The sequence below is a fragment of the Grampus griseus genome (genome assembly GCF_964374135.1).
Source record: "Grampus griseus genome assembly, chromosome: 2".
Taxonomy (NCBI): Eukaryota; Metazoa; Chordata; class Mammalia; order Artiodactyla; family Delphinidae; genus Grampus; species Grampus griseus.
The window spans coordinates 163,781,150-163,853,238 of NC_139018.1; the positions used below are offsets into that span (position 1 = coordinate 163,781,150).

General features: G+C 40.0%; 1 long non-coding RNA gene across 1 annotated transcript; it reads right to left on the reverse strand.

Annotated features, from left to right (window-relative positions):
- Window positions 1–24,027: 24,027 nt before the first annotated feature.
- On the reverse strand, window positions 24,028–39,333 carry LOC309818045. Its single transcript, XR_014296307.1, has 5 exons — window positions 38,082–39,333; window positions 37,471–37,984; window positions 36,184–36,455; window positions 33,399–33,577; window positions 24,028–24,206 (listed from the first exon to the last, which is right to left on the reverse strand). It is a non-coding gene; the product is annotated as an uncharacterized lncRNA (long non-coding RNA).
- Window positions 39,334–72,089: the final 32,756 nt, after the last annotated feature.

A 72,089-nucleotide genomic window follows, 5' to 3' on the forward strand; every position in this document is an offset into this window, starting at 1 on the left:
AAGCATGCACAGTCAAATCACAGAAGAGAGAGCAAGTTCACAAACATGAGGAAATTACCAACATCCCTAGTAATCAAAGAAATACAAACCAAAGCACTAAGGAGACACTATTAGCAATAAAAATAATAGGGGGATAGTTTTTAAATGATAATTCTCACTGCTGCCAGAAGGATGGCAAAACAGATATTCTCATGTATCGTTAGTGAGAGTGCAAAGTGGCACAGCCCTTTTTTTAAAATTAATTAATTAATTTATTTATTTTTGGCTGTGTTGGGTCTTCATTGCCGTGTGTGGGTTTGGGCTTTCTCTAGTTGCGGCGAGCAGGGGCTACTCTTTGTTGTGGTGTGCGGGCTTCTCATTGCGGTGGCTTCTCTTGTTGCAGAGCACGGGCTCTAGGCGAGCAGGCTTCAGTAGTTGTGGCACATGGGCTCAGTACTTGTGGCTCGCAGGCTCTAGAGCACAGGTTCGGTAGTTGTGGCACATGGGCTTAGTTGCTCCACGGCATGTGGGATCTTCCCAGACCAGGGATCAAACCCGTGTCCCCTGCATTGGCAGGTGGATTCTTAACCACTGCACCACCAGGGAAGTCTGGCACAGCCCTTTTTAAAGCAATATATATCAGCAATATATATATATTATATATATATATATATATCAGCAATATATATATATCAGCAATATATATCAAGAACTCCAAATATAGTAATACTCTGCCTCAGCAGTGTTGATTATAAAAACACCTACAAAATTCATCTTCTATATGAGGGGGAAATCATTATATATAAAGATTCACATTTCTGTATTATGTATGACAGTGAAGAAATGAAACATCTTAAATGTTCGGTAATAGTGAAATAGTTAAGTGTTTGTGGTATACACACTAAATGGAATATTATGCAGTCACTAAAAATATATCACATACTTGTCTGGGAAAATTATTATTACATGACATCAAGAGAAAAGTGGCAGCACAAAAATGTATATACAATATGATTACAACTAAGCTAAACTTTTTCTCCTTTTTTTGTATTTTTAAATTATCTTTAATAAAGCATGTTTATAAATTTTAATAAATATCAAAAAGAAAAGATAAAACAGCAACAATAACTACAATGCAAGGGACTACATGATGCTTGGCTTATGGATGCTATAATGAGCACCAGAAATTCAGAGAAGAGTTTCAAACTCAACGTTTCAATGTTTCATCTGCAGGTGACTTTGAGTTTCAAGGTTTTTCTTCCTCCAACAACATCATTCAATGAACTCATTTATAGACCCCTCGGCCCTGGCACGTACAAACAAAAACCAATAAATATGGGATAATGTACACCTCAATCCATTTTATGAGATATGATTATTTTCCCTTCAGTCCTAACTCTGCTCTACAACTATATTTACAATAAACATTCACTCAAACTACTTCCAATCTAGATTTGTTAAATATGTTTTTAAAGAAAAGATAGGGGGCTTCCCTGATGGCGCAGTGGTTGAGAGTCTGCCTGCCGATGCAGGTGACATGGGCTCGAGCCCCAGACCGGGAGGATCCCACATGCCGCAGAGCAACTAAGCCCGTGCGCCACAACTACTGAGCCTGTGCTCTAGAGCCCGTGCTCCACAACGAGAGAAGCCACTGCAATGAGAAGCCCGCGCACTGCAACGAAGACCCAACACAGCCAAAAATAAATAAATTTAAAAAAAAAGAAAAGATAGTATATAACCTGCTTTAAATTGCCACAAATAGAACCAAATATGGCAACATCTTTAAGGAAAACTACTCACAATCAAAATAGAATACATTTTATTCTTTAAAAAAATATCCAGGTGGCAACATTCTGTATACAGTAGGTAATTTCATGTTATTTAATTTCAGAAACTTGGATTATTTCTTTGAAACAGAAAATGAAACATTCACATAATTTTCATCATTGGTAATTTGGCACACAAAACTCTTCCCCCAAAAGGTAGATTATGGATAATAAAGGAGGAAGGAGGACAGGGTTTCAATAAAAAGTTGCAATTTATAAACTGTAATCATATAATTAAACAGAGTACAAGCCTTCAGAAATTCTGAGTTTTCAAACACTGAACGTTTCATCAGGAATCAATACTATCTATGAAGTACCTTTGCCCTCCATCCACTTTCCTCCATCCACTCATCTCCTTCCTAACAAAAATCAACATAATCAAAATGCTGTACAACTTTCCTCAAGACTACTTATTTTATTGAAGTAAAAAACTAAGTGAATACACTTGAGCTTCAAATTTAAGAAAACAAAACTTGTGAGCTGCTTTATTCTACCTTGGCTCAGCCAATCAGAACCCAATGTTGCCTTGGAAACCCTCATGCTTATTAGCAAAATAACTCTGTTGCTCGATTCTTAAAGCATTAAATATCCACTTAGAAATCATTTAAAAATCTATTGATAAACAGTCAACATTTCAGAGAACAACAACAAGAACACAAAAATTTATTATCTGGGTTGCTTTCCCCTAATCATTATACGAGTACTCTACGAGATTAAGAGAACCATTTCACCCTGTTCTTATACCCATTTCTTGTTTGCCCAAAACTTTGAAAATACAAAGAGAGAAAATGTATATAGTCTGATTTTGTCTGTGTATACTGCATACCATATATTGCATTTCATCACATACAAATGTGTTTGCTAGATTCAATCACATTTAGTTATTTTGTATTATCCTTGGTGTATGTGAGGAAAATTTTAGAAACAAAACCTTTAACCGGATAAGAATAAAACTGCAATGAATTACAAAGTAGACACTATATTGGCCATATTCTCTGACTACAGCACTAGAAACACAAATGAATAAAATTAATTTTGGAAAAAAAAACACTTGAAAAAAATGTAACCTCTCCTATATAATTTTTAAGTCAAAAAGCAGACCATAATTACAGATTACCTATAAAATAATGAAAATAAGAACACTTCTCTGGTAAGTATGGCTCTAATTGATTTCTTTTTTTTTTTTTTTTTCGGTACGCGGGCCTCTCACTGTGGTGGCCTCTCCCATCGCGGAGCACAGGCTCAGCGGCCATGGCTCACGGGCCCAGCCGCTCCGCGGCATGTGGGATCCTCGCAGACCGGGGCACGAACCCGCGTCCCCTGCATCGGCAGGCGGACTCTCAACCACTGCGCCACCAGGGAAGCCCGATTTCATTATTTTTTAAAAAATAAAAATATACAAACCAGCCTGTAACTAAAAGAGGAGAAAAGAAAAAGAACAAAACCAGAAATGACTTAAGGAAGACAAGAAATAATAAATATAAAAGGGAAAATTAGAAAAACAAAACAAAGCAAAACAAACAAACAAGAAACCCTGGACTTACATACTGGCTGTTGTGCCCCCTCCTCCCAAGGCCCCCTTCAGATCCAAGGCTATTGCTGCGAATATTGGCTGCTGCCGCCTCACAGCTGAATCCATCCTCTGAAATTACCCGCAGCCAAAGGAATTTGCCTCCCATAAGTTATGTCCCTTCATCAAGGGAGGCCCACATACAATGACTGGTCAGCGCAAGGATACAAATGCCTAGCCCTGTGCCTTGATCTGGCACATCCACGAAAGGCTACTGCAGCCTCAGTGCTCTGCGTGGAAGCAGCTGAGGCTGCCATTGCAACCACAGTTCAACTTCTCCCTCTGCTTAAAGCTATTTCCCTTGCCCCACAAAGGAGTTGTTCCTGAGAGGAGTCCTCAATAACTCCTAAATGCAAATCTCACAGTCTCTCTTCCTAAGGTCATCCGATCAATCGGCAACAGCTGGTGCTGGAAGTGGTCCTGGGAAGGAGGCTTTAACATGAGATTCTGGAGCTGGATCGCCCACTGGCCAGCTGGCATTGAAGACACATCACTGGTGGAGGATGGGGCACTGATAGCCTCTGGCATGAGGTGGTGGTACAATTATTAAAATGTGCATGGCATGAAGGGGGGTTGCATACTGGTGACAGGAAATGCACTGGTGAGTGCAGTATCTCAGGAGTTTGAGAGACGAGAAAGTAGTCATTAGAAGGCTGTTGCTGGGAATTCCCTGGTGGTCCAGTGGTTAGGACTCTGCGCTTCCACTCCAGGGGGCAAGGGTTTGATCCCTAGTCAGGGAACTAAGATCTCTCAAGCAGTGTGGCCAAAAAAAAAAAAAAAAAAAAGGCTGTTGCTGAGGACCATGGATGCACCAGAGAAAGTCACTGAAAGACTGGAAGACTGAGGTTAATTAATCATCAGTTAGAGGTGAGTGTGAAGTTAGACAGCCTCTTTGGCACCATTTAAAGAGACTCTCGTCTCCTATGAGTGGAGACCAGAAAAGGCTGAGGCTCAAGCCGGGACTCAATTATTATAGGAGCAGCCGAGCTTCAGAAGAGGCTGAACGCACAGGCTTGGCCAATCTGCTACTTAAGAACAGGGCCCATTAGGAGGGAGTTGACCCTAAGGCATGTGATGGGGACACCTTGACTCCCACATTCTCCCCAGCCCCTGGGCCTGCACTTCACCCTGTGAAAGGCCAGCACTCACTCCTTGCTTGAAGATGATGCAGAGTCCTTTGCCTCGCAAGAACAAAGGCGTTTCCCTCAGACCCAACCCCACCTCCCTTTTGGCCCTCAGACAAATAAGTAGGGTTAAGTCTACTTAACCTACGTAGCCCAGCCTGCTAAGGGAGAGAAGAGATTATGCCCCCCAAAGGAGCCTCGGGACCAAGTTCGCATGTACCATCAGAAGCCAAGAGAGTGGATCAAAGGGTGTTGGATCAAAGTGAGTGGAAGACAAAGATGGATAAAGGAAAGGTGATCAATATGGACAACGCTATGACACAGGATTTAACCCTTACAAGCATCCTGGAAGATAACGTCAACACGTGCCGGGATGGCTCTGAGAAGCTTGTAGGAAACATGTCTGCATTCAGTGAAGAGGGAATGCCAGAACTGCCACAGCAGACAGGAAAATAAAGACCCCAAAGGTTCAGAGGAACGTTCTAGAGAAGATATACTATGTCAGGTCAGCAAACTCACCCAGGGGACACTCCTTAATAAAGGGAAAGCACTGGGATGAGAGGCACCAATATCACAGTCAAGGTCAAGGTCAGTGTGGCTGTCTTCTGTGGGCTGGGCTGACATTGGGAATGCTCTTACGGAACTGGGCTCCGTGATAGCAATCGCGGCGTTAGAGTCTTGGAGTGGTGGAGGGCAGGTTGTGGGCAATTACTGTGATCACTGGCAAGGTTAGACTGAAGGTGTGGGGGAGGGTGGGTGTCTGACCCACTGAGATATGGAGATGCCTCACGGAACATAACATCCTTAGGGACAAGTTGGATAAACAGCCAACAGGCATAGTGCTCAAACTACACATCAAAAGACATCAAGGATGAGATCCGCAGGGACTGAGGGCAGTCACCCCAATAAAGAATTACTACACTCTGCCTAGTTGCTGGATCTGAGCCATTCCTCAGGCTGGGAACCCACTGATTGAAGGTTGGCTGGGTCCCAGGAGGAAGAATCCTGACACTCATGGTATTTATGATGAAGATTCTCCCAGTCCTTCCCTCAAAGGGACATATAATCATTTACTCCAGTACAGTGGGTGTGGAACCTGAAGAGTGCTAGCAGGCATTGGCTATTTTCTTAGTGATGGGAAGTGTGAGATGCAATACTTTGCCAGTTACTTTTGGAAGGGATGCTCCCAACCACAGGATTCCTTATAACTTCACCAATATGGTGGGGCTGGGACCAGAGGCCTGGCACTTCGGTACTCTTCCACGTGGCCTCTTTCTCCAAATGATATCTCATCATTCAGGGCCTCTCCGTGGGGCCTCTCTCTCAATCTGACTGCAACCACATGAGACCCTGACATCAATCAAGGAATTGCTCAGCTGAGTCCATGGAGTCAAGAGAGAGAATAAAAGGACTGTTTTAAGCCACTGAGTTTTAGAGTGGTTTATTACACAACAATAGAGAACTAAAACAAGAACTTAGTACCTGAAAATGGTGTCTGCCTTGACGACACACTAAAACATGTGGCATTAGCTTTGGGACCAAGATGGAGCTCCTTGAAGAGATCAAAGTGAAGGCCTGAAAGACAGCGATGAAACTGCTATTGGAGCCTGAAGGAAAGGGGAACCTGAGTGTTATTACATCGTAACAGCATGTCGTGCAAACACGTGCATGACACACACCGTGGTGAAACTGTCACCTGCAGTCAGGTGGGAAATAGAAAAGGTACTTAAGGAACTCATGAGTCTGGCTGAGGCTACTTACAGGCAGACTGTTGAAAGCACCAACTGTTTTTGTTTTGTTTTGTTTTTGTTTTTAGCTGCCTATGAAAAGTACATGGGAAGTAAGATTTTTTTTAAAAAATGGAAGTATATAGTTTTTGAGCAGATTTAGAGAAAATATAAAGCAACCAGGATATAATGGGTTTTAAAGCAATGCTCAAGGTAAGAAATGGACTCAGAGGGGGAAAAAAATCAAATCTAGGACATGGAAAGTAAACTATGCCTCAGTGTCAAGTTCAGATTAAGGGTGGGACTGTGAGACACTTTGGCGAAACCTCAGGAAGATTTTAGGTGATGCGTCACAGAGCCTCTCAGCTGAACAAAGAGCCTTCTAAGAATCCTCCGGGCGTGCCTCATACGTCCTTTCACCCAGACAACAGGGCTTCTAGGAATGAATCTAAGGAAGTTGTCCCAGAGGAACCTCACATGCCAGTTTCAGAAAGAAGTGTAGCTGTGGCTTCTACCCAATGGAGTTGATTGTGATTCGACACCAAAAAAAAAAAAAAAAAAAAAGCACAATGTTTTAAATGAACTGAATCCATTTGGACTGAAAGAGATAGAGTCAGTTCATAATGAAAAGGGGTCTTGGGACCCTCAAACTTCTATAGGCAGTAAGCAGGCTAAGAAAGCTGCTTAGCTTCTAAGAGGGGCCATTTACTATGGAAAAGGAAGGATGACTCAGGGCAGAGCCAAGAGGCTTGGGAGCTATTCCGACAGATCAGGCCTGGTCTGAAAGGACTGGGAACGTGTGCCCTGCTGGATTTCAGAAGCACTATGAACCATGACTGCAATGCGCCTACCGTTCCCCCCTTGTGGCTATCCCAGTTTTCCTGTTCCTGCCTCATCATTGTTGGGTGAATGTTGAGCAAGTAACTTCTCTCTTTAATTTGCAGTTCTTTAGAGCAAGAAGAACCTCCTAAGGAGCTACGTCCAAGGAAACACACTTGAGAAGATCCATCACTGCCTACACCTGATTTAGATGATGAGCTCCTAGATTCAAGTTGATGCCATTATGGGATGAGACTTGTGGTCTTGGGAAAAGGGACGAGTTGCATTTTGTGTGAGGGAGGAATGTGAATTGTGGTCAGAAGGTGGACAGTGGCAGCTATTCTTCAAGGACAACCCTGAATAATTCTGCCCCTCCCTGCGTGTGCCTACTGCTACTCCCATCTGAGACAAAACTTCTGTCCCATTGATCTGGGTTGGGGCCTGTGACTGCTTTGATTAACAGAACGCAAGGAGGTGATATTCTGGGACTTTGGAACCTAAGCATTAAGAAGGCCAAGCAGGGCTTCCCTGGTGGCGCAGTGGTTGAGAGTCCGCCTGCCGATGCAGGGGACACGGGTTCGTGCCCCGGTCCGGGAGGATCCCACATGCCGCGGAGCGGCTGGGCCCGTGAGCCGTGGCCGCTGAGCCTGCGCGTCCGGAGCCTGTGCTCCGCAACAGGAGAGGCCACAACAGTGAGAGGCCCACATACCACAAAAAAAAAAAAAAAAAAAAAAGAAGGCCAAGCAGCTTCCAGTTCTTCCCTCTTTGACCCTTAAGACAACATGTAAGAAGTTCTGGCTATCTTGCTGGATGGAGTGGCCACATGGAGGAGCACTGAGGCATCTGGACATCCAGCCCAGCCCCATTTGACTGCAAAAGATTCCACACAGCACCAGTAGAGGAGACCCCCAGATGAGCCCAGGCAAACCACAAAATATGAACTATAACTACATGATAATAACTAAGTTTGGGGGTAGTTTGTTATGCAGAGACAGATAACAGAACAGTCAGGGTAAGGAGGCCTGGGGAAGGGAGATGTGGACGAGCCAGTGGTAGTGGACGTGAAACGTGAAGTTCTTTGTGCTGTATGTTAGTTCCCACAAGAGAGCAACCACCAAGGAAGACACTCACAGAACGCCTCAGCCAGTTCACATCAGCCAGCAGCTATCATCCACCATCCCAGCGGTGATTCAGTGAGCTTCTGAATGGAAGAGCTGGGGTGCTAGGAATGAGGCTATGGAAGGGACCAACAGCATGGGCCGCCATTCACCAAGGCTGAGACAGTTGCTGCCACTGCTGAATGTTCATTCTGCCCCAAACAGAGACTAACACCAAGCAGCCCTCAATACGGCAACCGGTCAAGGACACCATCTGGTCACCTGATGGCAGGATGGACCCCCTGCACCCTGACTGGGGCAGTGACTCCTGACTCTGATACATGCTCCAGCTACAGGCTTCCCTTTGGCACCCATACAACCTAAACTACGCCACTATCGAAGGACTGGTGCTTCATCAGTGACTTGGGGCCACACATAACATTACATCAAGCCACTTTTCTTCAAAGAAGGTTGCAGCAGTGGACATATGACCATGGGATCAACTTATCCTTTCACTTACTGCATCACTCAGAAGCTGCTGGCCTGATAGAGCAGTGAGATGGCCACTTAAAAACATAACTGAGCCAAAGTCAAAGCCAGCTTGGAGGTGATACCCTGAATAGCTGCTCCTTGGGACATGGTATACACCCCAAATCAATGACCATTATATAGTACTGTGTCAACAGTACATAGACTACATGGGAACCAAGGTTTGGATGTAGGCATGGAACATGTTACCATCACTTCCAGTAACCTACTTAAGAAATTTGTATCCACAATTCTAGGCAGAATGCTTCCACCAAGGGACACAGCAAGACTGTCCATAAACTTAAAGCATGGCTGCCTCCAAGTCATTTCTGGCTCTTTTTGCCAAGAGACCAGCAGGCAAGGAAAGTAATTATCAATCTGTAAAGAGTACTCATCAGGGGGTGAAAGGATTGCTCCTTCCCTGTGAGGACAGGAAAGAATACACTGACAGCCCGGTGACTCATTGTGGTGTTTCTTGGAACGCCTCTCTCCAATTTTGATAGTAAATAGAGAAGTGCAGAATTGACAGCCAATGAAGGGCATGATGAGCATGAGTTCAGACCCCTCAAGGGTGAGAGTCAAGATCAATCCATCAGATAAGCTTCCAAGACCAGAAGAGATGCCAGCAGAGGGTAAAGACGGAGATGATGAGGGTCAATTACAGCCTCAAGACCAGCTGCAATGGCCAGAGCCATAATTCAGCCCACTAACCTTCCTCTTGTGAATTTCCCAGAAAAAGAGACTATCCAGCATCATGGAGAAGATGTTCCCAGATGGGATGAACTTACTGTATAAAGTGAATCCAATCAGTAGAAGGGGTCAACTACAGTGGACCCTCAGCACCAAGGACATATTTCTTCTGTTGCTGGTAGTGTTGGCTGTTGACAACTCATAGCTTCATCGCTCTTCAGGAATTGCCCGTGGCCAAAGAAAGATGCTTTGCCCAAGGCTCTGACCTCCCCATGGGTTGTCCACATCCAGTGACTGCTTGATATGGAGACACAGAGGCCTTTGTATTCATTTAGGATATCTCTGAAAGGCCTTCTCAGCTACAGAGTTCCCTGTGGTATTGGTTAGGGTCTCTGCTGTAACTGAATCTCATTTTAACTCTTCCCTCAGCCCAATCTCATTTTTCCTTAGAGCACTTCACCTCTTGTACCCAAATCTCAGCATCTCAGTATGTTTCCCTGGGAAACTGATTTGCTGCAACTTGCTAAATAAATCCAAGTTTTTATTAACATAGACAGTCATTTCTACCAGATAATTCCACGTTTTTGTTTTCCACCAAAATCCAGCCAAGTTCTCCCTGACTTCAGACTATACTACAAAGCTACAGTAATCAAGACAGTATGGTACTGGCACAAAAACAGAAAGACAGATCAATGGAACAGGATAGAAAGCCCAGAGATAAACCCACGCACATATGGTCACCTTATCTTTGATAAAGGAGGCAGGAATGTACAGTGGAGAAAGGACAGCCTCTTCAATAAGTGGTGCTGGGAAAACTGGACAGCTACATGTAAAAGTATGAGATTAGATCACTCCCTAATGCCATACACAAATATAAGCTCAAAATGGATTAAAGACCTAAATGTAAGGCCAGAAACTATCAAACTCTTAGTGGAAAACATAGGCAGAACACTCTATGACATAAATCACAGCAAGATCCTTTTTACCCACCTCCTAGAGAAATGGAAATAAAAATAAACAAATGGGACCTAATGAAACTTCAAAGCTTTTGCACAGCAAAGAAAACCATAAACAAGACCAAAAGACAACCCTCAGAATGGAAGAAAGTGTTTGCAAATGAGGCAACTGACAAAGGATTAATCTCCAAAATTTATAAGCAGCTCATGCAGCTCAATAACAAAAAAACAAACAACCCAATCCAAAAATGGGCAGAAGACCTAAACAGACATTTCTCCAAAGAAGATATACAGACTGCCAACAAACACATGAAAGAATGCTCAACATCATTAATCATTAGAGAAATGCAAATCAAAACTACAATGAGATATCATCTCTCACCAGTCAGAATGGCCATCATCAAAAAATCTAGAAACAATAAATGCTGGAGAGGGTGTGGAGAAAAGGGAACACTCTTGCACTGCTGGTGGGAATGTAAATTGATACAGCCACTGTGGAGAACAGTATGGAGGTTCCTTAAATAACTACAAATAGAACTACCATATGACCCAGCAATCCCACTACTGGGCATATACCCTGAGAAAACCATAATTCAAAAAGAGTCATGTACCAAAATGTTCATTGCAGCTCTATTTACAATAGCCCGGAGATGGAAACAACCTAAGTGTCCATCATCGGATGAATGGATAAAGAAGATGTGGCACATGTATACAATGGAATATTACTCAGCCATAAAAAGAAACGAAATTGAGCTATTTGTAATGAGGTGGATAGACCTAGAGTCTGTCATACAGAGTGAAGTAAGTCAGAAAGAGAAAGACAAATACTGTATGCTAACACATATGTATGGAATTTAAGAAAAAAAATGTCATGAAAAACTAGGGGTAAGATAGTAATAAAGACACAGACCTACTAGAGAATGGACTTAAGGATATGGAGGGGGGAAGGGTAAGCTGTGACAAAGCGAGAGAGAGGCATGGACATATATACACTAACAAACGTAAGGTAGATAGCTAGTGGGAAGCAGCCGCATAGCACAGGGATATCAGCTCCGTGCTTTGTGACTGCCTGGAGGGGTGGGATAGGGAGGGTGGGAGGGAGGGAGACGAAAGAGGGAAGAGATATGGCAACATATGTATATGTATAACTGATTCACTTTGTTATAAAGCAGAAACTAACACACCATTGTAAAGCAATTATACTCCAATAAAGATGTAAAAAAAAAAAATCCAGCCAAGTTCAAGAGTACTCATTATTTTGGGTCCTCCCCAACTCTTGCAGGTGTTAGCCTAAAATTTTTGCCAATCTGGTGCCTGCGTAGTGGTAAGTCATTCCATATATAATTTACATTCTCCTGATTACTAATGAAATTTAGCATCTTTTCATTTGCTTAGAGGCCACTTGGATTTTCTGTTCACATCTACTGCTCATTTTTCTATTAGGTATTTTTCTCCTCCTCTTCTTCCTCCACTTCCTCCTTCCTTTTAAAAATAATCTATATATGATCCAGTGTCCATTTTATGAATTACAACTCTTGGCTTTCCATTTAATTTCTTTAAGAGTGTCTTTGGATGAATATAACCTCTCAATTTTGATGTAATCAAATTTATCAACCTTTACCTTTGTAATGAGTGGGATTTTTTTCTTTTTTTTGTCTTGCTTAAGATAGTCCCTATCATGAGGTCGTGAAGATATTTATCTGTATTATCTTCTAAAAGCATTATTGTTTCATTTTTCACAATTAAGTCTGTGATTCACTTGGAATTGACTTTTTTGTGTGTGGTGTGAGGTAAGGATCCAATTTTCGTTCTTTCCATATAGATAACCAATTGTTCCCATACCATATATTGAAAATGCAGTCCTTTTCCCACTGTTCTGCAGGGCTACCTTATTTTTTTAAATAGACTTTATTTTTTAGAGCAGTTTTATATTTGTAAAAAAACTGAGAAGATAATGCAGAGTACTCACATACCCCACATTCAGTATCCCCTGTTATTAACACCTTACATTAATATAGTACATTTGTTACAATTCATAAACCAACACTGGCATATTATTATTACTAAAGTCCACAGGTTATTCAGATTTCCTTAGTTTTTGCCTAATGTCTTTATCCCATCCAGCATACCACATCACATTTACTTGTCTTGTCTCCTTAGATTCCTCTTGGCTGTGACGACTTCTCAAACATCTCTTGTTTTTGAGGACCTTGACAGTTTTAAGGAGTACTGGTCAAGTATTCTGTAGGATGACCTTCCATTGACATTGATCTGATGTTTTCATCATGAATAGACTGGGATTATGGGTTTGGAAGAGGAAGAGCACAGAGGTAAAGTGTCACTATATAAGGGTACCAACTGTCAATGTGACTTGTCACTACTGAGGTCCTTGTTCCCCTGGCTGAGGCAGTGTTTGTTGGGTTTCTCCACTATAATGCTCTTCTTTCCTCACCCCCACCCCCGGGGAACCTTCCATATTGTACCCTTTGGAAGAAAATCACTATGCACAGCACACACTTAAGGAGTGGGGAGTTATGCTCCCCCCACCCCCCCTCCCTGAGCGCCTACCTTCTTAAAAAATTAAATGTCCTTAAGTATATTTCTTAAATAAGTAGGCCACTGGAAACAATTGCATCAATATCCTATTTTCTTATATGTTTTATAATAGGTCTTATATAACAAGGGGAAACAAATCCCCTAAATATAATTTCTAAGATTGTGGTAAAAATATACATTACATAAATTTTACCATCTTAATCCTTTTAAGTGTACAGTTCATAGCGTTAAGTACATTCAGTTTGTTGTGCAACCAATCTCCAGAACTCTTTTCATCTTGCAAAACTGAAACTCTATACCCATTAAACGGCACTTCTACATTCCCCTGCTTCCCCCAGCCTCTGGCAGCCACCATCCATCCTACTTTCTGTTTCTGAATTTGACTATTCCAGGTACCGCATATGAGTGGCATCATACAGTATTTGTATTTTTGTGACAAACTTATTTCACTTAACATAATGTCATCGAGGTTCATCCATGTTGTAGTGTATGTCAGAATGGCCTTCCTTTTCAAGGCAAAATAATATTCCATTGTATGTATGTTCCACATTTTGCTTATCCATTCATCTGTCAATGGACATTTGGGTTGCTTCCACATTTTAGCTACTGTGAATAATTCTACTATGAACATGGGTGTACAAATATCTCTTTGACACCCTGCTTTCAATCCTTTTGGGAATGTACCCAGAAGCAGAATTGTTGAATTTTATAGTAATTCGATTTTTAATTTTTTGAGGAACCACCATACTATCTTCCATAGTGGCTGCACCAACTTATGTTCCCACCAGCAATGCACAAAACTTTCAATTTCTCCACATCCTCACCAACACTTGTTATTTTCTGCTTGTTGTTGTTGTTGTCTTTCAGGATAGCCAACCTCATGTATATGAGGTAATATCTATTGTGGTTTTGATTTGCATTTCCCTAATGGTTAGTGATGTTGAGCTTTTTCTCATGCACTTATTGGCTGTTTGTATATCTTCTTTAGAGTTTCTACTCAAATCCTTTGCCCATTTTTAATTTTTTTTTGTGTGGTTGAGGTGTAGGAGTTCTGTATATATTCTATATATATATATATCTGATATTAAATCTTTATCAGATATATTATTTGCAAATATTTTGTTCCATTCTGTGGGCTGCCTTTTCACTCTACTGACAGTGCCCTTTGTTTGCAAAGAAGGTTTTAATTCTGATGTAGTTCAATTAATCTATTTTCATTCTTGTTGTTTGTGCTTTTGGTGTCACATCCAAGAAATATAACCACATCCAATGTCATGAAGCTTTCCTCCTATGTGTTCTTCTAAGAGTTGTATAATTTTAGATCTTACACTTAGGTATTTGATTTACTTTGAGTTGATTTTTATATGTGGTGTAAAGTAGGGGCCCAACTTCATTCTTTTGCATGTGGATATCCAGTTTTCTTCACAACATTTATTGAAAAGACTGTCTTTTCCACATTAAACGGTCTGAGCACTCGTTGAGAATCATTGACCATACCCACAAAGGCTTATATCTGAGTTCCCTATTCTCCCTCAATGTTAATTTTAAGAGAGAAAAAATTTTCAAGATTTTATATACAGTATGAGTTCAGGTATTATTTTTATGTTATAAAAAATGTTATTTAACAAAAATAATGCATGTTCATTACAGATAATAAAGAACTTACTTATAGAAAGTAAAGTATAAAAAAGACAAAAATCACTGATAATCTTATTTTGGTGTATTCTTATTTTGGTGTAATCTTATTTTGGTATAGATCTATAAATATTTCTTGATGGTATTCACCATCAAGAAATATTTGTAGATCATCTATGTAAGTAATTCAGTCTCATTACAAAATTGGGATCATGCTTTTTGATAGTTTTGAATCTACCTTCTTATACCTAATGCAATATTTTAACATTGTCCAAAGGCTTTTTTTCCTGAAACACATTTTGTAAATGGCTGTATAGTATTCCAATGTTTAAATAACATACCATAATTTATTTCACCATTTCCACTAGGGTTCCATATTTTATCTTGTTTGTAATTTCTCACTATTATAAATAATGTTGCAGTAAACATCACTGTACTTAAATTTGTACATATACTTATTATTATAACCTTAGGCATACACTACTTTAATAACAACAATGAAGAATTTTGCTAGAAGAAAGTAAAACTTTGCTCTAGATTCTTATATGTTGGCTCTTTCTAGAATGGCTTTCCTCAGTGGTATTCAAAACTGACTTTCCACAACTTTAAACATAGCTTTTTATCACAGAGATTAGATTTTCCTTTATAGTTATGCATACTTTCAAAATAACAGGACCACTATTTGTGTTCCTCCAATGGTGGACTCCAGATTAAAATTCTTAAGATTTTAGAATATATCATTTGGGAAACCAAGGAGTCATCATCTCTTACTATACCTTTTGATCTCAAATCTCACCTTGGTTTTAAAGTTTAAAATGTATTTTCAAAACTAAAAAATTAATTTTAATGCCAAAATTTCTAGAAGGTTGTTTTTGTTTAATGTTTTTTAATGGGTGGGGGTAGAAGTGCATTTTATTTGCTTATAGACAAAAGTAAACACTTCAAATAAATAGTAAATTTCTCATATTTTCTGGCTTAATAGCACAAATTAATTTGTCCCAAGTCTATCATAGATGATTAAGTCAAAAGTGAGTAGGCATGGAAAACTGATTTCTCATTTCCATTATTTTTCCCAGTCTTTATGTGTAAATACTTATCTGATAGGGTTTGGTAGCAAATTTATTTTTGAGTCCTGATCTATGACAACTTAAAATTCACATTTCAACCTAATAATCCATATGTTTACAATTTAAAAGTTACATTTTGGTGACTGGGATAAACACAAGAGGAGGTTTCTGGGATGCTAACATTATTTTACATATTGACCAAGATATTGATTACAAAGGTGTGTTTATTTTGTAAAAATTTCTTCAGTTGTACTCCTAATGATTTATGCACATTTCGGTATGTATTTAAGCTTAATAAAGAGTTTCTTTTAAAATTATGTTTTAAGAGTTTTCTTAAGGATATGAGTCTCTACATTTTGTAGTTTAAATACTGAACAATGAAAATTCGAGTGGCTTCTCTTAAAAATTTAAGCTATGAGAACAATTTAAAACTGAGCTGTGTACTACGATTTTACAGATATAGTTTATTCTCACATCATTCTTGTAAGTTCAACAATTATTTTAAAAAGAGTGGATATATGTATAACTGACTCACTTTGCTGTACAGCAGAAACACATTTTAAATCAACTATACTCTAATAAAAATTAATTTTAAAACCCACAAATACATGTAAAATAACACACACACAATTTTCAGTATGCAAAAACACAGACTGCATGGACACCACCAAAGGGGCTCAACATGAAGCACTTTAAATGAAGTGCTGCAGCTGATAAAATTAACATTCTTAATTATTTAAAAGGTTTCAACTTCTTAAACTATTTTCTAGTTAAATGCATTATGGCTTCTTCTACCACCAATTTACCCCTGCTCTGCTGGTTGTAGCAATAAGTTGAACATTTCAGGCATCACCTCCACCAAAATTCAGAGAAATAAAATTAAAATTCATGTTGGCATTACTCATTAGGATATATTATGAATGCAGAAAAAAGGTAGTTGTGTTTCTCTGGCAGCTTAACGTCTTATTCCCCCTAAACCTTGTATCATATGACATCAGATACAGGTGTTAACAAATGAACACAGAAACATATTAGCCATGTGGTCTCCTCCCAACCTCCATTATCTAAAGAAATGCTACAATATAAAAAACACTTTAAATTATTATTTTAAATCACATGACTATTACCTTCTCTAACAAGTTTGCATAAACCACAGCACTTGATTCACCTTTTACTGCATTACTTCAGTGAGTTTCCCTCTGATTTTATATATGAAGTTTAAGTATACAAATGTTTATCAGGAACATATTTACATGCTCAGATGCTCAGCAAAGCCTTTTAAATGCACTTCAGCCTTTAACTAATGTCCTAAATGATCTCAACATATTCTGGGCTTGGTTGGTACTACAGACCCAAGAAACTAGGAACAAAATAACGCTCGCCAGAAATAGCATTTATTACAACATCTATACCCAATACACATTGTACAAAGCCAACACATCCATAAATAATTAAGCAACTAAAAAAAATGTTTCCCACCTATCTTATCTGTATGCAACAGCCTAGCATAAAGAAATTCACTAAGTACCTGCCCACATAATAAAATCAACTACTTACATTAGAGGGCGGTTTTGCAGTCCTCATCCCACCTCCATGCTCATGTAATCCTCTCTCTTTATTTTCTGGCCACTAAATCCCATTAATTTCCCAAATAGGGTGAAGTAGAACATACTTAGAAATTTAGGATCAAGTTTAAAACTACCACCTAGGCATCTGTCAAGTGTAGATACTGGTATTCTCTCACAAATGGGTCCTAAAATAGGGGTCTGTCTGGGCTCCCCAACTGCCAAACATCAGCCTGGGGTCCAAGAATCCCTAGACACCAGATTAGCCCCCATCGCTTGGCTTGAACCAATTCTTCTTTCTCTTTCTCTTCCATATTTTCTCTGGGCTATTCCAACCTGCCTTTATTTCTAATCTTGTCTTCTCTACACAAATGCTATCAAACTGTTTTCCAAAGACATGTTCCACATGAAGATTTCATGTTCCCACACAGTTTTCATTTCAATAAAATGAAGCGGCACATGACTTAATGCCCTTTCGTATTCCATGAATATTCAGTGGGGGTTTTTCTTTCCTTCGTGAGATTTGGAACAAAATATTAATGAAACTTCAGAAAAACTAATTAAAGTATCACCTTTGGTTTTAAATTAACGAATCAATCAAGTAGCTCTATTTTAGAGGAGAGAACTTCTGGGTAGGTAGTACAGGAGTGAGAAGCATGGGCTCTGAAGCCAGACAACTCGAGTTTAAATCTGCACTGTGCTAGGCACTAACTGTGACCAGGCAAATCACTCAATTGCACGGAGCCTCAGTTGGCTCACCAATACAGTGGAAACAATAGGACCTCCCTGGGAGAGTTGTTGCACGGATCTCACACTTTCATCCAGGAAAGCACTTAGAATCGTGCCTAGCAAGTAGTAAGCACTCAAAAAATGTTAGCCTTTATTAATATGCTAACGTGGGGGAAAACATAAAGCAGAGCATAACTACATACTTGCAGGAATAAGACATACCACTTTCCTCCAGAACCGTCTTTCAAATTAATCTGTGGCCAAGACTAATTATTATGGTGAAACTGATTACGTCACCAAGGCAGCATATATTTAGAGAACAAAGTACAAGGTAACGATTTTGGAGAGTTTTGCATTTTTTGTGAAATAAATGGTAATATGCTTATAGAATGTCGAAGCAAAATATGTTAGCAGTTTCACTTTAATCTTTCTCATAATTTGGGGTTTTTTTAAGTGTAACAATGATACAGTTGTAAAAAAAGTTTTCTCCCTTTCTGAATATATGGGACATTTTGCAGGTTTACTCTGTTCTCTATTAAATTCTAAAACTTTAGTAGAAAAAGTAAACTATAACATACAAATGCTCTTACAATAGTGTCCACACAAAGGCTTTATGACAAACATTTCTTAGTTTACCAATGCGAGGGTTAGTCTAAGTTAAATTATGGGAATATTTGTTTACGCTGACGGGGAACAGACGAAATGCTGCACAATTCAACATTAGTTTAAAAAAAAAAAAACCAACAGATAAAAAACCTGGAGCGTTTTAAGTCAACGTACAGCTTGACCTTGACACTAAATACATACATTCAGTCGACCTCTGACATCGCAGGGGTCCTGAAGCAGAACCAGGCCAGCTCGGGCCGCGCCTGGAGACGGGGCGGCGAGTTCGAGGCCGGAACGCGGCGGCCGCCCGGCCTCTGCGCGCTCTGGGCGCCGCTGCCTGACCAGGGCCCGCGGGAGCCCGGCCAGGCGGGGCTGTGAGCTGTGAGACGGGGGTTTCGGGAAAGAGCGAGGGGGAAGAGGGCCGGAGTTTAGGAACCCAGGGAGTGGAAGCGAAAGGATGCGGGGGCCTTAAGGAGCTGGACCCACACGCCTGTTCGGGGCGGCAGGAAGCGCCCACCCTGCCGCCGGGGTTGGAGGAGGGGCCCCAGCGCGCCCGGAAGCTGGAGAGCCACCCCCTGCTGGACCGCGAAGTGAGATCCGCGGTTTCTCTTCTCCGGACCCTCGAAATCCACGCCTGCGTTGCCCAGAGGCCTCAACTCCATGATTTATGCAAAACTACCGGGCACCCGCCTGTAAAAGGGGTAAGCGTCCCTGGGTGGGCTCGAACCACCAACCTTTCGGTTAACAGCCGAACGCGCTAACCGATTGCGCCACAGAGACTCTGATGTGGCGGCGTTCTCCAGCCATAACCTTTATGAAGAATAATAAAGGCAGCGTGTGACTTCGTTTCTTTTCTGCTCCCTGATGCCTATCATTAAAATCAGATTTTTCCACTTAACATTTCTAACCCTTTAACTCTATTTTCCACCTTTAAAGCATATTGGAAAACTATAAAATACAGCAAGATCAAGCAGAATTTCAGATTGCAACGTGTATTAAAATACTGCTGTTCCCCCCCACCTCCCCACCCCTCCCATTTGGAACGTTTTGTTTCAGGGAGATAACTATTTATTATGTTTGTTTTATAGGGAAATAAAAATTTTAATCTTTAATCTTATGAGTTGAGAAACTTTCCTTTTATTTCAAACTCTTTGTCCAGTACTTTGCTCACTCATCTTCATAATTTACTTGCGTAGCATTCCCAAGGTCATCTGAATTGTATTTGCCTTGTTTATTTTTATTTTCAGGTATTATTAAATACGTATATGCACTTCCTATTTGTTGTGTACTAACCTATAGTACAATTACTTGTCACTATTTTTTTTTTGTTACTTGTAAAGGACATTGGGGGAAAAGCTACAGTCACATTCTTTCATCCCTGTACGCTGTAGTTCATTGCTAAATCCGCTCTTGTTTTTTCCTTGGAATTAGCCTGTACACCCACATTTGAGCCATGCCACTTAAAACGTACATTTCATGGGATATATATAACCCAATTTGAGGAAAGAGAAGTTAGAGAAGAAAAAAAGTATGATTTATGACTAACGCCTGAAAATCCCTAACACAGAAACACCTCTGGCAAACGTTACATCCCTGTAAATACCCTACATGAAAATCTTACCCTTTGTGTGAATAGTTCCTGATGCCTTTTGAGGTACTCTTCAAAACTCCAGGCACTTTTTTCTCCTATTCCCGCCTCAGAGAACTGCTAGTTTCCACTTGACAACTCTGTACTTAAACTTTTAAGTTACTAAATTGCTCTGTCCAGAATCCCTTGAGAAAGAATTCGTATCATGATTTATAGAAGTTGTATGCGACCTGCCTTAGTCCAGTCAACATTTTGAGTTCCTGTGGCTTGTTAAGACAACTTAAATTGGCTTTGGAACCAATTAGTGGAGTTCCTTGAAAGCGCTGAGATATCAAACAGCTGTGAATTCATACCAAGCTGTACCACTCTGGTCTCAAAAAACTTTCAGAAGTGCACTTGAAAATTTTAAATTTGAAAAAAAAAAATCTAGGAAGCACTTATAAAGAATATATAATGAGTCTGATTTCGTTATATGATGCTACGTTCATACTTTATGTTTTATGTACCTGTTAATGTGAGCTAAATCTATTAGGCACTGGTTTTTCTTCTCTGAATACCAAAATGAGTATTCTCTCCTCTGCTACTGTGCTTGTGACTATTCAGTTAGAACAGACTGCAACTAGTACCTCACCACCCCTTCATTCAATATTTACTCTGCTGCTTAGAATATTAGGAACAGTTCTACTCATGTGACTATCTTAAGCTCCAATCTCTTTTCCTCACTTCAGTCATCATACTAACATTTTAACTTCTAAAAAAGAGAGATGTTGAGAAACAGTTGATGAGAAAAAAATAATTCAGAAAGAAATAATTAGCTCATTGTATGCTAAAATTTTTTTTCTATGTGAGGATCATTGTTTGTTTAAAATTCAGCCTGGTTCTGTAGTTGTTAATTTTTTTTTTTTTTTTTTTTTTACGGTACGCGGGCCTCTCACTGTTGTGGTCTCTCCCGTTGCGGAGCACAGGCTCCGGACGCGCAGGCCCAGCGGCCATGGCTAACGGGCCCAGCCGCTCCGCGGCATGTGGGATCCTCCCGGACCGGGGCACGAACCCACGTCCCCTGCATTGGCAGGTGGACTCTCAACCACTGCGCCACCAGGGAAGCCCAGTTGTTAATATTTTTAAGAAAATAAATTGTTCTGTCCACGGTTCATGAGCTTTGCCTTTTGGTCTCTCCATTTGTAAATACTTCAAAAGAACATATAAATATTAAACATATTGAATGGAATATCAACATTTCACTCCAATTACGTATATCAAATGCAGCTTTTATGCAAAATGCCCATTTACAAAAATAAAAGCATGTGTTGTCATCTAAATCTTTGTGATTTTCTCATTTTAGGCCTTAATATCTATGCCCAATTTTTAAAGACAAATTAAGCCCACTGCATTAACTTTATTATTTATTTATTTTTGGCTGCATTGGGTCTTCGTTGTGGGCTTTCTCTAGTTGCGGGGAGCAGGGACTTCTCTTCATTGTGGTGCCCAGGCTTCTCACTGTGGTGGCTTCTCTTTGTTGCGGAGCACGGGCTCTAGGCGCACGGGCTTCAGTAGTTGTGGCTCGCGGGCTCTACAGCACAGACTCAGTAGTTGTGGTGCACAAGCTTAGTTGCCCCGCCAGCATGTGGGATCTTCCCGGAGCAGGGATAGAATCCGTGTCCCCTGCATTGGCAGGTGAATTCTTAACCACCGCATCACCAGGGAAGCCCTGGATTAACTTTAGAAACATACATCATTTTTCCTGAAATTTCAGGGTAACCCACAACAAATGATTCTTAAAGCTTCATTAATACTTAGGTCTTTATAATCGCTAAAAGTGAAAAGGACTGGGCATCTTGCCCCCTTTTTGTATATCATACACAATGAACTGCAACTTTAACTTTTCCAAGAATGTGCCCTATCAAAGAAGCTGACCTCTGCAGATTAATGGGCCTGTATATTTTATTTCCTTCTTAGAGAGGAAAAAAAGAGAGAACATCTTGCAAATGGGATCCACCTGTCTTGACATCCAGGCAAGATGGACTACACTGATTTATAGACCTTCCTGGAAGCATGAATCCAAGGCTATCAGAAGATGTGCCTCCAGCTTCAAACCAACAGAAGAGGCAACTCACAGGATTTCCATTAACACAACTGTGCATGACCTTAATTCTTTTCAATTCCTGTATTTCAAAAGGACTGAGTTGTTAAAAATGAAAAATCCAGTTAGAATGTAAAAAGAAATCAATGAGTTAGAGAAATCATCTCAATAAATGGAAGATTGTGGCACCAGGAAATCAGTTAAAAGAGAATGCTGGGGACTTCCCTGGTGGTCCAGGGGGGTAAGATTCCACGCTCCCAATGCAGGGGACCCAGGCTCAATCCCTGGTCGGGGAGCTAGATCCTGTGTGCATGCCGCAACTAAGAGTCCACATGCTGCAACTAAAGATCCCACATGCCGCAGCTAAGACCTGGCGCAGCCAATATTAATTAATTTAAAAAAGAGAGAGAATGCTGAATTGGGAGTCTCTAAGAGCAAGAGAAGAACTATGAGACCAATTTTCAAAACTAACTGAAGTCACATTTTAAAACGGATGTATAGTAAAGGGGAGTCAAATCCTTCCAACCAGGCTCAAGCTTAAATGGTATTTCCTACTCACTAAAAGTATCATCTCATTCAAAATTGTTGACTAAGGGTCAGTTACCAATTTAGCAGGCCAGTAGCAGCATGACACAGAGCAGTATCCATAGAGCATACTTCTCCCATAGTTGACCACTAAATTGGGTCTACACATAAAGTAAGAAAATTGAGACAGGTATATTAGACTATCATATCTGTTTTTCCATCATTTTAAAAATTGTGTCAGCTGGGAAATTTTGTGAAATTATTCAGACAATAATCTCCATTTTATTTTTAATTAAACAGACATGGTATATGAGAAAAGGCAAACTAAGGCAGAAATAATACTGATATTCTATTCTAATGGGTTCAATCAAAATTATTAAAAATTATAGGTTTTTTTCTTCATGAACCTCTCTTTTGGAGGTAGAAATCATTTTTGATGGTTTTACCAAATAATCCAGAATGAAAATATTAATCATTGCTTATCTCAGTAGTGAAAAAGTATGATTTGCTAACAATATCGATGATTTCAACTGTGTCCAGACCAATAGAATCCTTGATCCAGCTAGAAATGGTGGGGAGTGGAGGGTCTGGGAGCAGCACAGATTTCCACTTTCTTCAGTAGCATGGGAAAACTGCTCCAGGAAGACCCTATGGGTATCTCAGAAACTTTCATGGGTTCTACCTCTCAGTCCGCCACTTGACCACACCACCATCCATGAGGTAGCCACAGCCTTTTATTTTCCATGATGTGTTCGTGTTCACAGGAGCAGTTGGAGGCAAGTTTTTTGCTATCCCGCCTATACAGTGAATGCACTGACAAATTCCCAGTCCTGCCTTTGTGAACTCACCCATTAGAAATTAACTTTAAAAAATTCAGAACACGGCTTCCCTGGTGGCTCAGTGGTTGGGAGTCCGCCTGCCGATGCTAGGGGACGCGGGTTCGTGCCCCGGTTCGGGAGGATCCCACGTGCCGCGGAGCGTATGGGCCCGTGAGCCATGGCCGCTGAGCCTGCGCGTCCGGAGCCTGTGCTCCGTAACGGGGGAGGCCACAACAGTGAGAGGCCCGCGTACCGCAAAAAAAAAAAGAATAAAGAGAATGAGCAGACGCCAAAGGGAGATTCCATTCGAACTCAGAGACCACAGAATTAATAATAGCTGCCCTGCCTTAGTCAGAGACGCTATTGGAAAATAACACATTATATTTCTTTCGCTTCCAAATTGTCGTACAGATGCTATTTAAATTTTTCAAAGATCAGTAGTTCTGTTTAAAAGAAATGAAAGAAAAATAACATCTTAAATCAATCAGAGGGTATAATTTAGATGAAACCAGAGGATCCAAACCTGCGGTCATTAAGGCCAAGATGCTTTATTCAGGAGAAATACCAGTCACTGGCACAGCACTTCTTCCAGGGAGTCCCACTGAAGGCAGAGTGAAAAGTAAAACCACTGCCCCATTTCCACAGTTCCAATAAAATTTCAGGTATGGGGAGTGCGTACAGACCAAAGCCCTGGGAATAGCCTCCTCCTTGCAGCTACTTCCTGTAAATGGATAGGAAACCTTGAATTAAAGTCAACCAAATCACTGAGGAGATGGTACCTGGTAAAGAGCTGGTAGTCAGTGAACTGTTCACTCAATGAATAGTTAACCATAGCATCGTTAGAATTTTTGAAGGCATATAAACGTTACCTTAGGTAATTTTTTAATTAAAAAAATAAAGCAAGCTCAAGTAAATCCATATTTGAAAGGTTTGGTAGTATTACAACATGATTCATCCTAGAACACTGTAAATAACAAATGCTCTTGTATAAAGTATGATCCCACCAAAGGATGTTCTTCAAATATGAGAGATCACGAATAAAGCACTAGCCCAGTGCCCTGTGTTTATGATGTAGAGTAAAAGTTATCTTTTCCCTGTGGTCCTTTAAGGACACTATCACTCTTCCAGCAGCCCAAGTTGAAATCCTGACATCATTGCAGGGGACACAGGTTCGAGCCTTGGTCCGGGAAGATCCCACATGCTGCAGAGCAAATAAACCCGTGTGCCACAACTACTGAGCCTGAGCTCTAGAGCCCACCAGCTACAAATACTGAGGCCGCATGCCACAACTAATGAAGCCTGCACACCTAGAGTCCGTGCTGTGCAACGAGAAGCCAGCGCACTGCAACGAAGAGTAGCCCCCGCTCGCCGCAGCTAGAGAAAGCCCCTGCGCAGCAACAAAGACCCAGCGCAGCCAAAAATAAAAATAAATAAATAAATAAAAATTTTAAAAGATAAAGGCTTTTCTTATATTGGGTCAGTCACAAAGTCATAGATTCTACCTTTGCAACATCTCTGAACTTTGACTTTGTCTCCTCCTTTCCACTAAATACTTTTTTTAATTTTTATTTATTTATTTTTATTTTTGGCTGCGCTGGGTCTTTGTTGCTGCGCAGGGGCTTTCTCTAGCTGCGGCGAGCGGGGGCTACTCTTCGTTGCAGTGCGCTGGCTTCTCGTTGCACAGCACGGACTCTAGGTGTGCAGGCTTCATTAGTTGTGGCATGCGGCCTCAGTATTTGTAGCTGGTGGGCTCTAGAGCTCAGGCTCAGTAGTTGTGGCACACGGGTTTATTTGCTCTGCAGCATGTGGGATCTTCCCGGACCAAGGCTCGAACCCGTGTCCCCTGCATTGGCAGGCGGATTCTTAACCACTGTACCACCAAGGAAGTCCCTTCACTACTTAATATTAATCCAATACATTCCATGTTCCAATTTCCCTACATAAAACGTAAGCTCCAATAAATGTGTACCAAGAATAATAACATTTAATGAGCATTTACTGTCAGATACATGCATTCTATTTATCTTTCATCTATTCTGTAAGATGGATACTATTGTTATTCCCATTCTATGGATAAAGGAACTAAGGCTTATAATGGTTTAAAATTTAAACCCCAAGCCTATTTAAACTTTAAATAACTTGCCCAAGGTACCACCTGCTGCTCCTTGTTGCTGTACCTTTTTTTTTTATCCACTCATCCCTGTACTTAGAATATCCTTCGTTCGTCATCTTGCCTATTAAAGCCTTACTTCTCCTTCAAGCTCATATAGTGGCCTCATCCTATGAAACCTTTCTTGATCCCTCCAGCTAGATAAAATTTTTCCCTCTTGTAAACCATCTAGCACTTCTTCCTTGGCCAAACCTCACATTATATTGTGGCCATGTTTGCACCTATTGAATCTCCGTTCTAACCTATATACTCCTTGAGGTCAGAAATGTTATCCATCTTTATACCTCCCATAGCACTTGACTTAGTCATGCTAAATAAATGTACTGAATAATTGAAATAATAGTGAAAGTGAAAGAGCTATCTATATTCAATATTTGTTCTAAAATATTAGTGGAGTTTACAGGTTCCTAATATGAAGCTGACTAAAAAATTAGTACTAGAGATTATCAAAGGAAGCAACAGGAATCCCAAGCTGATCAAAGAAGAGACTAATAAGAATCCAAATCGACTGTCTCTAGAAAAACTTTAACATTTTTTTTAAAGTTTAAAATACTGCTATTTAGGGAGGGTGGGAGGGAGGGAGACGCAAGAGGGAAGACATATGGGAACATATGTTTATGTATGACTGATTCACTTTGTTATAAAGCAGAAACTAACACACCATTGTAAAGCAATTATACCCCAATAAAGATGTTAAAAAAAAAAATACTGCTATTTCTAAAGGTGATTTTGGTACCGTTAAGGCTGAAGTGCTTTTCTAGACTTATTCATTTAACAAACACATATATAAGACTTTGTTTCAGGCACTGTTCCAAGGCCTTTGCAAATATTTACTCATTCAAATTTTATAACAACCTTGTGAAGTAGGTTCCATTATTATCATCCCCGTTTTACAGGTAGAGAAACTAAGAAGTTAAGTAACTTACCCAAAATCACACAGCTAGTAAGTGACAGGGAGAGTTCAAATTCAGGCATTCTTCTCCAGACAACTCACTTAACTGCTAGTCTATCCCTGCCTCTTTTTTTTTTTTTTTTTTAGTGCACAGTAATTCTTGAGTACTGTACAATGGACATTTTTAAAAATAATTTGGAGACTTTAAAAATCTTCCACTAGTTTAAAGGTTTTTTAAACATGATTTCAGACTTAAAAGTTGCAAGAATAGTACAAAGAATTCAAATTTCCCAAATGTTAGTATCTTACTACACTGACTTTATCCTTTTCTCTTTCTTTCTCTCAATATTTAATTTTTTCTGATCTGTTTAAGAGTAAATTGCAGATGTAATAGCCCCTAAATACTTCAGTGTGTTTCCTAAAGTTAAGGAATTCTGTTACATAACCACAGAACAATGATCAAAATTAGGACCTTAACATTGATACGGCACCATTAGGGTTAGGACTTAATCTGTAGATCTTATTCCAATTTCACCAGTTGTTCCAATAAGGTCCTTTATGGCAAAAGAAAATTTAAGATCGTAATTTGCATGTCATTGTCCTGTCTTTCAGTTTTCTTTAATCTGTAACAGTTCCTGAGTCTGTGTCTCTTTCTGTCTCTTACATACCATAACTTGGACATTTCAGCAGAGTACAGGCCAGTTATGTTGTAAAATGTCCTTAAATGTCAGGTTGTCTGGTGTTTCCTGATGACTAGATTCAGGTTAGGTGCTTTTGCTCCCTCTAACACATTTAGTATACTGGATACTGTAACATCAATCCGAAATAATGGTAAAATGAAAAAAAAAATGAGGCTAGAAGAAGCACAGAGAGATGAGTGATGTCGATCATGAGTCTGGCAGAAACAGAACTTCTCAGGATTCCTCAACATCATATGTACAGTCTCAACTATTTAAACAGGAATATTCTTGAAATAATAATTTAAATTTTATTTTAAAGTCCCCTAACTGTACCTCTTCTTTGTTTGTTTCAGTTATATGTTCACTGAATCACTATGACCTGACACTTCATCTCCTGAGAAATAGCCACCAGAAAGTGGAACAACCGTTGCCTATGATTTTTGGGTGGGATGAAGCCCTCAGTGAATGGTCGTTGAGTTTTGTGGTTCAAAAATAAAATCCTTGGGCTTCCCTGGTGGCGCAGTGGTTGAGAGTCCGCCTGCCGATGCAGGGGACGCGGGTTCGTGCCCCGGTCTGGGAAGGTCCCACATGCCGCGGAGCAGCTGGGCCCGTGAGCCATGGCCACTGAGCCTGCGCGTCCGGAGCCTGTGCTCCACAACGGGAGAGGCCACAAGAGTGAGAGGCCTGCGTACCGCAAAAAATAAATAAATAAATAAATAAATAAAATAAAATCCTTTATCACTTGGTTATAAAGAATCAAGTCTTCCTCACCTGTTAACCTCTTGGTGAACAGATACATCTGAATTTCTGAAACTGAACTAAGACTCACATGGAGCTGCTGGGGTTTATCAGAGTTTGGACAAGTGTGCCTCTTGTCCTGGACTGGCTGCCACAAAACAGTTTGTATTAGTTGGGGCTCTTCAGAGAAACAGAACCAATAGGACATATATACATATACAGAAAGAGATTTATTCTGAAGTGTTGCCTCCTGAGGTTATGGAAGCTAAAAAGAACCACGATCTGCCATCTAGAAGCTGGAGGCCCAGTCCATGCCCAAAGGGCTGAGAACCAGGGGAACCAATGATGTAAGTCCCAGTCCTGCCCAAGAAAAGGAGCACCAAAGTCTGAGGGCAGAACAAGAAAGATGTCCCAGTTCAAAGAGAAAGGTCCTTCCTCTGCCTTTTGCTTTAGTCAGGCCCCCAATGGATTGGATGATGCCCATCCACACTGGTGAGGGGGATCTTCTTTACTCAGTCTACTGATTCAAATGCTAATCTCCTCTAGAAACAGCCTCACAGACACATCCAGAAATAATGTTTTACCAGCATTTTGGGCATCCTTTAGCCCAGTCAAGTTGACACATAAAATTAACCATCACACAGCTCTTAAGCATGACCAATAAAACATAGGGAGCAGAGATTTTTCAAAGATTTAGCACTGTCTAAATAATCACAAAAATCCTTTCAGAGATAACAGGGGATCTATGCACAATTCAACAAGGGATCTCAACAGAAACATTGTGCCAAGGGTTCCCCTTTGTCAAGACCAGGAAAGAGTTTGTGATCTGTTTACTTAGAGGGAAAAAAATCCAACTTTCTTTATGAGCTAAAGAACCAAATACAACTGTCTACGGCAGTTCAAGAGAATTCTTTCCCCATCATGTGAGCTTCACCTTACTACCATATTTTTTCTAACCTAGGGAATGTTTTTTACGCTTTCTTTTCCTATTAAGATTGCCAGTAACAGAAATACAAAGACTAAAATTGAATCAAGAAATTCTATTGCCCGAGTGAAGAGATTTTTCATTTCTGAGAATTCTTACATTTAGAATAGAGACATTTAAAATCATTTGTCTAGGTCTTCCCTGGTGGCTCAGTGGTTGAGAGTCCACCTGCCGATGCAGAGGACACGGGTTCGTGCCCCGGTCTGGGAAGATCCCACATGCCGCGGAGCGGCTAGGCCCGTGAGCTATGGCCGCTGAGCCTGCACGTCCAGAGCCTGTGCTCCGCAAGGGGAGAGGCCACAACAGTGAGAGGCCCGTGTACCACAAAAAAAAAAAAAAAAAAAAAAAAAAAAAATCGTTTGTCTAAGTTCACAGGCATAACAAATACATATTTCTTTAAAATTAATAATTTGAAGGCTTTTGCTTGAAGTCGTACACTAGGTTTTAAATTAACATTAAGCATTCTAACAATAAGAAATTGAAAGTCTCAGTTCATAATTGACTTTTTAACTGCTTCACAGAATACACAGAGAAACTGCCAAAGCCCATATCATCAACGTAAAAGTAGAATTATATAAAAGGTTCATGCAGGTGAGCACTTAAATTTAGATTTATGCATATAATTTACTTATTTTAGATGGGAGACTTTAATGCAAGGCTTCTTTTTCAATAAGGTATGAAAGAAAATCCAAACTGACAAGTCTCTTGAATTATCAAGTAATTTGAGAATAAGAATGTCTTCAATGTAATTCACTTTACAGTTCTGGAATTGCAGTTGCGGTACTGGCATGAGGATAGACATAGAGATCATGGAATAGAATTGAAAGCCCAGATACCTGTAACCAACTGATTCTCAACAAGTGTGCCAAGGCAATTCAATAGGGAAAGAACAGTCTTCAACAAATGGTTCTGGGACAACGTATCCACATGCAAAAGAATGAAGTTGGATCCCTAACTCACGCCATATACAAAAATTAACTCAAAATGGATCAAAGACCTAAATGTAAGAACTAAAATCATAAAACTACTAGAAAAAACCGTAGGCCTTCATTTTCATGACCTTGGATTGGGCAACAATTTCTTTAAAAAAAAAATACAAGCACAAGTAAAACAAGAAAAAAATAGATAAATTGGATGTCATCAAAATTGAAAACTTTTGTGCTTTAAAGTTCCCTGTCAAGAAAGTGAGGGGAAAAAAACCCCACAGAATGAAAGAAAATATTTGCAAATTATATATCAGATAAGAGTCTAACATCCAGAATATATCAATATAAAAACTCTTAAACTGCAATAATGAAAAGAAAAATAACCCAATTTAAAAATGGGCAAAGGATTTGTAGACATACCTTGGAAGAAGCTATACAAATGGCCAACAGACACATGAAAAACTGCTCAATATCATTAGTCATTAGGGAAATGTAAATCAAAGCACAATGAGATATCACTTCACATCTGCAAGGATGCAATAATAAAAAAAGATGGACAATAACAAGTGTCGACCAGGAGGTGCAGAAACTGGAACACTCCTACATTGCTGGTGAGCACATAGAGTGATACTGCTACTTTGGAAAACAGTTTGATGGGTCCTCAAAATGTTAAACATAGGGCTTCCCTGGTGGCGCAGTGGTTGAGGGTCCGCCTGCCGATGCGGAGGACACGGGTTCGTGTCCCGGTCTGGGAAGATCCCACACACCATGGAGGGGCTAGGCCCCTGAGCCATGGCCGCTGAGCCTGCGCGTCCGGAGCCTGTGCTCCACAACGGGAGAGGCCACAACAGTGAGAGGCCCGCATACCGCAAAAAACAAACAAAGTGTTAAACATAGAGTCACCATATGACCCAGCAATTTTATTCCTAAGCACTTGAAAACATAGGGCCACACAAAAACTCATACAATAATGTTCACAGCAGCATTATTCACAATAGCTCAAGCTGGAAACAAACAAACAACAAAAAAAAGATGGAAACAACCTAATCCATTAACTGACGATCTGACAAGCAAAATGTGCTATGTCCAGTTCATGGAATATGATTTCACCATAAAAAGGAATAAAGTATTGACACATGCTATGAGATGAATGAACCTTGAAAACTTCACGCTGTTTTTTGTTTTTTGTTTTGTTTTGATTTGTTTTTTCATGCAAAGGTAAAGAAGCCAGACTCAAAGACCACATATTGTATGGTTCCATTTGTATGAAATGTCCAGAATAAGCAAATCTACAGAGAAAGCAGAAGCCAAGGACTGGAGAATGGGGGACTGGAGGATGACTGGTAATGGGCATGGGGTTTCTTTGAGGAATGATTAAAATATTCTGGGATTAGATAGCAATGATGGTTGCACACTCTGTAAATACCCTTAACTGTACACTTTAAAGGAGTGAATTTTATGGTATGCAAATTATATCTCAATTAAAATAAGTAAAAACAGGAAACATAACTGTGCCTTTGAATTGTTTACTAGTGTAGAAATGAAGGCACAGAGAATTAGCAAAAGTGCCCAAAGTTAGCAGTGGAACCTGCATTCTGATTTGCAAATCTGTGTATTCTAATCTACTGTTCACTGTGACTAGCGGGGTCTAACCCAACTCCCGTGTTGAAACTGTCACCTGGTTTCCGGTTAATTACTGAAATTTGATGACAAATCTGGCAGGAAACATTTCCTTACCTACTCACTCTGTAAAATGCAGTGGCTTGATATCTAAATCTACCTCTGTATTATCAGTTTATTTAGGATTAAATTTTAAATCAGTACACAGTGACTGAAAACCTTGCACATGCCCAGTCCCATGCACGTTTCTGGAAATGCAGAACTTAACGTCAGAAAGTCAGGGAATTAGAGATATAGATTGAGAAATCAAGTGTCTGGTGGTGCTGGTTTAAGTCCTAAGATGGGAGGAAATTGCTGGGGAAGAGCAAGCAGAGAAGAGAGGAACTAGAACGGAACCCAGGGAACAGATGTTTCAGAGCCGTCAGAGATCAGCCTGCCAGTGACAGGCACTGATAAGAAGTGGTTAGTGAATGACAGAGGCAGGAGAAAGCTACCCTACCTGATAGGAAACCTTGTATCTTATCACATTACATTGTTATTATCTGTTTACATGACTGTCTCCCTTGCTCCTTGGGTTTCTGCCTCCCTCTACTGCAGAAAAGTATTTCAATAAGTCACCAAGACCCTCCAAATTGTCAGACTCCATGGACTTTCACCACTCCTTCTTACTTTATCACTGTATTGTATTTGATACTGTAAACAGACCATTACCTTATTTTTTCTTAAAATGTGGGCATAAAAATGGTGCTCCTCTCCTGGGGGCCCAGAATGGGCGGCTCCTTGGACATAAGGCTGAGTTGGTGCTGCAGAGAACCCTCCTTGGACGTGTGCCATTCACCTCTCCCGAGCCCCTCACCCTCCCAACTCCACCGTCTCCACTGCAGCACGAAGATCAGTCAGAGTTCTTTGTGATGCTGCCCCTATGAAGCTCTACCCAGGGGATCCCACCACAGGAAACAGTTAGACCCAGACGTCCATAGAACAGAATGGTAAGAGTAGAGTCCTGGCTTCATCCAAACACACTGCCTTGTACAAGCTTCGTGACCCCTCTCCTGGTCCTATCCCCTTTGCAGGAGCCTCTTCCTCCGTTGACTGTCTAAACACTGGCCTGCTTCCTCCCTAGTCTCATGATGCCAACCCCAATCTCTATATAAACAACTTATCAATTTACATTTCTCTTCCAGAACTGCTCCTGAGGTCCAACACCATATATCCATCTTGTCCTTAAGAAACCTCTCAAATTCAACATGCCAAGAAAAGGAACTCTTTCTCCCAAGACATGTTTTTCCTACATTTCTATTATCATGTACCCTTTAACCCAACCTGCAATCTAGGAATCATCCTATCTCTTTCCCTCTCCCAAAACCGACTGATAAGGTAATCCTATCCACTCTACCTCCATAAGATATCTTAGATCCAACAGCATTCTCATTAGTGTGCGGCATGTTACAGCCTAATCACTTCTTCCGTAAACTGCTGCCATTAACTCCCTACCTCCCATCATGCCTTTACCCCATACAAGCCTCCAATTCACTGAAAGAGTGATCTTTCGAAAACACAAAACTGAATAATTTACTAAATGAAAAAGTTTCAATAACCTATACCATGGTTCCCACACTATGCACAAGTCACCCTTGGGCACCGCAGTGAACTCAGGTTTGCTATAGGCTATTTAATTTTTTTGAGGGAAACGCAGCAACATCTATCAGACACCACACAAACTACCACTATTATGGCATTTGGAACGAACTACGTAATGAATGGAACTGTTATTTCTCTTGGCCTAGGGCATCATGAAAAAATTAGAGAGACACTAAGGGTGCAGTGAACTGAGAAAGTTTGGGTACCTATGACCTACCAAATATCTTCAAACCCTCTAGCATGACATAAACTGGTACCCACCGCTCCAGCTTCATCTCTCTCATCACGCCTTGTCTTCTTCCCTGGTCCTACTCTTCAATCCAGCAGACAAACTTGCATCTCTCCAGACATGTCCTTTCTGCCATCCTGAGTGGTCAGACTCTGGCTCTAAGAGAGTAGAGACATGGCCTACCCAGGGTTTAGGGGTGAGACCGGATACCCTTAAGAGAACACAAGATGAAGTAAACAAACCAAGGAAGTCACTCCACAGCCCCTACACTGGGTGGATTCTGTATGAGTTGGATAATCTGAAGTTAAAAAAAAAATTGGTTGACTATTCTTCAGAATTTCACATGTATTTGTCAGGCCAAGGAAAGGGGAGAGACCAGCCCCGTGGTCCTCATCTTCTCCCCCTTTTCTATAGAGGTCTGTATTTTTCTAGGGCAGAAGGCAAAGGGGCAACCAACAAAGCAACAGTAAGACTGTCTTTGTTAATGGCTGTACCACCCCTTCCTCCCCTGAAAAGGGGCCTAGCACCTGAGTTATATAAATGACTGCTCTTTTCTCTGTGCCCCACTTTATCTCATTTTATCACAGCACCTCTAATATTTTTGCACTTACCTGTTCACCTGTCTTCTCCGCTTGACTATAAACTTGTGGAGGGCCAAGACTATGCCTGATTTGGTTCTGTATTCTCCTCACCTAGCAGAGTGCCTGATACAAAGTAAGTGATGAATGGAGAGTTGATGAATAAATTTCAAAGAGCGTGTGGGTGAGCCCCACAAGAAGCTCAAGCAGGTTAGAAAATAAAGTGTCCATTAGACTAAAAAGTCCAAAGGTCACTGATGATAGCAGTTAAAGATGTTTCTAGAGAGGGACAGGGACAAACTGGTTTGCACATGCTGAGGTGCAAACTAGGAGACGTGGCAGTGCTTACTAAGTAAAAACCACTCCCGCATTTCCTCCTTGCTATACAGAACTTCAGTTTTCTTTAGGCATCGAGAAGATTCCCTTTGATGTGGAAACATGGGCCCAGTTCCTAAACTATATCAAAATTCTGACTGATGAGATGTAAGAGGAAATCCTTTGGTGGGGTGTTTTTGGAAAATACTTTACCTCCTCTACAAGGCTAAGGCTGATGAAGAATAAACTTTCTGCCTGCCTTCCCACCTTTGCACCCATGGTGAAGATGTGATACTTGAAGTGTAGCAGCCATTCTACAACCATGAGGTAAAGGTCAAGTGAATTTCAGAGCTGTGACATCACTGAACCCCTGAGAAAATATTAGCAACTCTTTACCTACGGACTTCTTGTCACGTTAAAAACAACAACAAACAACAACAACAAAAAAAAACCTTCTGTTTCAGCTGGGTTTTCTATTACATTCTAATTTATACAGGAAGAAAGAAAAGAGAGACAAGTGAGTATGGACCCCTCTTTTTAATAAACATAGTACAAATAATACAGATTAGCAGCCAGAAGACAGTTTATTTCAGTTGTCTTTGGAAATGAGGCTGGAAATGCAAGTGTAATGAGGGTACAGGGGCCTCTACTGCCAGAGAAGAGACTTGGACTGTAATTCTGTTGGCATTAGGGAGTCATAAAAGGTTTCTGAGTAAAGTTTTAGGACTTCCAGAAGGTTACTTTGGCATAATGAGCAGGAGCCATATGTGCCCAAAGAGTAATGCGTCTCACGGCACTTGCATTTGACATGATTGTATTGGCGTCGCCCACCAATGCATACGGCAGGAGTTCATACCATGTGGGAACGCCCCTCGCTCAGCTCACACATGAGTAAGCGAAACAATAACCATGCTGCTTCCCCATGCTTGTTGGCCTAATACTAACAAACATAAAGTCTCAAAGCAAATGAAATATTACATCATTTCAGTGCTGCCATACTATGAATAGTCCCTGGGAAAGTTACAAGCAAACAAAACTTCTGTTAGTGAAAAGTAGCAACGGTAGAAATATACATTGTATGAACTCCTGCCATGTAGAATGAGAACACGAGACCACATATATACTTCCAAAATACCAATTCCTGATAATCTGCACAAAAAAATTAGACGTGCCAAAGTAACATCTTGCATGCTAGGCCTGAGACTGATTTTTCAAAAGTGTTTCTATAATGGTGTGGAAGGTTTTTAATTTACTTCCTTTTAAAAGCATTTTTAATGATTAGATCATATAAGAATAAATGCTCTTATGCTTATTCATAGTTTCAAACATGTTTTCTCTTCTCACTAAATGTATTCAGAAAACAAATAAGCTTACAACAGAGAAACACCAAACTAGGGAAATCTCTGTGATGTGAACATCATATAACAAACACAGTAGAGGAAAAATACTAAGGAATGGTGTTTACTTTGTCATCATATATGTGAACAACATCCTACAAAGATTATTACTAAGAAAAAGAAAAGTGTCATTGTTTGTTTTTTGCACTAGGAATTGATGTTAGAGATTTTTTAAAAATAAATTTATTTATTTATTTTTGGCTGTGTTGGGTCTTTGCTGCTGCGCTACGCACAGGCTTTCTCTAGTTACACGAGCGGGGGCTACTCCTCGTTGTGGTGCGCGGGCTTCTCACTGCAGTGGCTTCTCTTGTTGCGGAGCCCAGGCTCTAGCCCAGGCTCTACTTCAGTAGCTGTGGCACACGGGCTTAGTTGCTCTGCAGCATGTGGGATCTTCCCGGACCAGGGATCGAACCCGTGCCCCCTGCATTGGCAGGCAGATTCTTAACCACTGCACCACCAGGGAAGTTCCAAAGATTTTTAAATAAATTATAACAATCTTTTTTTCAATACATTTATTTATTACTTACTTATTTTTGTCTGTGTTGGGTCTTTGTTGCTCCTCGCGGGCTTTCTTTTTTTGTTGTTTTAGTTGCAGCGAGCAGGGGCTACTCTTCATTGCTGTGCGCAGGCCTCTCATTGCGGTGGCTTCTCTCGTGGTGGAGCACGGACTCTAGGTGCACGGGCTTCAGTAGTTGTGACTCGCGGGTTCTAGAGCACAGGCTCAGTAGTTGTGGCACACGGGCTTAGTTGCTACGCGGCATGTGGGATCTTCCCGGACCAGGGCTCAAACCCGTGTCCCCTGCATTGGCAGGCGGATTCTTAACCGCTGCACCACCAGGGAAGTCCAATTATAATAATCTTATGATAAAGTACAAACAACAAAAAGGTTAACATCCTGCCATAGGTGGCTCTGATCTTTTTATAAAGAATTGATACCCCCTTTGGATTCCTTCCTATTCCCCTCCTTCCTTTTCTCCAAAAGGAAATCACTTTTGAAGTCAATATGTATCCTTCCTGGTAATAGCACTATACTTTTACTTCACATGTGTATATCCGTATCCTTTACTTACATGATTATTCATGCGTAAATTATTAAATTCTTTATATGCTATTCACACATTCTGAATATTAATCCTTTGTCAAGTTCATGTCTTGGAAATATTGTCTCCATTTGTCCTTTTATGATGTCTTTTGTCATATATATATGATTTATTTTAACATAATTCAATTTATCCTGTCCTCTATGGATTGTGCATTTTAATGTTTTAAGAAATCCTTCCCTACACCAAGGTCATAAGGATATTCTCCTGTATTTCCTTCCAATATTTTTAAAGTTTTGTTTTTCTTATTTAGGTTTTTGGTCTATCTGAAATTTAATTTGTGTGTAGAGTAAGGTAGGGATCTAATTTTATTTTTGTCCATATGAATGTTTGTTTTTAAATGAGAAAAAATAAAGAAGGAATTAATCCCTCCTTACAAACTGTAAACTCTTCAACATCAGATACCATGTCTGATTTATACCCTTCTCCCCAATACACTGCCTCGATGGGCTTTGAACATTACTAGTACTATATATCTAGATATCTAAATATATGATACTTTTTTCTAGCCCCACTTGCTTATATACAAAGTTGTCCATCTAAAATAAACTGAGTTGTGACTTAATTTATCTCCTTTGAGCAGGAAATAACATCTTAATAGTATTAACTTGGTATTAAGTACTGAATCATTCCAATTAAAATGAAGGGTAATAATAACTTTCTAACTTTGCCTATTTTTAGAAATCTTGTCTGGAAAAAAGAAAATCTACCTACCCTTCCAGTAAGACTCATTTTATTTGTTCATCTACCAGGAGAAAAGCATAACAAAGCAGCAGGAGCCTGGATTAAAACCTATTTTTAAAAGACATAAAGTCAACTATTTGAGTCAGAGAAAAACACATGCAAAACTCAATTTGATAAACATATCATGAGGATAGCAATTCACAGATTTAGGCTCTTAATAAGGCCTAGTTCCACTGGTTTAGTTCTTGCAAGACCTACTTCCTTTCTCCTTTCTTTCATAAAGAAATAGTCTGAAAGTAAGATATGAACATAACCTAACTTTAATCAAAGCAATAAATGAAAACCAAGGAAGGTAATTTTAAAAAAGAACCATTCTAAGATTCTTTCAAAGAATACTAACCTGAGACATTTTTTAAAAGATTCTCCTTGTAAAAGTTTGACATCTTTTCAAATAATTCCAAGAGCATTAGAATCACATACGGGAGGAGCACTTGTATTTTCTTCTGGAGGATATGGTTCTGACAGACCTCTAGAGGAGGTGAAACTGGCCAGAAGATTTGGGAATAAAGTGAAGTGTAGTTGGTACTAAATATACTGGGAAGCAAAATCAGTTTATTTTCAAATATTGTACGGAGACTAACCTTTCTACCATGACTAAAAGACGAACTCAGGTCAGAAAATGATGTCACTGCTTTAAGATTCGTATTGACTGAAGCTCTTCACTTGAAATAGCTTCTATCAGCTGGTTCTTTAACAGAACCAAGGCAAATTCTGCCCAATTCCCCCTTAGCCCCCCCCCAAAAAAAGCAAAAACAAACCCCGACACTCTCTACTACTAAGATAGAGCACAGTCAGGAAATATCACCTTCTGCTCTTTTAACGTAGCAACATATTTCCCACTGTTTCACTGAAGAGCGCTTAGAGACCTTGAACCTCAAAATCATAATGCGTCTAGAGAAACTATCCGAGAACCACAATTGGGGGGTGTTATGTATTCAAAAGCATCGGTCTCTTTTGAAAGAGTTCACCCTCTTTTTTTTAAAGGATCAAAGTCAACTATGAGTGTAAAAGAAAAAGTCATTTTCAAAAAAGTCTGGCCTTAAAAACATAAGTATCTTAGTGCTTGGGGTTCCCTCTGCTCAAAAGAAAACAAGAAAAAGTGATTAATATTGCTGTCTTCTCTGCACGCTTCTCTTAAAATGGTCTTTGGAAGTCCCTTGGGAAAATGAGATCCACCTATCCGAAGTATGCCACGCTCACGATCACTGCAAAAACGATATTCTAAGCTTAAAATATATAAAAAGGTATTCACTTCTGCGTAAGCCCTGAGCCGCCTCCTGGGCGGTGACGCCTGGCTGGTGGGACGGCGCCGCGCGAGTCCGGGCGCAGAGCCGCGGGGAACGAGGGCGCAGGGCGAGCGCACGGCTAATTAAAGGAGCTGTTTGGGTTCTAAATAAAACCTGTCTCTACCAAACCCACTCACTACCTAGCCTCACCGTCCCTACCACCCCCGCTCCCCGACACGCAGAAAACATCAAGTGAGACGGGCGGGGGAGCGCGAGCCCAGAAAGGGAACTGAGAAGAGAAGCGCCTGTGACACAAAATGGAGAAGGAGGAACCGAGAGGGGAAAGGAAAGAAGGAAAAGCGGGGAAAGGAGGTTGTTAATCAGAAAAGCAAAGGGGCGATGGGGTAGAGATTACAGGGAGGAGAGCCGAGGAGAGGGGCGTTGAAGGACTAGAAACACGAAGTAGACAAAGTAAGAGACAGAGGAAAGAAAGACGTCCTAGAGGCCGAGGCTCCATTTTCAGCAGCGCCATTTCGCTTTTCCTTTCGCCGCGTTTTGTTTGGTTTTGTTTGCAGCCGGTGGACGGGCGCCAGCGCAATTCTGCAGCTTCAGCAGCTTTGGTCCGACAGATGGGGAGGGACGCAGGGCCCGGGCGCTGGCGCGGCCCCCTCCCCGTCCTGGACGTTCCGCGCATCTCCCGCCCGCGCTGCTCCTGGCGGCAAGGCGGCCCCCCCCCTCGGTCCCCGGCCCGTAGGGGAGACGGCCCCGGGGCCCGCGGCGACACCCCCGGGGCAGGCACATAGAGCCCTCCAATTCGCCCGCGGCGTTGGTGGTGGGCGCGTGCCGCAAAGGGATGGAGGAACCGAGAAGCGTCGAGGAAAGAAAACGAAAAAGACAAACTGTACCCGAGGGGAGGAGGGGAGGGCGCACGCTGGGCGGGGGAGGGAGGCCCGAAAATAGACCTTTCCCGGGTAACCGGGGGCCCGGCCCGCCTTCGGCCCCGGGGTGAGCGGCCCGCAGAACACCTCCACCTGCGCCCGGCGGCGGGAGTGGCGCGGCTCCGTTCGCGCACTCGCGCCCGGGCTGCGTCCCCGGCCAACCCGGAGCCCTGCTGCCCGAAGCGGCGCCGGGCCCAGGCCTCCAGGCCTCTCCTGGGCGCAGCCGGAAGAACGGCCAAGGTCGGGCTCGGCCGGGAACCTCAGGCGGGCCCGGAGGGAAAGACGGGCCAGCGCCAGCCTCGGGGCGCCCGTCTGAGAGGCGGCACGGGACGCCGGTCTGCGGGGTGCGAGTCCCAGGGATTTACGGTGCGGGCGGTGCCTCGAAGCTCCTTCGGGGTTAAATTCTGGAGCAATGGGAGGCGGTTCAGTAAACAGAAAATCAGGTTTTCTCACCCCCGACCCTCAACTGATGGTTTCCGTCGACTGAGTGTCCGTTGTAAGAGTGTCCAACGCGCCCTGGGTACATTTACTTCGTACTTGTCTCCTTTTTTTCTTCACTTGCACTTGACATTGTCTTTCGCTCAAAGTGACGTCCTTGCCGGCGCTAGAGGAGCCCCCGGCTCCCCGGCGCCCGCACCCCACCGCTAGGTCCACGGCACTCGCCGCCCCCGAGCCTCTAGGGACGAGTCGGGGGGAGACGCCGGGCAGGAAGTCCGTGCGTCGGGGGCTGCGGCCGGTCTCGGCCCAGCTCCCCGCGCGGACCCGTGCAAGGGCGGCCGCGGCCAAGGAGGCACAGCGGCCAGACCCGCCGTCGGGTTCCGCGCCGTGCTGCGCGGCGAGCCAGCACAGCCGCCTCCTGCCTCCAGGGCCCTCCTTCCTTCCCGGTGCAGAGATGTGGTGGCTTGAGGCTGGAAGCGCCAGGGCTTCTACAGGCCGGTGCAGCGGAGCCCGTAAAGGTGTGGACTTGGGATCACCGCAGTGGTAACTGAACCCCGCAATGTCCCGGGGCGTTTCGGTCAGCGCTTTCTTGGCTTTGCACCTAGAAAAGAAACGTCTTCAGTCCTGTGCGCCCCGGCTCACTGCGTCCTCCTTTCGTGGTCAACTAACAACACAGCACTGTGCGTGCCACCGGCCCCTGGAGTGCTCGGATAACTCAGACCCCGCAGTAAATCAGACGCGCCACCCAAACTTGGCGCCTTCGAAAATCTTTCGGTGCGGGCGGCGGGGTCCTGGAATCCACTCGCTCCGCCAGCCACGCACGCGCAGGCCCACCTGCCGCTCTGCCTTGGACCTCGTAACTCGGCTCTTCTATCGCCACTACTACATTAATCGGCCTTTAAATTTTGAAATAACATTTAGGTTATTTCCAACAGTTGCTCCTTTATATAAATAGTTTTTCAGATTACAGATTTCCACAAGGAAAACATGTCTTTCTCAAACGGGGGGGGCGGGGGGGGTAACCACCCAGTTTCTTGTATTCTTCAGTTAGAAAAGTTGCATTAAAATGCAGATTTCGAATTACTTCAGGGTTAAACTCTTTTCCCAAAGAGAAAGCTCGATGGCTAACCTCAAACTTTAATCTTGACATCTTTAGTTATGGTGATCTCCTTGCTTTTTGTGATTTTGAAACACAAGGAGATCGATGCTAAAGTCAAAAATTCAAATTCAGAGGGCTGTCTATGATGGTTTTAGAATATTCCACAAAATTAAGAAGTAAAGAATATTAACAAGCTATAAGGCCTAGTTCACAAATAACACTGCAGCTTCGGTTCTGAAACAGATAAAAAGGACCGCAGGAGATTTTAAAAATTAAAGTATTCACAGTCTGGTATAGACATCTGTCATTTGACAATATATGAAATTTAAATTGAGCATTGTCCATAAGTCTCATGCTTATATTATGTTTCTTGGATTTACTCAAGTTTTTTGTGCTTCCCTCTTTTGTGGGAAAGCTTACATATAATGCACTATGTTTCTTTTAATTTAATCATAATTTTTCTCTTTTTAAGTGCAAACTCAAAAGCCCTTTAGAAAAGGATATTTTATGACAGACAAATACAAGGGCAAATAAAACTTAAAATAAGTAACTTTCTCATCTCTCAAGGATCACTTTCTTCAGAAATAAAAGTTGGAATTTGTAGTTTGGCAGGTACTCTATCCACTCTTAAATCTAGCCTCTGAATGCAACTGATTAGGTATTAAGGCCTACTTTTTTTTTTTAACATTGCAAAGCATTTATTAAACTCTTAAGAGAAACTTGGGTTTCTTTTCCTAAGTCCATGAACTGATTAATTTTCAGTGTAGAATAAAGATCACTGTGTTAAGGTACCCCACTTCCAGCATTTCATGTGTTAAATAGTGCAAAGCAGTATGCAATTCAGAAAGAAAAGCATCTCTGTTTGATAGATTTACCCTGTAAAAGAAGGCATACAACCACTGTCTTAGAATTAAAAGAAGAGGCAAATTTTAAGTAGAACTCTTATGTTTGATTCAAAATCCATTTAGAAAGATAGTTAATTACCTTCAGAGCAAATTTTTGGCAAGATAGTTCTTAGGAATGCAAAAAACTAAATCAGAAATGTCCAATATATGGTAGTCAACTTATACAATTTTTACAAAACTACATTATTATTTTTAACGTTACCTATTCATCTCTTTGTCTTTCAAAATCTTAATATTGGTAATTTATTGAAGACTTTTAAGGCACTTCTTTATGTTTAGAGTTGCCTGCTGTGTTACATCATAAGTCATAATTGCTTCAACCCACTGAAATAAGTGTATTTAAAATGTTCCTTATTTGTTTTATGAATGCCTCAAGTTTTCAAGTATCTGCAGTTTTTACATTTTGAGGTACATTTTTTTAGTGCTAGAATTGTTATATGTTAGCACATGGAATACATTCAAGTATTTCATTCTATTAGGATAAAAATGTAAATGCCTAAAATAAGGTATGTACAATCACAGGAAGCAGCAAAGAAAATAACCTCATTTTTCTATAATTCTATTGTCATTTTAAGAACATTCAATTAAAAACATAAAGTAAGTTATTTGCTAACACCTTATTTTTGTAGTAGAATATCAAAAAGTTTGCTAAGACCTTATTTTTGTACTAAAATATTAAAAAGTAATACAGTTTATATTCTCTAGCAATCCCTTCCCAATCCATTGCTTTATTAACTACTCTTCTGATTATGTCTACTGGATACCAAGCATGATCAAACACTTAGATAATGAAATGAAATGAAATTTTAAAATTTCCCTTTTAAAAGTCTGATATTGTTTCTTAATTGTTTTATGAGAAATAGATACAGTTAAAAGATTTTAACAATTTTAAACCTAAAATTAAGATAAACACTTGCACTCATTTATCAAATATACAGAATTTATTGAAGTCCAAGGTCATCTGAGCAATGAATGTGTTAAAAATAAATACTGAAATACAGGAAGTTCAAAAGTTATAATTCTTTACATTAACTGGGAATTTAAGAAGAGTGTTCTTTTTATTTAATATGTCTTGCTTTAGGAGGGCTGTATATGATACAGAATATCCTAAGAAAAGTGTGTGTAGTGTTGGTGGTGGTTGGAAGGCTGGTGGTGGGAGTTATTGAGGTAATCTTACTGCTTTTTTTAAATCTACATTTGTTTGAAAACATTTTTGTTTTCAGCTAAATATTTGGCAATGGGTTCAATGCCTCAGAAAATTTCTCAGATAATTATAAAGACCTAAAAATAACAGAGTAAAAGAATGTTGATCAGCTAAAATGCTATAGTTTTCATGTCACAAATAAAAATTGTATGTAAGCTATTGATCTTAAGTGGTATTAATGAAAATTCTACAAATAATACAGAAAAGTTGCATAGTTGTGTTACTGAATTAAAAATTATTACTACAATAAATGGAATATTTTATAAAAGTCAGTGATCTTCTCAGTGGTTTTAACACATTTTAATATATTGTTTTAAATTCTTCACTTTATTATAGTACAAGTCTTCTGAATAGAATTGTTTTTAAACATATAGAATACCCAGCTGATTTCATACATTGGGAATAATAAGAAACTACTAGAATTCTTGGTTACTAACAATGATAAATGCAATGATAACAGAATTTCATAAATCAATTATATGCTCCATTTGAAGATTACAAAACATAATTAACTTACTTGACATTAACACAAACAATGTTTTGTTTCTTCACAGAACAGGCTATGAGCTGTTTTCAATTATTTCAATGAAATGCTGTCTTCTAAAATTAACAAATGAATGAACATTTGCATACTGTACATTGTACTGTAGACAATTTAGAGTGGGGCTACCCAATTGTTTTTCTAATGATATTTTGCCTCTTACATAATTTATTTTCCACTGAGGAACTAGTGATTACCTAATTATTTTTTTAACTAACTAACTTGGTGAAAAAAACCTCCTAAAGTAAGGTATTATTCTTATGAACACTGTGAAATAAAATTAATCATTTGAAATGGCATCTAGAGATTGTGATTTTGCATAAAAGAGTTATGTGTACCTTGTGCCATGCTCTCCCTTACAAGAACGAAGGAAAAATAGAAACACATATATAAATGATTAAAATAAACAGTTTCTGGTTATATAAAACAAAGGAGAGTTTTATGCGAAGAAGGGGTTTGTGCAGAATTCCTGCCTGCCTTAGTCACAGGTGGAGTAGGCAACTTGCTACTTGGTACAATTTCAAGGGCAATTGCAAGGAGTGTATCCTCCCTAAATATTTCCATTACCCTTTATTGATGCCTTCAAATTTTTAGCTTAAATGTTAGAACGTCGGTAAAATTCAAGTACTACTGAGAAAACTCACATTCTCAGCTGTTATCAGTAATTTATACCTTTGAATGTGTGTCAGAGCTAATGTTGGTGGAAGGAAGAGAAAGTTTCATGACATTGAGTAATTAATATGAATGGAGAGAACTTGAGGAGGTGGAAGGGGCAGAGAGAGGGCTAAGGATGGGAAATTGTTGAGGAACAGAGACAAACTTTTTTGTGCACAACTTTGCCTGGTCAAAAGTAACTGACGTGATAAAGACCCATTTAAAATGAGTAATTAATGATCTCTAATCCATTTTATACCATTCCTTATATCTAAGCAATTAAGTTATCAGTGTAAGGTATAATGCGGAAAAAATGAATTAATTAGAGACTTCAGGTGCAAACGACTTGAATGTAAAATGCTCAGATCATTAAAGTCATGTGTGTAAAATAGAAAGTGAAATATTGGTTGGATTATGTATTTGACAACCAGATAATTTATCTGTCCACATAAATTAACTAGATGATTGCTAAATTTCAGCTTTACTGTGAGCTGTATTCATATATATCATGACAAAATACAGTCCCAAATCATTTTTGTAAGTTTTAGATTTTTTTCTTTGTATTGGTTATATTAATGACGATTTCCATAGTGTGTAGAAATTAGAACACATGACAATTCAAAATCAATTGTTAAGAAAGCCAAACAATCATGTAATGGTTTGGTTATTTCATACGTAAACCAGACTCAGATTTTTTTCTTTTTTTTCTAACAAACTGGTTCCAATCATTCAAGATTCTATACTAAAAGCGGTATTTAGCAGTTTTCAGACAATTTCCAAACAAATGAAGATTAACGAATCATCAGTAATTAAGTTTGGCTTCCTAATTTAAAGTAAAACATGAATTGTTGGTCAAAATGCTAATGACATAAAAGTGAAATTCATGTATATCCCTTGTTCTTAAATATTGAACAAATATCAACTAATCACTGAATTAGCCAACACCAAAAACTATTGAAATTCAATAACTTATCTGTGATCAAAGATGTATTTCAACAATCTAACTCTTCTTTAAGTTTAAACAACTGGAAACTATTTCACAATGGTGCAGCCTTTCTTAATGTTAATTCAAGAGACTTGGAGACATGTTGCTGATATTGGAAGCTGATATGTGCTGATTCGTGAGGGAATTGTTTAGCTTGTACCCTGGTCTCTGATGAAGGGAGACACACTTTCAGACACATGCAGGCATTGCAGACCCCAGACTTTTTTCCTAGCTGGTTATTTGCTTCCTGAGACCAATTTGAATAGCCGGTGAGTGTCTCCTTCCCAACCTGACTTGATTTTGGTTCCTATTTTGTGACTGCAAACTGAATATTTTTCACTCCCATACTCCTAACTTGGACTTGACAGCTAAACTGTGTTTTGAGCCTACTTTCTTAGTGTTTGTCTTTGAAAAGATCTTGATCTGTTTCTCCGATCCCCGCCTACCCATCCCAGCGAATGGGAGACACGAACACAGTGGCTGCGCAAGCAGTCAGTGCTCTTTGTCTGGTAGCCTGACCACCCCACCACCTGCCCTTCACGAAGAACAGGGACCTGTCATCTGTGGACTGGGGTTCCCTCGCAGCTATGCCTGATGTCAAATGGTCCAGGAATGAGTAACCGTGTGCTCCCAGAGTTGTTCTAGGGTTTCTTTCCATTTCTTCTACTAACTAGATCAGTGAGTAGTATTTTTTGTTTGTTGGTTGTCAAAGATGACCTTCCATCAGGTTTATCTGAAAACCTGGCCAATTAGCCCATCTTCAGTTCAAAGGAATAGAGGAACTATCGCCAGTACCCACATTGGCTCAGTGCTGGGCCAGCCCCAGCAGTGACTGGGTACTTGTCTTCTTAGAACTAGACCTCCAGGTATGGAAGATGGAGAATATGAAGGCCTTGAGCAAGGCCTCGTGTTCCTGGCCTCATCTTGGCCTTCATGCTGAAAGCCTGTGGACAACACCATGGCTCTGTCTGTCCCGGTGTTGGATCCCCTCATCCTGGGCCGTTGCCTTTGCTCTGCCCTGTGACAATTTTGGCCAAATCCCAGCACATCTGTGAAGCATCTACACCAGCAATGGAATCCTAGGGAGCCAAAGCCAGATAGTGTTTTTGTAGAAAATGAAATAAACGTTGGTGCTTTATCACATTTTCTGCAACACAGCTCTTTCCGTTTTTACTGACACCCAACTACCTCTCTCTAGGATTCTGACGTAAACAAATGGACGGTAGGGTCTAACCCTACTATTGAGTCTTTTACTTCCTTGAAGAGTTGCTTTGGTCGTCTTATTCCCAGGCATACTTCGTTATAATTAACTCAAGTATAGGGATTGCAAACCTACCTGTAGTTTTCTTTTTTTTTAATCTACTTTTCTAACATGTTATTTCATTATTCCTCATAGTAAGTTTATGAGGACAGTATTATTAAACTTATTTTACAGAAATGCAAGCATATTTTCTTAGCTCATATAACAACTCACATTTAACCAAACCTCATACAAGTATATGAAGTGCTTTACCCATAAAGGCTCTGAGAAGTGGGTACAATTATTATGACATTTTACTGAGGAAAGAAGCCTTAGAATCCTTAGTAAAGTGATGGAGATTCTTACCACTGTTACTCACAGCATTCCATACTGTCAACTCCAGTGGATCCTTTCTTTGTCATCTTTTTCAACCACATGACACCAGTCAATCCTCCTAGATAGACATGATGATTGCTGGCTCTTTTCCCCACCTTACTGGTCTCCTTGGCTGGCTCTTCCTTCTTTACCTTCACTCTCAGGGATGAAGCTCCTTAAGACAGGATCCTGTCCCTCTCCTTTACTGTCTCTACTCTCTTTCTCTAAATGATCCCAAACATTCTTATAACTCTATCGTAATCTGTACAATTACAGCATTTATACCTCTATCAGAGACCTCTTCTCTGAGCACTAATTTATCTACCTAACAACCTACATGATATCACCATTTGGATGCTCCATGGGTATCTAAAATCACATAATACCTCTAAAGCTAAATCCTTGACCTTTTGCCTACAAATCTGCTTCTCCCCATTCTCAGTGAATGGCATCACCTTTTACCTAACTGCTCAAGTCAGAAACCTGGGAGTCATTCTTTCCTTAAAATTCCTATATCCACTTCGTCATCAAGTTCTATCAATTTCAGTCCAAAATGTGTCCTGTCTTTCTCTTCTTCTCTATCTTGAAGGCCACCATATCAGCTCAAGCCACCATACACTCTGTGTTACTGTAATAACTTCCTATGGGGTCTCCCCTCTGCGTTGTCCCTGAAATATGTTCTCCATCCAGACATTGTAATCCTTTATATATACTTTTTTCAGTAAAATTTTCACAGAAAAATGCACAAACCATAAATGTTCAACTCGAATTTTCACAGCCTGAACAGACCTGGATAACCAACACCTGAGTCAAGAAATAGGATGTTATCAGTATCCCCAAAACTCCCCTCATAATTCTTCCCAGTCATTACCTCTCAAAGGTAACCACTATCCTGACTTCTATTGCCATAAATTAGTTTTGCCCATTTCTGAACATTATATAACCGGTATCAACATGTTTGAAACATAAAACATATTATGACACTACAGCCTAAACTCCTCAAAGGCTTCCGTTATACTTGGACTAAAATACAAACCTATTACTGTGGCCTGCAAGTCCCAACACAATCTGTCCTCTACGTATTTCCCCAAGATCAAGTCCTGCCATTTCCCATTTGCTCAATATGCTACAGCTCACTTGGTCTTGTTTTAATTCCTTAAATATGTCAAGCTCTTGCCTTGACTCAGGGCCTTTGCATATGCTGCTTCCCCTGCTAGTTTGCTGGTTCCAGCATGGTTGGTTTCTTCTCACCCCTAAAAGTTCTCACTTAAGCATCACTTCGCAAAAGGGACTTCCCATGGCCACTGTAGGACGAGGTTCCTGAAGGCTGGTGTGTGTCAGGAATGATTCAGAGTCTCTTGCTTGACAGACAAAAGAGCATAAGAAAATTTTACTTTTGTTTGCTTTAGTGACTGTGCACACGTACAATATATGGAGGTATTTGAACTGGTTAAATTTGGTTTAAAAGGAAGCTGGAGGAATCAGAAAAAGAGTGTCAAACAGAGATGGCAGAATCTGAAAGACCTGCTTACTGTCTTCCAGGAAGCTAAATAAAGCTTCTCCCTTATCGCCTGTTTTAGATTAATTGTTGGGGGGAGGGAGGACTACAGCCTTCTCCTTTAAAATGCAAATAAGGAGTCAATCAGTCTGTGACTAACTGGGTACCTGGCAGGCAGAGAAGGGTGCGGGGAGAGAAGCAAGGATTCCTGCGTATTGGGCCATTTCCCCCAGGACCCAGGTGGCAGATACCTGGTGGAAACGGTGTCCTGTATAAGTGGAAACACTCATCAATCTGTATTAAGTATGTACATCTCCATCTGGATTTCTTGCAATTCCATTTTACCTTATTCACTCAAGCTTCCTCCTACAGTCAGCAAATACTTTCACACTATAAAAGGCTGCCTTTGGGCCGATGAAACCAACATCGGGGGGAAGGGAAGAGGAGAGAAGAAGGCGGACAGGGAGTGGGCCTGAGAACACGATCCAGTGAAAAACAACACCTGTCCTTGGGGAAACTGATACAAAGTGGTCCTCCACGGGGGCCACAATCCCACGCTGTCCTGAGGGCTGTTAGGCAGGTCCCCGTCCACCCCCTTCCTCCATACACAACTCCCGGCCCAGGCCTGTGGAGTAAGGCTGCACAGATATATTCCCTGGACATCGCTCCTCTGTTTCACAGAAATGTTCCAGTTTGAATGAAATGCCTCCTGTAGGGTTTGTGTTCGCCTTGCCTAAAATACTGTCCAGGGTCATTCGTATGAAAGCATTCTATGCTCCCAGATGCTTATTGTCAGGGAGCATGGGCCTGGAGAGAACACAAAGGTGTAATTATTGTTTACAACAATAATTCTATCTTTATAATTAATTTTTGTTAATAATTATTGAGTACACTATAAGAGATATTAGACTTTTGTTACTGTTTCGGCTTTAGTTGGGCATTTCAAAAGACAGAGCCTGACTCAAGTTAGCTCAGCTCACTGAGGTACGGGGCCTGAGGGTGGAGGGTGTGCAGAAAGCAGCCCTGCTCTGGGGTCACCTAGAGGGCTTTGCTCACTTCCTGAGTGTCTCTGGTGTCAGTATTGAGCATTGTCTTGCCAGGGCTGCAACCAGGTTTCCTCCTGCTGCTTCCAAAGGGTGGGCAGGGAAGGGAGGAGGGCTGGGGAATGTTCCACCTCCAGGGACCGAGGCCTGGCTCTTTCGTCTCACACCAACAACGTGAGTCTTAATTTCCCTCTCAGGCCCTCCAGTCTGCTCTCAGGGCATCGCTCTACCTCATAACTTTTAAGTTTCACCTTCCCAGGCAGATTGCTCTATTCACTTAAAGTTTTTCATTTCAAATTCCTGACAGGGAGAGAATCTAAATGGTCTGTTCACCCTTTCAAGCCTAGTCATGCCATGTCACGCCTATGAATTTACTGTCCTTTCAGCTGGGGCTGAAACGGGAATTGAAGGGGTCATGCGATCCGTGTACCTCAAATCTGCCCTCTTAGGAGGAGTGGGGGGTGATCCATCTTCCTTAGAAGCAACTGGTTGCAGCAGGCGATGTGTTTGGCATTCCTAGGATACTCTCATCAGCAAAAGAAAAGCCTTCGTGATGCAAGTAATTGGCAGAAAACATACAAAGTCATCTTTCTTTTTTTCACCTGATGTTAAAATATATGCATATAATGATGTAGATGTTTTTAAAGAATGCATTCTTTTAAAAAAGCTCTGGTTTGGAATGTTTATTTGACCCAGCTGTGGAACATTATCCTACTGATTCAAAAAATTAATATATTCTTTAGAAGTATTGGTATTGATATTATGCTAGTCTATTCCTGCAAGCAATAAAAACCAGAACGTAATGGTCGATGTCAGGGTTTAGTTTTGTGTACCTGGACCTCAATGGAAAAGAAAGCTTTGATGATGAGAAGGCTTTGTAGAAAATGTGTATGTTCCAGCTACAGTATTCATAATAGATGTTAGGAATTTCCAACCCTTTTCAGCATTATTTAACATGAGTTTAACCCAATTTTCCCTTAGGCTCAATGGAATACAGGTGTCCAGGGAGCAACACAAAGATGTTTTTATCTTCCTTAGCTATTTCTGTAGTGGTGGGAGAATTTTCCCGTGTCCTGAATGAAAACAAGATTTTACATTTCCATCTGTCATATCTAGACAAAAATCTAGAAATCATCCTTGATTTCTTCCATCCCTTACCCCCTGTTTCCAGCCAACCCATCATCAAGTCCCGGTGGTTCTACTTCCAAAATATATCCTGAGTCTGACTGCTTCTCTCCACTTTCACACCTACCACTCCTGTCTCTGCCTGGAATACTGCAATAAGTTCTGTAATTAGGAATGCATTCAGCAGCAAACAACAGAAAACTCAACTATGGTAGTTTTGACAAAGAGAGCTTTACTTGTCTCTCATAAACGTAGTCCAAGTGTAGGTCTGATGTACAAACGTAGTCCAATCCAGGTCTGATGCAACGGCTCAACAATGCCATTGAGGACCCAGCTCTATCTTTCTTTTCTATCATCCTTAGTGTGTTGGCTTTCATTCTCATGCTTGTTACCTCATGTTCTCCAGATAGCTGCTACATTGCCAGCCATTGCATCTGTGTTCCAGACAGGAAGAAGGGTAGGGGTGGAGAATGATTTCCTTCAGAAGTTTTGTCTTTTGTTTTTTTTTGTTTTTTTTTTTTTAAGAAGTTTTGTCTTTTGATTCAGAAAGGGAAGCCCCTTGGAACTAGACATTGTCATACTAAATGAAGTAAGTCAGACAGAGGAAGACAAATATCATATAATGTCACTCATATGTGGAATCTAATTTTAAAAAGTGATACAAATGAACTTGTTTACAAAACAGAAACAGACTTATAGTTATCAAAAACAAACTTATGGTTACCAAAGCAGAAACGCAGAGGGGAGGGATAAATCAGGAGCTGGGATTAACATACACACACTACTATATATAAGACAGATAATCAACAAGGACCTACTGTATAGCACAGGGAACACTACTTAATATTCTGTGATAACCTATATGAGAAAAGAATCTGAAAAAGAATGAATATATGTATATGTATAACTGAATCACTTTGCTGTATACCTGAAACTAACACAACATTGTAAATCAACTATAATCCAATAAAATTTTAAAAAGAAAAAGAAAAAAAGAAAGGGAAGCCATTGCACCTTTCGTCAGCCAGAAGAGGATCCCATACCTATTCTCAGACTAATCAGTATCCAAAGGATTAAAATTGCTGAGGTAGATATTGTGGACTTATTTACACAGTACCTCTTTTAACCTCCTTCTACTGTGTCCTCCTGTACAGCTGAGACTGGAAAGCTAAAAACTACATTTCCCAGATTCCGTTGCAGCTAGGGAAATGGAGTGAAGTGAAGAGAGGCAGATAAAAGCTGGCCATTTTGCTGGTGTCCATTAGCAGAGGTAGGTTGGACCTGCAGTGATTAAATAGGAACTTCCTTGATTGCCCCTTCTTTATAAAACGATTTAAATCATTATTAACTCCACTTGGGTTTGTCCCTTTTTGGTTTTTGTCTCCAGCTGTTTCAATACATAATATTACCAAGTTCGGTAACCCACAATAAAGCACTTTATAGCCTGTTTGGTTTCCTCACAGTTGATGAGCTGTACTTAGAGTATGATAAATTTCTTTGGTCTCACAACCACAAATTGCTAGGCTTCTCCGAAGGCACTGGCTGCTGGTGGTGGTGGTGATTTTGATGGTGATGTGATTTTTCTAAATCATCTGGATCCTGGGAATTGTGACCAGTGGTGTTGAATTTTCCCTCTTGACTATTAAAAAGCTTTAAGGCAAATGGGTGTCCTTCTCCCTGAAAGTACCGTCTTCACTGTATATATTTTGTGTGCTAAATATATACACTCCTGATCCTATCTTTTCTACTTTTTTCTTGATTCCCTTACTTATTTTTGTTATTTCATTCTGTTGCATCCTTTTTCCTCATGGCAGAATCTTCTTGAAAATAGGGTTATAAGAGTATGTCTGCTAAAGAAGAAAAACTATGAAGATATTTGATCTCCCAAATTAGAAACACTATCGACAGGGACTTCCCTGGTGGTCCAGTGGTTAGGACTCAGTGCTTTCACTGCTGTGGCCCCGGGTTCAATCCCTGGTTGGGGAACTAAGATCCCACAAACCATGTGATGCGGCAAAAAAACAAAGCCCAAAAAACTATCAACATACTAGATATCAAAAGGAAACATTGGGGTTAAGCATTTCATAGCTATAAGGTGACTTTAGTGGAATATTTCAAATTGGTCCCAAATATGAGTCTCTGCTTTGTTCCTTGGAAAAAATACTCTATACGCTGTCCTTAGAAAAAAATGCGGACTTTCCTCTATATGCCATAAACTTGTGAATAGGATGAATGTGAAAGATGCTCAGTCACGGCCTTAAACATCTTACTACAGTGATACGGACTGCACACATCATAGACCTGAGCTGGAAGTGTTTGTCTCCAACACTTTAGAGAAGCTAAGTGTGTATAAAAAGGTTTTAAACACTGATAGACAGTATAGCAAGGTGAGAAACCCATACACAAATGCCAGTGGTGTTGTCTGAGATTATTTAAAGTAGGACCACAGCACAGATGGTGGCAAAGTATGGACGGTGAGGAGAGTTTGCCCTGAAGCCCTGCTCTGACTGCAGATCCCTGACCCAGACCAGAAGCTTCACAGGGTGCCATTTCCGAAGCTGGGAGATCACATTCCCTCAAAGCATCTGGGTGATTTTGCTGCTGCCAAGTCAGTTAAAAACATGAGTGGCCATCCAATAAATACATTCTAAAGTGTACAGATGTGTTTTTCATGAAATGCAATCGGAAGCAAAGATTCAGCCTCATGGCTTCATAATCAGAGCAAATTTTTGACCCCCCCCAATAATATTAACCTGCTTCATCATCAACTTTGTTGATGGAACACAATTCCTCTCACCAGTTTCTTTCCCATCCCGCACCCTACATCCCGCCCCCAAATCCAATCCACCCTCAAAAGCATTGTCAGCATTGAGCATATTCAAAAGAATGAGCTGAAAGCAATTTAAAAGGAGCTCTATAAAGTTTTGAGTAAAGGAGCATTATCGAATAAGTGTGTAACCCATGAGAACACTTCCTTCTTAAAATCATTCCTTGGCTCGCCAAGGCATTCCCGGTAAAGTCCAAAATCCTTGTAATGGCATCCAAGACTCTTCACGATGGGAACACTGCTTTCCTCCCCAGCTTCACCTCTGTCACTCCCCTCCTGGTGGCCTGACAAGATCCAGCCATACTGAATACCTGCTGCCTCCTAAATATGCCACATGCTCTCCTACCTCCAGGCTCCTGCCCAGCCTGGAGCACTAACCCACCCTCCTTGTCCGTTTTCCCTGCCTAATGACTCTGGCTAACCTTTCAGGACCTGTCTCAATCTTCACCTCAACCACGGAGCCTTCTCCCACACCCATTTTTTATGGCAAGTGCCTACCTCATTGTACCCTTTAAACTGACACAAAGTTGCTTGAAACTCTTTTGTCTCCAACTGCAGATTCCTTGAAGGCACAGACTGTACTTTATCATTGCACCCCTAGCACCTGGAATAGTGCCTGGGACATAGGAGGTGCTAACACATGTTTGTGGAATGGATGAAAGTTATTATTCCGAAGGAAACAATTCATCTGAGTGGATAGTTTTGCCTGTTTGAAAAACAAAAATCACTCATCTTACGGACATAATTCGTGTTGTAGCGACATTGATGTTTCCTAGTAAGTACTCAAAAAAAGTGTTGTCATCAATCTGATAATTCTACTACTTGCATTTTTTATCCCATGCTAAACTTATGAAAACTTCATCACAGCATAAACAAGGCATTTATAAATCAAAATATTTTAAGGATTAAAAAAGGATATTTTAATCAAGGTCATACTAAGGATGGAAATACTCTCTAAATAGAGCTGACAGTTTGAAACAGATATTAGCAACAGTCCTCTGAAGAAGAGGAACCTAGTCCTGTTCTTATTTTATAAAGAGTAAGGGGCTGTTTTTCAAGCTGTGAAGAAAAAGTATTCGGAATAAAAGCTACTACTGTCTTTTCTCTGACCTGATGATGATGATGATAATCATAGTAATTTACCATGTTAAATGTGTACTGGGTGCCCGGTCCTTTAAGTGAATTCCTTCATTCACTTCTCACAACAGTACTATCATTACCTCCATTTAAAAATGGAGAAGTGAGTTTTAGGTCCAGATTTACACACCTGATAACCAGTAGAGTCGAGACTGAAGCCCAGGCAGTCTGACACCAGCGCTGAGGCTCTTTCCTGACTTTGGAAAATGAAATCTCACCTTACGGGATAGAAGATGCTATCTCTGAGTTTGGCTGGACTCCTACTCCATATATTATATAATGTTACTAGTAATGGAGTAGAATGTGGCTTAAAACTGGTTCTTCTGGGCTCTGTCCAATGGAAGTGTCAGAAGTTACATTCTGTGCTACCTTTCTATTGCTTCATAACAAATTACCCCAACTGGGGCAGGTTCAAACATCAAACATTTATTCTCTCATAGTTTCTGAGAGTCAGGAGTTCTGGTTCTGGCTCAGGGTCTTTCATGAGGCTGCAGCCATTTCAAGGTTCGACTGGGGCTGAAGGACCCAAGATGTTGGGCTGAGGGCCCCAGTTCCTCCCTGGCTGTTGACTAAAAGCTTCCCACAGTTCCTCACCACACAGACCTGGCGACAGGGCAGCTCACAGCACAGAAGCTGGCTTTCCTCAGAGCAAAGAGTCCAAGAGAGAGTCAGAAACAGGTGAGCCAAGAGGAAAGCAGCAGTCTCTTATAACCTAACCTGGGAAGGGGCACACCATCACTTCTGTTGAATTCTCTGCATTAGAAATGAGTCCCAGAGTTCTGCCAAACTCAGGGGGTTACACGAGGACATGACAACCACAGATGGGGTCACTGGGAGCCATCCCGAGGCTGTCTTCCATACCTGCTTTAATATGCGACAAAGGTACAGGCATCTTGATTTCATGCCTAAGTGCCAGGTTTCCAGGTGCGAGTGTGGGCTTTTTCTTTCTATTCAATTGAAAAGAAATTAGATCATTAGACCCAAATGACAAATCTCAGCTTACCAAAAAACACTTTCACTAGAAGACAAGGTTGGAAAGACGAAGTAAAATTCTAAATGTCTTTAATTCACAATTACAGCCAATTGCTAATAAATTTCTTTGCATATATCACATTCTCTCCTAACCTAGTTCAAATGTAGGTCCAAGCTATAATGGGTCCCGAATAAAAGACCACATAAATAAGCAAAGAGCATTTAAAAACACTGTAGAGTACTGATTCCTGAAAACAATTGTATGTCTCTGTTACCTCCCCTTTATGGCTGACTAATTTCTGAAATTGCTGTGACAGGTATCATACCGGAGACTCCTTGGGGAAAGCTGAGGAACACATGTTTAAGATCAATTTGAGAAAAGGTATGTTACTGCTTTATACAGTGCAATTAATTATTTTTAGAATCTTTTAAATCAGTTGTTTCAAAAGATAAGAGAAATATACACCTTAGATCTAATGGTTAAAATGAAATGGTGATATTTCCAAATTTTAAATCCACTTGGAATGTTACATATTTTCATGCTTGGAAACTTAACCTTTACATTGTTTTAAATTAACACCTTACAGTGTCATTATCAGAGTAAGTAATCATTTGTTCTGCAATATTGTTAATGACCATGACCAAAAACCTTAAAAGTCTGATCTGAAATGGCATGAATCTTAATCATAAATGGTGCTGTATAGTCATATGAAGGACTATGAGATATTTGCCCTTGACTTATTATAAGGTGAAAAATATGCATGCTTCTGAATTTTTCCCAGTTAATCAAACATGTAAGTTTGACCCATGAATGCAAAAATCAAAGAATAATTCTTTTCTTCTTCTTCGGGTTGTTGTAAATTTGTGTCATATGTTAGTATAATTTTTTTCCCAACAGTGAAATTCTTAACTGCACTGTACATGTTATATACACTTTGCAACTCCAGGGCAGCAACTAGAACGCAGTAGCTGTGCGGATTGCCTTTTTGACTTGATCTGTGACCTGCAGAGGTCAAACCTGAACTGAGACTTTTCCAGGCTGATAGTACAAATTTGCCATTTTTATAATAATGTTCTTTCATAATGATAACATGAATTTTTAAAAATAAATTTATTTCGTTTTTTATTTTTGTCTGCATTGGGTCTTCATTGCTACACGCAGGCTTTCTCCAGTTGCAGCGAGCGGGGGCTACTCTTCGTTGCAGTGTGTGGGCTTCTCATTGCAGTGGCTTCTCTTGTTGTGGAGCACAGGCTCTAGGGGCGCGGGTTTCAGTAGTTGTGGCACGTGGGCTCAGTAGTTGTGGCTTGCAGGCTCTACAGCGCAGACTCAGTAGCTCCACAGCATGTGGGATCTTCCTGGACCAGGGCTCAAACCCGTGTTCCCTGCATTGCACTGGCAGGCGGATTCTTAACCACTGAGCCACCAGGGAAGTCCCTTGACTGTTTTTAATAGCCAATAGAGTGAAGCCTAATTAATGTATATCATGTGAATTCTGAGTTTGTTGGTACTCTTATTTGATTATCAACATATTTCTACCTATGTATGCTTTATTAAAAGGGTTTATAGGGGCTTCCCTGGTGGCGCAGTGGTTGAGAGTCTGCCTGCTGATGCAGGGGACACGGGTTCGTGCCCCGGTCCGGGAAGATCCCACATGCCGCCAAGCGGCTGGGCCCGTGAGCCATGGCCGCTGAGCCTGTGCGTCCGGAGCCTGTGCTCCGCAACGGGAGAGGCCACAACAGTGAGAGGCCCGCGTACCGCAAAAAAAAAAAAAAAAAAAAAAGGGTTTATAACTGTCTCTGAAGTGTAAAGTAGATCCTACAAGAGAGTGTTTTCATACTTAAGATAAACTTTGTATGACCTTAGAAGTATTTTATTCAGGAGTACTTAATAATCAGTATTATTGCATCATTATAGCAGTCTCTAAAGGATTTCTATCATCAATTGTTATTAACATAGCGCTAAAAGAAACTTATCTTAGTGAAGATGCTTTTTTTTTACATTTGAATTTTGTCTTCCCACTAATTCAGTCTTTCTCACGATGAATTCCACTTATTTGGTTTTATTTTTTGAAAATTTGAGGGTACTTTATTATTCAATGTAATATACCAACAATAGAATCTGGAATTTGACAAAATCTCCATGTCAGACAAAAGTGGATTGCTAGGCTTTTCTAAATAGCATAAAATTAAAAGTTTCTCAAATTGTAAAAGTTTCTTTAATTCCAAATAATTTTGTATATTAACTGAATTTTCAAGAGAATTATCAATATATGTTTTTTATTTTCGTTGCAGAGAGAGCATTCTCCAGAAATCACTTTAAAATGGAGTGATAAAAGTAGATATACATTCAGTTCATTTCAAAGTGATACAAAAATAAAATTAGATGTATAGCTGGACATATGTAAATAAATATTTTTAAAATAAGAAAGAAATTAGTTTCTATTCAATTCAAAGTTATAGAATATAATTCTATACTCAATCAATTCATCAAGCAATAAGTACTTATTGAATATCTACTATGTACCCTGCCCTGGGCTAGTTGCTATTTGGTGATTATATAACTATAACTAACCATAATTAAATATATGTATTCCTGCATTCAAAGAGCTTATAATTCAGTTGAGGATATAAGATCTAAACAGCAGACAAAATTTTAAATGAAATTAAAAGAAAAACTGTACATTATAAATGCAACAGAGGTTGAGAAAAGAAAGCAGTTAATAGGTGCTGGTGTATTCAAGTAAAATTAAAAGGAGAGGGCAAACTTTAAGCAGGCAGTTAGGAGATAACAGGATTTCAGCAAGAGACTTAAGAGTAGCAGGCTTCCCTGGTGGCGCAGTGGTTAAGAATCTGCCTGCCAATGCAGGGGATACGGGTTCGAGCCCTGGTCTGGGAAGATCCCACATGCCACGGAGCAACTAAGCCCATGAGCTGCAACTACCGAGCCTGCGTGTCTGGAGCCTGTGCTCCTCAATGGGAGAGGCCGTGACAGTGAGAGGCCCACGCACCGCGATGAAGAGTGGACCCCGCTCTCCACAACTGGAGAAAGCCGTCGCACAGAAACGAAGACCCGACACAGCCAAAAATAAATAAATAACTTAATTTAAAAAAAAAGTAGCAAGTGGTCTCAGCTGGAGGAAGAGAATAAACCAAATAACAGAAGTGGAAGTTAACAGCGTTTGTTTCACCGGCATTAAGGAGTTTATCCTGGGAAGAGTAAAGGCTCATTTTGGGAGTGGTGGAAATTACATTTCAATAAACTATTGATACATTAGTTATCCAAATGAAGGAATCTACTGAAAAACAAGTCAGAGGAGTTCAGATTTGACACACAAAAAGTAGGAGCCCACTACAGGTTCCTGAACAAAAGACTAGGGATAAGAGTATATTTTTAGGAAGCTTTTCATCAATGACTTAAATCAAAATATAATTAATTAAATCAGTATGAGCCTCTACCTTTGCAAAGATGATGTTAAAAGATGACAGAAAGGAAGCAAGAACCTCTTAAATTCCCTTTGCTGAGGTTCAGTTATACTGTCTTTACTCCACCAGAAAGAATAAAAATTAGAAAGAAAACATTAGGAGAGTGAGTCCAAAACAGGTGGGAAGAGAGTAGGAAGCAGCTACTTTCACAATTTAATACGAAAAAGATATAGTGATTGAGTGCCTCCTATTTGCAAAATACTTTATACGAAGCAGCCAAACGTCAGTAAGATCCAATTCATGTGACCAAAAAGTTTACAAGATAGTAGAAGTGTTAAGGAATGTGCATAGACAGTTTAATAAATGTCATAACAGTCAGAGGTGCAGATAAATCCCGTGAATGTTCACAGAAGGGTGAATTCACCTGTCAGGTACATGAGTCAGAGTGGCTTTCATGAGAAGAGGCCACATGTGTTGTAAATCTCAAAATGAGTATGTTGTCAGAAGAAATGGCAAGAGAGGCTCAGAAAGGCAATGTTTTTCCTGGGTGGTCTTGTGTCTGCTAAAAATCAGAAGTTACTGTAGAAGAGAAGGGAGGATGGATTTTGGAGCCAATACATGGTTTGTATAGAGATTGTAGCAGGAAGATGACATCTGGCTAATACCCAGAATATATGTGTGTCCTGCTGCCCAAACTGGTTTGGAGTATGTGATTCCTTAGCAGGAGTGTTCTGGCTAACGTATTAAAGAAGTTGCTCAAGTGGGAGAGTATGATGGATGAGTTATGAGGTTACCAAGATGGAGAGAGATGAGAAGAACAATTTATCTTCTGAAGAAGGGCAGAACATATTGTGTGAGCACACCGCAACATTTTCCATTCTTGGCTTTGCCCTTTAGGGTACCCATCCTCTTTTCATATTCAGCCCTGAATGCTATAATCCTCATTTCCTCATTCCCTTTGCTATCTTTGTATCTTCTTCCGTAGAAATTAAAACTCAAACTTCAGGCTTGGCCATACTTTTGCTCCAAACCTTCTATTATCCAGCTGCAGTGTTGACATACTTAATCTCCTTTATGTGACAAGTAACAAACTCAACTAGCTGGAAAACTTCAACGCAAAGAGAACAGACAACTCTTAAACGATACAAACCACAGACATTTCCTTTGATTCCCATTATTCCTTCAGTAAAGACCTTCCCTGTCCCCAAATATCAGTTGGTTTCTCACTAAAACCGACCACAGAGCAATCTCACTTTATGCATATTTACTTAACAAAACATTAACATCTAATTCATTGGGTTGAGAGTTTAATTTGCATACTCTCAAGCAACAATTTATTATTATTAAAAACCACTCGACCTTCTAGAGTGGGCTACGAAGACTTCCCTAAAAGTCATTTCGTTTTGCAACTGATTTTCTGAATATTTAATAGCACTCAAACAGGGTACTAAATGGGCTATTTGTTTGTAAAAAGAAACAATGCCACTTTATACACTGCTGTCAAAGTTTTGATAAACAAGTATAATATGGTCTTGAGAAACACATGAATCTCATTTATAGCAAAATAAGATTTTCTTGTGTCTCTTCCAAACAATGGCAGTGATTTTCCACTGAATTTCCTCCTGATGCTTTTCTCAGTCTCCTCCATCGCTTCCTCCTTATCTCCCTGAGCTCTAAATGTTGATGTATCCCACGCCTAGTTTCTAGTAAGTGTTCAATAGATAAAAGTTGAATGAATAAATAGGTAAACAGTGAGCATTTATGGCTAGCTAGGGCAAAAGCATAATTAACGAGGATGCTTTCACGAAGGATAGACTCAAGGGAAGCCACCATGCCTTTCCCCTCTTTGTGGTCCCAGCATCTTTACAGAGTGTCTGTTATATTAAAGGTATTCCATAAATACTACCTGAATATTTATTAGAGAGCACAGGCTGAAGCTGGATTGCCTGTGTTCAAATCCCAGCTCTTCAACTTACCAGCTCCGTAACCAAGGGAAAAGCATTTAACTTCTCTGTGCTTAGTATCTTCATAAAATAAGAATAATAAGTATAATAGTACAGGCATATCTCAGAGATACTGCAAGTTTAGTCCCAGACCACTGCAATAAAGCAAATATAAAGTGAGTCACATGAGGGACTTCCCTGGTGGCACAGTGGTTAAGAATCCACCTGCCAATGCAGGGGACATGGGTTCAATCCCTGGTCTGGGAAGATCTCACATGCCCCGGAGCAACTAAGCCCATGCACCACAACTACTGAGCCTGCACTCTAGAGCCTGTGAGCCACAACTACTGAACCCGTGTGCCACAAGTACTGAAACCCACGCACCTAGAGCCCATGCTCCGCAACAAGAGAAGCCACCGCAGTGAGAAGCCCGCGCACCCCAATGAAGAGTAGCCCCTGCTCACCGCAACTAGAGAAAGCCCACGCGCAGCAACGAAGACCCAATGCAGCCAAAAATAAATTAATTAATTAAAAAAAAAGAAAACCACAACCTTTCTTAAAAAAAATAATGAAGTCACATGAATTTTTTGGTTTCCCAGTGCCTATAAAATTTATGTTTACACTATACTGTAGTCTATTGTGTGCAACAGCATTATGTCTAAAAAAATGTACATGCCTTAATTTAAAACTATAAGTGTTAATTTAAGGCTAAAAAAGGCTAACCATCATCTGAGCCTTAAGCAAGTCATAGCAGTAACATCAAAGATCACTGATGACAGATCACCATAACAAATGTAATAATGATGAAAAAGTTTGAAATATTGCAAGAATTACCAAAATGTGACACAGAGACATGAAGTGAGCAAATGCTGTTGGAAAAATGGTGCCAATAGACTTTCTTGAGGCAGGTTTGTTACAAATCTTCACTTCATGAAAAATGCAGTATTCACTAAGTGCAACAAAGTAAAGCACCATAAAGTGAGATATGCCTGTAATTTTATATGGGTTTAAATGAGTAAATATTTTTAAAGCATAGTAACCATTAGATGAAGGTGGTGATGGTGGTCCTATGAAACTCAAAATGAAATAAGAATATTCCGAATGAGCTAAAACCACCTAAGCTTTTTAAATGTAAAAAAGTTACATGAATTTGATCAAATAAGCAAATTACAGCATGTCACTCCCCAACTGAAAAATCCATAAATAACTACTACAACCTCCATGATAAAATCCAAACTTCTAGCATTCAAGGCTTACAATTTGTATCCAAAATTTAACTTGAAAGTCAAAAAGATTTCTTTTCAAAGAACAAGGTAAGGAATTTTTCAGAAATGTATGATGATAAATAATGCCTCCTACTTTTATAGCACTATATGATTTTCAAAGAGCTTTTACATAGCTGACTTGTTTATAACCATGGCCACATTAAAAAAGAAGCCGAGACAGGCATTATTACCTTCATTTTGGAGATAAGGAAGGTAAGATTCAAAGAGAAAAAGTGATTTGTTTGAGGTTTCATAGCTGACAATTGGTGTAACCAGGACTAGCAAACTGAATCCCCTGATACTGAATTCAGGATTGCTTTCACCACAACCCTCTATTGATAAACACTGAATTTAATGAGTGAGTTTTGCATCCCTTCTAGTGTTTATCACATGCTAGGTATATGATAGGTGTTTAATCCATATTTACTAATTGCTTAAGGTAAAAAATAAATATATTTATTCTTTTGCTCCGACTTACCAGAACCGTCATAGAAAAAAGATAATTCGTACCATTTAGCAGAAAGTAAACAAAGCCCCAAATCTTGCTAACTTTTATAAAAATTGCTTCAGTACTTTTCTAAGGTACAAAAGCTACTGTAATGGGCCCATGATTTCTATCGATATTCATATTTACTATTTGTCTTTCAAACAGGAAGACACCTGATCAATCTCCCAGGAGTTCTGCAAGATTATTGCTTGGATTTTGTGACCTGAGTCATTTTCTTTTGAACCAAAGAATAAATCATCAGATCTTATAAAATCTGTGTTTCCTCTGTATATACTATTCCAGCCCCTCTTCTGTATTTGAAGGGTCAGAGAGATTTGACTTTAAACTGGCTTACAAAGGAGTTTAAAATCTTATGCTTTAACATTCCATTGCTACTCCTAACATTTTCTAGGTAGCATATAGAAACTACAAACTATAAAAATATAGGAAAGAGTACGATATTTATATTCAAGACCTTATGTTTGAAAATAGTCACGTTTCTAACTGAGCTATGAACAACAGCCTTCGAAGAATTTGGCACATACTGTAGATTTTTATCTTTTCTATTTCAACCACACCAAGAAGTAGTTTCTCTAAAGCTTAGAAACACCCAGAGAATCTCTTGTTTTTCTAAGCCTGATATGAAGAGGCATCACGAACAAAAACTTTTGGGGGAAAAAAGTAAACAAAAGAAATTTAGCCTTTTGGCCCTTTGGATAATTTAAAGGAGCAAGCACAATCTTTTGTGAGTCACTTGTCTGCTGTGGTTGATCTCGCCAAAGGGGTGGAGATATTTCTTCTGGTTGTGCCACAGCCTTGCTGACACTCCTATGATGATCATGCCTCGTAGAGGGAGCTGCCCCAGTGAAATTAACCAGCAGGTTTTAAAACATTAAAAACCAGGAAGGCCACTTTCTTCAGCCTCTTCTCCCTGACCTCCATCAAGAACATAGGATGAAAACCGTGATCCAGTAAAGGGGGGGGGCACACCCAGTGTCCACGTTTAGTGGACACCACGTCTAAAACATTGGGCAGAGAGTACATTTATATCGTGGTACAGGCTGCTCGTGTAAACTGTTATTCTCTGGCACCTACACACTAGGGCGGGAGTCCAAACTTGTGAATGGGCAGAGAGCCATGCCAACAGATGGGCCCAGCGATGACAGCCAAGGGACTATGTATGTGCATCAAGTATAGGTGTTGAGAACAGGAATTCCAACTGAGAAGATCAAAATGACTCCCTGTCCCAAGCTTATGGTTAGGAGCTTGTCAATTCATGCCTTGTTTAATATAAATGGACTGGAATTCCAGAGAATTGACAGATTTTGAGGAAAGCTTCCATTTATTTTTATTTTTTTGTAAAAATATAAATATAAAAATCACTTGGACATTTGCAGGAAATGGTTTGGTGGCATTTTGTGAGCAGAAAATGTTTCAACTTCTCCAGAAGTTTTCATGATTTTTCAAGTTTCTCTTAAAGAAATATAGAATTGGACACTTTGATAGAAGTAGCTCATTAGTTTCTCATACACTATTAAACTCTTTAAGTGCATTCAGCTCTGTAATTTCAATGTCTCGTATAATCCTTTAGGAAATTTATCCTAACAGATCAATGAAATCGAATTTCCTAATTTAATCATCTGTTAAACCTCAAAAATGCCTGAGATCTACTCTACTTTGTTTTTGACATAGGAAAGATCATTCAGAGGGGATACTTTCTTGGTGTTTTAAGTTTTGCTTTCTAAAACTAATTTCAAAATCTTAAATCCTAAAGTTATATGATTCAAATCATAAATGGGTGGAGAGGAGATTCAGAATCCCTTAGATGGCTCACATGAGCAGAGAAGGGAACATGTGGCCTGTATTACTTCTCTATGCTTTTTCCTAAGTAATAAAATTAGGGAATCGGACTAGACCATCTCTCAGGTCCTCTCCAGCTACAAAATTCTCTGTTTCTAATAGGAACAAATGAAATGGTGCTGTTCTTTCGAAACAGGAATCAAACTTTTGAGTAGAAGTTTCACTTGGTGGCTGTTATGACCCCAAAAAGAGGGCACAATGATTCCCCTACACAGCCCAAGTTGCCCTGGATTCCTAAGCATTTTAGAGGCAAGGAAGTCTAGATTCATCCTCACTCTTTCAAAGACCCTCAGAAACAAGTTTCCCTGATCATCCCAAACTTTTCCATAAGAATAAATGTTGTTGTTTGAGAGAGCATACTATATGGTTTTAGAATCTCTGAAAACACCTCTGATTCAGAGAGGAACAGTTTGCAAGCCAGGGATTTAAATAACCAGCTTTAGGTTATAAAGCACTTCTTACCGAATCAACTGGTCATCAATTAGTAAGAACTCAACAAAACATGACCTTGTAAACTATTTTTTTCTTTATGCATTCCATTAAAATTTTTTTAGGGACTTCCCTGGTGGCGCAGTGGTTAAGAATCCACCTGCCATTGCAGGGGACACGGGTTCAATCCCTGGTCCGGGAAGATCCCACATGCCGTGGAGCAACTAAGCCCGTGCACCACAGCTACTCAGCCAAAAAGTTAAAAAAAAAATAAAAATTAAAAAAAAAATTTTAAAACAATTCTTAAGAAATTAAGTTTGAATGATTTTCATGCACTGGACATTTCTTAATAAATTACACTCCTATATCTGTAAAAAATATTTTAAAATTTTGTACTGAGGAATAATGTAACAGAAAAGGCCATGTATCATAAAAGTATGGTTCATGAACTTTCATCATGAACTGAATACACCAGTGAAAACAGCAACAGATGAAGAAACAGAACATCATCACAGCCCATGAGGCACCACTATCTTCCAGTCACTACCTCCTCATCCCCAACCACTGTGAGGAATTCTATCAACATAGGTTAGCTTTGACTGTCTTTTAAACTTTACTTAAATGGAATCATACAGCACTCTTTTTGTGTCTGGCTTCTTTCACTCAATATTATGTCCATGAGATTCATCCATATTATTGAAGGTAGTTTTATTTATTTAAATTTATTTTTTATTAATTTATTTTTGGCTACGTTGGGTCTTCGTTGCTGCACGTGGGCTTTCCCTAGTTGCGGCGAGCAGGGGTCTACTCTTTGTTGCGGTGCGCAGGCTTCTCATTGCAGTGGCTTCTCTCGTTGCGGAGCACAGGCCCTAGATGCGTGGGCTTCAGTAGTTGTGGTGCACAGGCTCAGTAGTTGTGGCTCGCAGGCTCTAGACTGCAGGCTCAGTAGTTGTGGTGCACGGGCTTAGTTGCTCTGTGGCATGTGGGATCTTTCCGGACCAGGGCTAGAACCCGTGTCCCCTGCAATGGCAGGCGGATTCTTAACCACTGCGCCACCAGGGAAGTCCCAGCATGTAGTTTTAGAATGTGCATTCTCACTGCTGTAGAGTAATCCATTTATCTACATGACTGTTGATAGGCATTTGGCTAGTTTCCAGATTTGGGCTATTACAAATAGTATTCCTACAGATATTTGAATGCGTGTCTTTTAATGAACATGTGTATGCATTTCTTTGAGGTGTATACTGAAAGGAAGATTTGCTGGGTCATAGGGTGTGCAGATGGTTCAGCTCTAGCAGGTATCACCAATTTTCTCAAATAATTGCAACCAGTGTATATATCCACCATTCTATGAGAGTTCCTGTTGCTCCACATCCCTGACAGGACTTAGTACTTATGTCTTTTTCAGTTTTGCTCTTCTGGTGGTTATACTTCTGTGTGTGTGTTTAACATTTTTTTAAATTGAGGTGAACTTCACATAACATAAAATTAACCTTTTAAAAGTGAACAATTAAGTAGCATTTAGTACATTCACAATGTCCTGCAATCACCATTTCTATCTAGCTCTAAAACATGTCATTACCCCAAAAGAAAATTCTGTACCCATTAACTATTCACTCTTATTCCCTGATTCCCCCCCACCTGACATGGTTGTCCATGACAACCACCAACCTGCATCCTATCTCTACGGATTTACATATCCTGAATACTTCATACAAATTGAGTCATACCGTATGTGACCTTTTTCTTCTGGCTTCTTTCACTTAGCATAATGTTTTCAAGGTTCGTTCACATTGTATGAGCACTTCATTCTTTCTATAGTGCAATAATATTCCATGGTATATATATACCACAACTTGTTTATCCATGCATCCATGGATGGACATTTGGTTTTTTTCCCAAATTGTGAATAGTGCTGCTATGAATATGTATGTACATATATTTGGTTGAATACCACTTTTCAGTTCTTTTGGATAGGTATATATAATACCTAGGAGTGGAATGTCTGTGTCACATGGTAATTCTGTTTAGCTTATTAGGGGACTGCCAAACTTTCCATTTTAGATTCCTACCAGCAATGTACCAGGGCTCCAATTTTTCCACATCCTTGGGAGAAAAATTATACTTCTCATATTCTGGATTTTTAAAATAATTATTATTATAGCCATAGCCATCCTAGTGGGTATAAAGTGGTACCTCATTGTGGTTTTGATTTACATTTTCCTAATGATTAATGATGTTGAGCCTCTTTTCATGTGCTCCATTGCCATTTACATATCTTCTTTGGAGAAGTGTCTATTCAAGCCCTTTGCCCATATTTTAATTAGATTTTTTTTGTCTTTTTGTTGTTGAGTTGTAAGAGTTCTTTATATATTCTGGATATTAGGCCCTTATCACATATATGAGTTGTGAAATTTTCTCCAATTCTATAGGTTATCTTTTCACTTTCTTGATAGTGTCCTTGGACATTAGCACAAAAGCTTTTAATTTTAATGAAGTCCAATTTATTTTTCTTCTTTTGTTGCTTGTACTTTTCATGTCATATCTAAGAATCTATTTTAAATCTAAGGCTATAGAGATTTACCATTATGTTTTTTGGGTTTTTTTTCTGTGGTACGCGGGCCTCTCACTGTTGCGGCCTCTCCCGTTGCGCAGCACAGGCTCCAGACGCGCAGGCTCAGTGGCCATGGCTCACGGGCCTAGCCGCTCCGCGGCATGTGGGATCTTCCCGAACCGGGGCACGAACCCGTGTCCCCTGCATTGGCAGGCAGGCTCTCAACCACTGCGCCACCAGAGAAGCCCTTACCATTATGTTTTATTCTAAGAGTTTTATGATCTTAGCTCTATATTTATATTATTGATCCATTTTGAATTAATTTTTATATATAGTGTGAAGTAGGGATCCAGTTTATTTCTTTGCATGTGGACCAGTTATGCCAGAAGAATATGCCATTTGTTGAAGTTATTCCATTTGTTGAAGAGCATGTCCTTTCCCCATTGAATGGTCTTAGCACCCTTGCTAAAAATCAGCTGACCATAGATGTATGGGTTTATTTCTCAATTTTATTACATTGGTATATGTCTATTCTTATGTCAGTACCACTCTGTTTTGGTTACTGTAGCTTTGTAGTAAGTTTTGAAATTGGGATGTGTGAGTCCTTCAACTCTGTTCTTTTAAAATATGTATATATATATCTTTTATTTTTTTGTCTTTTAACAGCCCCTTGCAATTCCATATGAGTTGGAGAACCAGATTTCCCATTTCTGCAAAAATTATCATTGGAATGTTGATAGAGATTGCATTGAATCTGTAAATCACTTTGGGCAGTGTTGCCATCTTAACAATATTAAGTCTTCCATTCAATGAACATGGGCTGTCTTTCCATTTATTTACAACTTCTTTAACTTCTTTAAGCAATGCTCTGTAGTTTTCAGTGTACAAGTCTTTCACCTCCTTGGTTAAGTTTATTCTAAATACTTTATCCTTTTGGATGCTCTTGAGAATGGAACTGTTTTCTTAATTTCCTTGTCCAGTTGTTCATTGCTGATGTATAGAAACACAAATGTTCGTATGTGTGTGTGTGCACGTGTGTGTGTGTTGACCTCACACTTTTACAACTTTTCTGAAATTTGTCTGTTGGCTCTAGTTTCTTTTTTCTTTTCTTTTTGGTACAGTCTTTGAGATTTTTTATATATAGGATCATGTCATTGTAAATAGAGGTAGTTTTACTTCTTCCTTTCCAACTTGGATGCCTTTTTTTTCTTTTTCTTGCCTAATTGCTCTGGCTAGAACTTCCAGCACATTGTTGAAGAGTAGCAGTTAAAACAGTCATCCTCAAATAAATAAATAAACTTATTTTTTTTAAAAAAAACAGTCATCCTCATTTTGTTACTGATCTTCTGGGGAAAGTTTTCAGTCTTTCACCATTGAATACGATGCTAGCAATGGGTTCTTCACAAGTGCCCTTTATCATATTGAGAAAGTTCCCTTCTGTTCCTAGTTTTTTGAGTATTTTTATCATGAAAGTGTTTTAGATTTTGCCAAATGCCTTCTCTGTATCAATTGAGATGATCATGTAGAGTTTCACCTTCATCCTATTAAAGTGGTATGTTTTGTTGATTCATTTTCTTATGTTGAACCACCCTTGCATTCCTGGGATACTTCCCACGTTGTCATAGTGTATAATCCTTTTAATACGCTGTTGGATTTGGTTTGCTAGTATTTTGTTGAGGATTTTTGAATCTATATTTATAAGGAATATTTGTCTGTAGTTTTCTTTGTGGTATCTTTGTGCAGCTTTAATATCAGAGTAATACTTGCTTATTGTATGAGTTAGTAAATGTTTCCTCTTCTATTTTTCAGAAGAGTTTGAAAACAATTGGTATTATTTCTTTAAATGTGTGGTAGAAACAATGTGGTTTTAATTGTATTTCCCTATTGTTTAAAGATGTTGAGCATCTTTTCATAGGTTTATTGGCCATTTTTACATCATCTTTTGTGAAAGTCTGGTTAAGGTTTTTGTCCATTTTCCTGTTGGTATTCTGTCCTTTTCTTTAATTAATTAATTAATTAATTAATTTTTGGTCGCGTTGGGTCTTCGTTGCTGCATGTGGGCTTTCTCTAGTTGAGGCGAGTGGGGGGGTACTCTTTGTTGTGGTGCGCGGGCTTCTCATTGCGGAGCATGGGCTCTAGGCACATGGGCTTCAGTAGTTGTGGCATGCAGGCTTCAGTAGTTGTGGCTCATGGGCTCCAGAGTGCAGGCTCAGTAGTTGTGGTGCACAGGCTTAATTGCTCGGCGGCATGTGGAAATCTTCCTGGACCAGGGATCAAACCCGTGTCCCCTGTATTGGCAGGCAGATTCTTAACCACTGTGCCACCAGGGAAGTCCCTGTCCTTTTCTTGAGTTGTAGTTTTTATATGTTCTGGATGAGTCCTTTGTCAATATGTGTATTGTTATATCTTCTCCCACTCTATAGTTTGCCTTCTCATTGTCTTAAGAGTATCTTTTGGTGAACAAAATTCTTAATTTAATATAGTCTTATTTGTCATTTTTTTCTTTTGTGGTTAGCCCTATTTGTGTTGTGGTTAAGCCATCTTTGCCTACTCCAATGTCATGAATATTTCTCCTGTGCTTTCTTCTGAAAGCTCTGTAATTTTACCTTTAACATGCACCTACCTGTACCTTATTTTTGTGTAAGGTGTGAGACAAGGGTTAAGATAGTTTTTTTTCCACTTAGATATCCAATTGACCCAGCACCAATCCTTTTCCTACTGGCCTGCAGTGTCCACCTTGGTCAAAAATTAGGTAATTGTACATGTATGGGTCTTTTTCTGGATTCTTCATTCTGTTCTATGTGGTGGTTTGTCTATCTATGCAGGAATACCACATTGTCCTAATTAGTATAGCTTTGTAATATAAATCCTAGTATTTGAAAATGAAACCTTCTTCCTCCTCCAACCTTGTTCTTTAAGATTGCCTTGGGTATTGCTCACTCTTTGCATTTCCGTATTAATTTTAGAATCAGCTTCTCAATTTCTACAAAGCAAAAAGTCAAAGCTAAATGGGATTTTGATTGGGAGTGTGCTGTTCATAGGGCTTTGGAAGCTGAAGAAAAAGAAAGGACACATCTAGAATTTAAGAAGAAGATCAGAAGAAACACTGTGTGTTCAGTTAATATTTGTTCAGTGCCTGATTTTGGCCATGCCCTCTGTGAGGTGTGGTGGTGTGTGGAGAGACACTGATAAACAAGACACTACCTACACTTAAGGGGCATTCTAGTGGATCTCTGAATTCCTCACTGAGACTCTCCATAGAATTGATGCAGTCTGTGTGTTGCTTCTTAATCATGACAGTTTTATAATGGGTGAGACCAGACACCTGCTGAGGCATTTTATGATCATTTGTAAATGTCTTCCTGATGAAACTGAGAGCTTTTCAAGTCCTCATGAGGTTCACTTAGGAAATAGAAGCTCAGAGTTTACTGAATTCTTAATATGTGCCACTGAGTATCTTATAGATTTTATTTAATTCTCATGACAACATCACCCAACAATGAGGTAAATATTATTATCCCCATTTATACAGATGAAGAAACTGAGTCTTAAAGGGGTTGAGTACTTTCCCCAAGATCATACAACAAGTATATTACAGATCTAGGGTTGAAACCCAGATCTTCCTGATTCCAAAGCCAGTGCTCTTAACCACTATAAATCAAAAGTAGAAATGATATAAAATGACTTATCCCTATGATTTAATTCCTTGCAGCAGATCTGCATGTGCAATGTTATAATAGAAGAGCCATGATATGAATGGAATCTTCAACAAAGATAGACATATATGAATTTGTTGGTGTTTCTACAGTACTTTGGGGGTGGGGTGGGTGGGGTAGGGGGAGACAAAGTATCCAGAGTGATAGGGAAACTAGGATCAGTTATCTGGCCAGGTTGGCACTGAATGGAGTAAAAATCCAAGCAGTTTTGAAGGATGGGACATTGGTATTACATGGTGCAGGTAACTATGGTCACCTGGCATAAAGTGCTCTTTCATACAAGGCACTGAGAAACCCAAGGCCTATTCGCAATAAACAGCATAAAAGATGTGAAGGATTCAAAGACTGCAGGGCAGGATAGGTGCTTCTAAGGGTATTGGAGAGCTTAAAGAAAGAAAATGGATTTTATCAAGGACTCAAACTAGGGACTTTCTATGATTTTCCTTAAAGAATCTCTTATCTATTGTGTAGCAGGGCTGATAGACCTCAAAACAAATGCTGAGACTACTGAAAATTGAACATCCACTTAGATCTTGTGAGTTGTCTAATTTCAGTACCAGGTGAAGTACCAGCCTCACCAGATCCCTCATGTTCAAGTTAAGATGCTGAGTAAGAAAGTGTAGGACTTGAGAACTGAAGTATGAATACATGGGAGGATTAGAAAAACTCAGAATAAACTGAAACTCCAACCCCATGGAGCTTCCC